The 60,948-nt window shown below is 39.4% G+C and overlaps 3 protein-coding genes and 1 long non-coding RNA gene across 9 annotated transcripts; 2 read left to right on the plus strand and 2 right to left on the minus strand.

The window, feature by feature from the left end:
• Positions 1-6,193: 6,193 nt before the first annotated feature.
• On the minus strand, positions 6,194-8,684 carry MOCS3 (molybdenum cofactor synthesis 3). The gene has a single exon (XM_016143765.2). It carries the CDS (start codon positions 8,505-8,507, stop codon positions 7,131-7,133), a length of 1,377 nt encoding a protein of 458 aa, XP_015999251.1. The 5' UTR covers positions 8,508-8,684; the 3' UTR covers positions 6,194-7,130.
• Positions 8,685-8,797: 113 nt separating this feature from the next.
• DPM1 (dolichyl-phosphate mannosyltransferase subunit 1, catalytic) lies at positions 8,798-24,587 on the plus strand. Its single transcript, XM_016143766.2, has 9 exons — positions 8,798-8,980; positions 11,602-11,701; positions 14,933-14,966; positions 16,528-16,604; positions 16,689-16,714; positions 18,077-18,172; positions 19,669-19,737; positions 22,670-22,784; positions 23,693-24,587. Exons 1-9 carry the CDS (start codon positions 8,820-8,822, stop codon positions 23,795-23,797), a joined length of 783 nt encoding a protein of 260 aa, XP_015999252.1. The 5' UTR covers positions 8,798-8,819; the 3' UTR covers positions 23,798-24,587.
• A 610-nt stretch (positions 24,588-25,197) lies between these two features.
• LOC118609974 lies at positions 25,198-27,146 on the minus strand. Its single transcript, XR_004953553.1, has 2 exons — positions 27,035-27,146; positions 25,198-26,389 (listed from the first exon to the last, which is right to left on the minus strand). It is a non-coding gene; the product is annotated as an uncharacterized LOC118609974 (long non-coding RNA).
• Positions 27,147-27,543: 397 nt separating this feature from the next.
• Positions 27,544-59,388, plus strand: LOC107510344 (activity dependent neuroprotector homeobox). 6 transcript variants are annotated; one of them, XM_036229288.1, is made up of 6 exons: positions 27,550-27,695; positions 29,679-29,852; positions 30,726-30,839; positions 47,599-47,711; positions 49,461-49,553; positions 53,941-59,388. In XM_036229288.1, the coding sequence occupies exons 4-6, from the start codon at positions 47,604-47,606 to the stop codon at positions 57,049-57,051; spliced, it is 3,312 nt and encodes a 1,103-aa protein (XP_036085181.1). In that variant the 5' UTR covers positions 27,550-27,695; positions 29,679-29,852; positions 30,726-30,839; positions 47,599-47,603; the 3' UTR covers positions 57,052-59,388. The 6 variants fall into 6 exon arrangements, with proteins under 6 accessions (XP_015999248.1, XP_015999246.1, XP_036085181.1 ...); XM_036229287.1 differs by having other exon boundaries at positions 30,726-30,806; XM_016143760.2 differs by lacking the exon at positions 30,726-30,839 and having other exon boundaries at positions 27,548-27,695.
• Positions 59,389-60,948: the final 1,560 nt, after the last annotated feature.

The following is a 60,948-nucleotide window of genomic DNA, read 5'->3' on the forward strand; positions in this document are numbered from 1 at the left end:
AATGTGAGCCCGAGTGGACAGAACCCAAGTCTGTTTCCAGGCACCACCACCTACCCAGTCTTAATACCTGTGAGATATTTCCAGAATGAATCAGCCGCGTCCCTCTGACATGACCTAAATGACCTCCCTGTCGCATGTCCTCTACAAACACACAGGTTCGAATTCGAATAAAGTGGATGCGAACAAACTGAGCTTCTGTGCCGACTCAGAAGTTACCAGGCCCACAGTCATGGACAGACGCTTCTCTACAGACGAGTGGGCACGTGAGAATAAAATACACAGCAGCTGCTGATTAATTCAATGGTCCTCGGAGCCTTTCTAAGAAAAACTCTTTAATGTTCCAAAGAGTCTTTCTGCCTAACTCTTTGGAAGAGAAAGCAAAAATAAAGATAAATTGGGGGGGGGAGGGGGGAGGGGTTGGAGGGAGTGAAAGCAAGGCTGCTTGGTCTCCCTTTTGCTAGAAAAAAAATAAAGGGAAATAAAAAAATGTGAAAGAGAATAGAGTACCACTTATTCAATAGTTCTTGTCTGTTATTAGCAAACTAATTTGTGATCTTGGTCCAGTAGATCAATTTTTTAAGGTGGTCAAATTCAACGGAAATTGTTATTTTTACCGTTTTCTCTTTTTTTCCTTGGAATTCAGGTGTGCCTGATTGGATTAACCATAATGGTTTGTGACATATTCTCGTCATTGGTTGTGTACGATCTGCTCTATTTAGTAAGCTATTTTTAATAATGTAGCATTAGCCGCAAATTCACCACCAAACAGATTAACCACCATCATGTGGGGATCGTAATAACATGCATCTAACCACGTGGTTCCCCTTTTCCATCCCCTCCCCCATTTCACGCAAGGCCATTGTGTCCTGAGTCCTGTGTTCAACTTTCCTTTTTTATATCTCTTATTACATGTGAGAGTTTCTAATACCAAAACTTCAAAATTGGCTTGGACTTGGAAAAAATGTTAGGGGCTATAGCCATCTGAGTTTCAGAAATTCAACCAAGGTAAATCAGTTTCCCGTAATATGCCTGCTTTCAATTCAGGAATCTCATGTGCGAATTTATATCACAAATATGCACACAGAGAATCTTAAATAAAACAGGATAGGCAACCCATCCATCGGGAATAAAGAATATGTGTCAGAAATATCCAAACTTAGCTAATGGTGTAGGTGTCCCAGATGCCCATCTACTATGGAAAAAAAAAAAAAAAAAAAAGGACCACAAAACACACTGAAGTGAGTCTGAACCCATCCGGAGACCATCAAAAATGGACCGAGAGAATCTGAGCCTCGTCAAACTGGCAATTCATCGTATCCACAATGTCTCACCATGGCTCCAAAGGGAAAGGTATTCTGATGACCATCAGGATACATGAAATACTTGGAAACAGCTGACAACTGCATCTCATCTACAATAGCATCTTTTATAACGTGCTCTACAGGGGCAAGAGAGCCTGATCCCATTAGTGATGGGAGGATTCCACTTTGAGACCAAGGCCCCCTGACAATTAGGCTATTTCAGGGAAATCGATTATTGGTAAGGACATGTAACGGCAGCCGATGAACAAGAGATAGTTCCCTTTATCTCAGAGTCGTTAAAGGATTAAATGAAATAACGTAGGTGAGGACGAGCACTGTATATTATTACATGTATAAAGGTGTAAAATGAACTATGAACTCCCAGCAGGCAAGCCCCACATCCTAATTATCTTGTATCCCCAGGACGTGACTGATGCCTAGTACATAGTACACCTTCAATAAATGTCTGAACAATGAACTCATTCAGAACTCTTTTGCTAAAGAATACAGATTTTCCCCAAAGTGGTCTTTCTTCACCAGATACATTGATAAAAAATGAAACATACAACTCAGTGGGAGAATGAGCTAAAAATAAACAGTATTTTTATTTGAAAATATGTTTAAGCGTCTGAAAAACTGTTCAAATGTACTTATAATAAAAATGTAAATTAAAACAATGAGATTTTTTTTTTTAACCATCAGAATGGCCACAATCTAGAAGTTTGAAAAGACTATGCTGGCTAATGTATTGGGAAATAGCCTTTCTTAGGCGTGCCGACATACATTAACATATTTAGCATGGCCCACTCAAAATTAGAACCGGACACACACTTTGACACAATTCCATTTCAAGGACTTTAACCTACAGATACTTTCTCACAAGCATCGCTAGAACCATGTTGGGCACATACTAAGCCGTTTATTAGTATTTGTTAAATGTGTTTGTACAAAGACATAAATATTAAGATATTCTTTGAAGCACTATCACTCACTGTGAAAAGACTATAAAAATCCTAAATGTCCTTCAGCAAGAGAACAGAATAAAGAAACTGTAGGGCATTTACACAATGACATTCTAAATGCTGGTTAAAAAGAATGAAGCTGATCTACATGAACTGAGAGCAAATGGAACCGTAGCCAATATCGACTACTTTTCTAAAAAATAGAGTATAGCAACAGTGTGAATGTCATTTGTATGAAAAAGGTGTATGTACAAATATGCATGTATGAGAACGATAAAACTGGTTATATGTCTGGTGAGGAAACTGAAGAAATGGGGATTATAAGTGAAAAGGAAGACCTGTGCTTCTGTTTATACTATTTTTGTTATGTTTTTAAACTTTTAATTTTGAAATAATTCTAGAGTTGCAAAAACTAGTAGTTTCTCTTATATCTACAGTAAATTTATTAAAACTAAGAAATTAACATTAGTACAATACTCTAAACTACAGACTTTGTTCGGATTGCCTCCATTTTTCCACTAAAATCCTTTTTCTGTTCCAGGATTTAATCCAGATGCCACATTGCATTTACTGTATCTACTTTCAAGCTATAAGATTTTACCATAACTATGAATTACTTTTTAAAACCAAGTATATTTTAAAACTAAATGAATAATCATAATGTTCATATGGTGTTGATGCTTCAAAGGCCTATTTTTTCTTTTTAAGATTAGAAATAAATGTTTAAAAGGATACAAATCTCTTTTTCGGATAATCATTATGAATCATCTTTCACTTTTTTTAAACTTAATCTATTTACCACACTTTTTCTTGCTGTTATTAGAGGTTAATTTATGGGTCTAATTCAGCCTAAAACACTGGAGGTGCAAATTTCCGAAAGCATCATATGTAAACTCTCATTTTCATCACTTAACACTTTTCCATCTTCACTCTGATTATCTATTATGCAGGTACATTTTTCTAAGAAATTACATTCAATCACCAATTCACAAGAACACTAGGAAAAGCAAAAGATAGATTGATAGCTCGCATAGCACCCAATTCCAATTTTTCAGTCTTTTGAAAAATAGCAATCTCAAATCACTTTCCATGATATTAAATTTATATGACATTAAAGTGAGCACAAACTATACTGCCCTACAAAACTTTACCATCTTTACCAAGATGATTAGCCTTTAAACACAGTATAAATGAGAACCACAAAATCCAGGTGTTAAATTGTTAACTCAGCTACCTCCCAACACTCAGCTACTTACTCCCAAGTCCACCAAATTGAGTAAGATCCAAATCATGTGGTTTTTTTTTTTTTCCTATTTAAGCCTAAAGTCTTTATCCAGACATGGGTATGTTTTAATTGGTGAAGTTTCAGAATTTTTAAATTCATTTTCAACATTTAAAAATTAGATTTTACAGAAAACTCCAACTGTTCAGATTTTCTTAAAATAGTGCAAGATTTGGCAACACTTGTACCAATAGTCCTGCATGGCAAAGTTGGCTGCGTGGTAGCTTTACATATACCAGATGTCCCCAGCTCACCACGGTCCCTTGCTGGTCACTCTTCCTCATTTCTTTATTTGCCTAGTCCCCTGTAGTGATTGAGTTTGCAAATTCCTCTGAGCTTTGTGCAAAATAGATACTTAATGAGTGTTCATATGCCATCCAGAGAAACTTGTGATCTAAAAGTCCTATTTTCCTCCACAGCTCTCAAGAATACCGAAAGACATATTTATCCTTATCAAAAATTTCTTGAGGTGGTAATTTCTGGTATACACAGGAATTGCTTTTGTTTTTTCTTAAGACCTAAGATAGATAGTGCTCTTGGTACTCAATGATGCAATTGATGGTGTGTGTGTGTGTGTTCCTGAAAAACTATATATTTGATGGAAAGATTGCTTGACTAACATGGCAGCACTGGAGACAGTGAAATTTGAATTGTATTTGGTGGAAGAAATTGTCTAGAAGTGTAGCTTCCTCAAATCTGCAGGGGAGGCTGGGAAGGAGTCTGACATTTTCAACCCTGCCAGCGAGGAAGTGGGTAGGAGTGGGGATGCTGTTGGCTAGACAACCCAGAGTGTACCGCAGGTGACAACTAAGTCACAATTGTCAAAACACTGCCTCCCTTTGCGCTTACACATAGCAAGCCTTGTTTGAGGGTTCTATTGTACCTAAGAGTCAAGCATTTCAACTCGCTTGCACTTCGGTCCGTTAAATTCTAATTCGTTCCAGGCCTCCCTCATCTAGAAGCATTCCAAGTTCATTTGCCTCGGGGTCTTTTCCACTTGTTTTTCTCCCAGTATGGGATGTTCTCCCAGATCTAATTGGCTCCTCACCATTCGGATTTTGAGTTTAATGTCAACCTTTCTCCTAGAGGCTTCCTCTAATTAGCCTATCCAAAATAGCTTCTCCTTCCTCACACCAAAACCTCAGCTTAATTTTTTTTATGGCACTTATCACTATAATTTACTTGTCTCCCCCATTCAAATGTAAACTCCACAATAGGAAATCTCTTGTTCATCTTTATCCCAGAACTTAGAATAACTGGTACACTTAAGGCACTTGTTATTTGTTAAATGAAAAGGGAAAACATTTTTCAAGTCTAAATCCCATCTAAATGTAAAACCTAGCCACGATGCCCAGAGAAAACAAGAATTTTGAAGGATAAGATCTGGGTCCTCTAGTAGACACCTGTCATTTTCTTCACAGCTCCTTTTGAAAAAAAATCTTCCATTAGAGAAAATCCCAGATTGAGTTCTGTCTCCTTATTGTAGATGTCAGAACTCCAATTCCCAGCTGCTCTTGCAGTTAGTGTGTAGGCACGTGACTAGGCTGTACCTACCTGGCACATCCTCATAAGACTGACTCAGAGAAGAACATAGGGTACACTGCTTCCCACGGTCTGGGCTATGGACCAAGTGTTGGGTTTTCTAGGAGAGCAGTCCAGCTAGCTAGGTCGAGACTAGTGAGTCTCTGCGGGCAGTTCCCCTTGGTACTGACGAGACCACTTCTGTGCATGAATTTGGGCATCGCTTCTGAAAGTACAACCTTGGATCTGTCCCCAGTGACAACCAGGTTTGCAGTAACTACCAAAACTACCCAATTGCTTAACTTTAGGACGTTAGTCTTTACGATATGAAACAGGTCTTATATCTGTTCACTTGTTTGCTGAGATTAAGATACAGTCATCTTTGTTCTCCCCTCAAATTTATTTCTACAACTTGGGAGAAACCGTTATTTAAAACCTATTCCATTTTTATAACAGAGAAAAGCCTATGCATAATGTATTTAAAAAACGAGTTATAATGTTTCAGTTAAAAAGTGATGACTATCCTAACTTTGAATTTAATTGTTAAATAATCCATTCGTAATAAAACAAGAGTCCATATTAGAGTTTGAAAACTGGTAAATAAATCTGATCTGTAGAGGGTTTTGTCTGGCCCATGTGTTTTTAAGCTTCTTTTAATATGTGCAGCCAGAGATATAAAGATTTATTTCACATTTACGTTTGCGACTTCTGATGATTACAGGTCTGCATGCAACAGTTGGAGAGTAGTGGCCTTTTGACATGGCATTTCCTCTTCAATTTACCACTGACACTTTTAATTTTGTTGTACATATTGGAAATTGTGCAGACTATCTGCCATTTCATGAAAATGTTGTTTAAAAAACATGAAAACATCTACATTTTTCACTGTTATAAACACTGGATTAAAACAGATTAAATCAAAATAATAAAGGCAAATTAAAGGGGAGGGTGGAGAGTTGGTCAGTGGGTACCAAGTTTCAGTCATGGAGGATGGGGCATTCTGGGATCTGCAGCAAAGCACGTGCAGATGGCTGACAATATCATACTGTACACTTGGAAACTGTTGGGTGAATATTTGTTGGTTTTTGTCCCCATAGTAAAACAAAAAATCAATGTAACTCACAACATTAACGGAAGCACATAATTTAATATAAAGCATTTGAAAAATTTAATAACATGTAGCAAACTATAAACAGAAGGAAATTCCTTTAATCTGATTAAGGGTATTATTAATCCACAGCAAAGCAAGTAATACTAGTCAAATAGTCTTTCACCAGTGATTGAGGCGATAAGAATGTCCACTATTCCTCTTTAATTCAATATTGATTTTGGGGTCCAAAGTAGGTCAACCACAATGTAGAGTTTAGAAATGTTCTATGTGTACAGCATAAGATGGAACCTAGAAAAGCTAACTTTGAGGAAAAAATCAGCAATTTATTCGAGAAATTTGACAGGCTACAAAAGTGGCTTCCTTTATCTTGCTAACCTGTAAATATTTCACTTTATTAATTCGAATATTTAACAGAATGACCACTTCCTAGATAATTAGAACAATTTACATTTTAAACACTTATTTCTGTAGGATATTTTCTATCATTTGAATTAGAAATATATTACCCAAAGAATGTCAGTAAACAGTAACTGACCTTAAGTATACCATCTGTGATCCATTTGGTAAGACTAAGTTTACTACAACTTAATTCCAGCCATAAAATAGACTTTTTAGAGAGCTTTTTGACTAGGAAAGGTGGGGGACAAAAAAGCAGGACAGGCAAAGGACCTGCAGTTTAAAACACAAAATCCTGTCATATTATATCTCACATATTCAAGACACCCTCCAGTGCTGAAAACACAAGACAGTGCTTAGTATCATAACCCACTAATGGCTATGCCATCCAATAAATTATGGTTTAAAAGCCCCTTATAAAAAGGAGCCCATGTATTCACAGATGTTGTAGAATCCGTCTCTTCTGAACGTTACTGAAAAAAATGCAAAGAAATATATGTTGAGGGTAAAATGGCAATCCACATCTTTCTCGGGGAAGACAATGCATACCAGCCACCTCAGTACTGCGGAAATGTCCCATCGATTTTGGTGGCCCAGGCCATGAGGCCGCCCACGACGTCCTGAAATGTTGAAGAGTCTAGTTCTTGGGCTGCTGTCAAGGACTGTAGGATTCTCACGGCCTTCTGGGAGTCATTGCCAAGCTTGCAAATCACATAAATGGGAAGCGCTACTCCTTCGTGTGCGCCCTGCTTCTCTTTCTGGATTGCTTCTCCTAAGAGTTTCAGACTCTCTGTATCCCTCCGTTCCAAATGTTTTAAAGGGATGTGTAGGGCATGAGGTAAACGGCAGATGTCCACTTCCACTTGAGGCCTGACATCCAGCAACAGGTGGGGTGTCCCAGAATCCAGAAGTCGCTTATAGTCGGTGACAGAAACTCGCTCCTCTGGGCTCAGCAACTGCAGGGAGCGGCACTTATCAGTGGCGGAGCAGCCACAGAGAGCTTCATAGTCCTGCAGGTCAGTCACACTGGGCCGCTCCCCGCAAGCTGCACAGTCGGGCCTGCGGCTCCGCAGCTGAATACAGCGGAAACGTCCTCTGAGGGCATCAAAGAGCAACAGGCTGCCACTGTAGGAGGGGCCCAGACCTGCGGCGATCTTCAACACTTCCAACGCCTGCAGGCACCCCAGGACCCCAGTAACGACACCAAGCACCCCGCCGTCCGCGCAGTTGGTCACGGTTTCGGCCGGAGGTGGTTGGGGGAATATGCAGCGATAGCAAGGCCCGCCCTCGTAGTGGTAGACTGTGATCTGGCCCTCGAAGCGCAGCGCGCTGGCCGACACGAGGGGCCGGCCGGCCAGCACACACGCGTCGTTAACCAGGTAGCGAGTGGGCACGTTGTCAGAGCAGTCAGCCACCACGTCATAGCGGCGGACTAGGTCTAGTGCGGTGGCCGGCGTAAGCGCCTGGGCGTACGGTACGCACTCCACGGCCGAATTGAGACGGCGCAGCGAGGCGGCGGCAGAAAAGACCTTGGCCTGGCCGGCCAGTGCTTCGCCATGCAGCACTTGGCGGGCCAGGTTGCTCATTTCTACTACGTCGTAGTCCACAAGGCCAAGGCGGCCTACGCCGGCCGCGGCCAGGTACTGCGCCAGTGGGCAGCCGAGCCCTCCGCAGCCCACGATTAGCACCGACGCGGTCGCCAGGCGCAGCTGTCCGTGCACGCCCAGCTCAGGCAGCACGAGCTGCCGGCTGTAGCGCAGAATCTCATCTCGGGACAGGGCGGCCTTCGCCGGCAGGGGCGACACCGGAACCAGGCGTTCTGGCTCCTGCTCCGCCAAAAGGGCCGCCGCCAGCCTCTGCTTGAGGGAGCCCAGCTCTTCCTCACGCCGGGCAACTTCAGCCTGCAAGGCGAGTACTTCCTCCCTGGTAGCCATGGCGGCCTCTGCAGGAAGTTGTCTTGAAACGCGTTTCCTCTTCCGTCTTATCGTCTCCTAGCGACTGGAATAAACTAAAAAACTTTCTGAAGCTTTGGAAAATGTGATAAATATATGTATTTTTTGAAGCAACCATCAGATTCAACTTTAAAGATTCATAAGTCCTGAATATTTCCAATAGAACCGCACAGAGGGCCTTAGGAGAACTACCACCAGCCATCCCCCTCTTCCCGCATTTGGTACAGTCCTACTAGTTCCCTTCCCGCTCCGCGTTTACGTCATTCCGCTTCCGGCGTCACGCACAGTTCCGCCATGGCCTCCGTGGAAGGGAGTCGTACCCCTGCGAGGTCTCGGCGGGATCCAGAGAGGCGCGCCCCGCGACAGGACAAGTATTCAGTGCTTTTGCCCACCTACAACGAGCGCGAGAACCTACCGCTCATCGTGTGGCTGCTGGTGAAAAGCTTCTCCGAGAGGTAGCGTACCCTTCCGCCCTCCCCGAGGAATGAGATGAGCTGGCTTCCCCTGCCTGGGTGTCGGCAGTTGGCTGCGCGAGGCGGCCCTGCCCGGCCTCTTCGGCTCGCGAGGAAGGCCTTGGGGAGGAGGCCATCCTGCGAGGAAAGCGGAGGCGGATACTTCTGAGATTCTCGTAGTGTTTTAGGTTCTCCCTTCTGCCCTTGGGTTTTGTGAGACACTCCTTTATCTTTATTATACACTCTACGTCCCCCCTCGCTCTTCCCGCCGCCTTTTTTTCTAAAGGGCTGGGCACTCTTTTAACTTGGGGCGAGGCTGTAAGCCTGACCTCACTCCTCCCTCTAGGTGATCAGGATCTGCGGCCGGAGCGCTCGGGCGTCTAAGCGAGCACGCTCACTCCCGCCCCCGTGCCGAGTGCTTATGTAAGCATGAGGTTCGGTGTCTGGGTTAGGGAGCTGACGCCGGGCTGGACACGCTGGAGAGAGCAGAAAGGCACCTTCATTGATCACTGGTCGCAGTTTGTTGTGTTCGTTAAACCTGGGGGCTTAGAGTTTGAATTTGAAAGTGTTTATCCAATTTTTTTAAAGCTTAAGAACATTCTGGTTATCAGTACAAAGTAACTTTTTTTTTTATATAGTTACACTGATGGGACTGTTGTAGAAATCTTTGAAGATCTTTCCATATCAGCACGTACAAACTTAGCAAATTATTTTGAAAATTAGTTAACATTCCATATAGCAGTGTTATAATTTAACTGGGTCATGTTAACGAACACAGATTATTTTCAGAGTTTTTTGTTTTTCTTTTGTGACTTGCTTCACAAATGATAACGGGGCTTTGTTCACGCCGTATTTCCAGCATTTTGAAAAATGCTTGACACATAGTGAGTGTTCCTTTATTAGATGAATGTTGCAACAAACATTCGTACTTTTGCTAGTGCACGGGGGGGGGGGTGGAGAAGGAGGGGGGAGTCTTCGCGTTCATATTCTTGAATCGGCAGAGATATGCTTAAAATTCATAGTTATTGCCAAATTGCTCTCAAAAAAAGAATGTTCGGGCTTAGGACTCCAGCATTCTTTTAGAATGTTCCTATTCCCCCACCACCCAGTCAGCCTGCGCATTATTAAACTTACATCGTTGGAAATATTAATTGGTGAAAAACGTTGCTGTTTTGGTTCTATTTCTTTGGGTGAAATAACTGTCTTTACGTACATTGCTCTTCAAAATTTGTTATTCATGTCTTTTTTCTCTTTCTAACTTATCTTTTTATTTCGATTTCTACAAGCTCTTTTCAATATAGAGAGGTTGCCTTGTAGTCAATCTTATTCTCATTTGTCTTCTGATTATAGTGTTTTTTGCTCTATTTTCAAGTGTTTTATGTAGTGTAGTTTTTTTTTAATAGTTTTTGAGTTTTTTTTTTTTTTTAACCCTGATGAAGTGTAATGACAGAAACAACTTTTTTACTCTGATGCAGTCAAATGGCCTAGTGTCAGCTCTGCCTGATTCCTTTTAAACTACTTCACCCTCAGGTGGTATGGGTGCTTTGAAGTGGGAGAGAGGAGTAATCTTGCTTATGAATGACTTCATTTGCTTAAGAAATATATCTCTTTCAGCACACAAACTAGAATCAACATCTTACTTGTCGGGGCTTGTAAACAGCTCACTTGCCCAAATTTAGGGCACTGTGGGAAGCGGAAGTCATTGTATCCACTCTTAGAGAATAGATAGGCCGAGTTTTGCTTTCTGGCAGGTTTGCTTGGGCTGACACAGTGGAATGAATGTGTTTCCTGGTTGATTTCCTTGCAATTTTTTTTGAAGTTGGACTAAGAAGGAAAAGAATGTTGGTTGTAGAGGTTTGGCCCTGGCTCATTTTCTTTCCTCTTAAGTTTCCCAATAAAGTTAACAAAAAGAATGTCTCTTAAAGGGTGTGGGGGCAGACATTGTGGTGATCACATGTACCTTTAAGTATTGTGTTGGCTTGTGTTTACGGTAGAAATTCTATGCAGACATGGAGAGCAGCAAAAAGATGTTAATTTTGAAACACATCTTTTGTAATTCTGTGCTATTTCTTTTTATTAGATAATACAGAATAATGGGTACAACTATTTGAAATCATAATATAAAAGATTATGTCATCATTATAAAGTGGGTTTTTTAAAGGGTAACATTAAATCAGATTTATTTCTGATTGTGTTCTTTAAATCTATTTTGGATTAAATTAAAAGAATAATTACTCAGCTACCCAAGCAGTTTGTGTTGTCTTAAATATACTTTTTAAATAGTTAATATAACTGATTTATAAGTTCCACAATTCATATGATATGTATGCACTATCTATATAGAGAAAGAGATAAAAGTCACTTTTGTTGTTGTTGTTTTAACTAAAGAGTATGTTTTCTGTGAGAACTTTTTGACATCTCAGGACTCATAGCATTTAACAGCAACATGCTGAGTTTGGAGATGAAGTACTGAATATTTGACATTTCATTTGATAATTAAAGTGTTCTTTAGTGGTTAATATGGCAATAAATTTCCACTACTGGTAAACAATTAGTAATTTACAAATTATTTTTTAATTCGAGAATACTGTCTCTAAACAATACAATTTTTTTTTTTATTTTAGTGGGCTCAACTATGAAATTATAATCATAGACGATGGAAGCCCAGATGGAACAAAGGACGTTGCTGAACAGTTGGAGAAGATCTATGGGTCAGACAAAATCGTAAGTCGTGAATATTTTTCTATCTTACCAGTTCTGTTTTTATAGGGGAAAGACGAGAGGTGAGCAAGGCTTAAATTCAGTCTGTTTGTCTAGAACCTGGAAAGATAAAGAGTATCTCTCATGCACTTGGGATTTAGATGCATTTGCATTGTGCTCGAGGTTTTACATCTTTTTGATTTGTTGGACTAGTAGTCATTTTACAGCAAAATGGTGAGTCTTTGGATGAACTCTTTTTATGACTGATTCTGCAGATAGGACAAAATTAAAGCATGATATTGAATTGACAAATATAGGACTAGCTTGCAGTTAGTAATGAGTATCTTGATTTCTCTTGCTTCCTATCTCTAAATGTTCTCATACTTTCAGTAGAGAATACTGCCTCCAAGTAAAAGCTTATAGCTGAGAAAGGTGACTGTTTTCATGTGAAACGTGAATGACTTTTCAGGGTACTTAGCATCTTTCTTTTTGTCTATAGAACAGTCTTGTGGGAGTAGATTGACTTTTCTGAGTCTTCAGCTTTAGATTATCCCACTGTACTTTGAAGCTTGTTCTTCTGTGGGAGTAATTTAGGCAGATGTAAAGTTCATTTTATAATGGCTTCATAATTTTTATTTTTGGTCACTGGTTTGAATTTTAAAATGTTTGAGCATACTAGTGAGCTTGACTTTGGGTAATTCTTGAGCCAAAAGCATACAGTTAAGTCCAGTTTAATTAGAAAGCATATTCCAGGCATTGAGTATTGTGTTTTGTATAGTGCCAGAGTTTCTCAGTCTTGGCACTATTGACATTTGGAACCCTCTAATAATTTGCTGTGGGGGGGGCTGTCTTGTATGGTATAGGATGTTTATCATCATCCCTGTACTCTAGCCACTAGATGCCAGTAGCTACTACCTCCCTCCCCAGTGTAGCAACCAAAAATGTCTCTGGATATCATCAAATGTTCCCTATGGCTATTGCAAAATTGTTCCTTTCTCCCAATAGAGAAGCATTGGCATAAACATAAAGAAATATTTTGGAGAACCTTTACCAATATTTACATTTCAAGAAATGGCAATTAGCATCATATGGAATAGTCACCGAGTCCAAATATTCTAGATTAAATAATGAAATCATTTATATTTAGTTGGAGGGGACCTTGGTTGGCGGGAAGAGCTTAAGGGAAATGTGTCGCTCTTATGTACATAGTAAATGTGCCCTACACTAGAGAGTCTTTCAGTCTGTCTCACAGATGAGAAACGTAGATCTGTCACACCTCCTCCAGTCCTCTCTGAATATCTCCTGATATATAGGCGTACAGAGGAGATAAAAATCTGACGGATTTTCAGCCTCCTAGCAGTGATTTTCAGTGTTACCAAGTTCACATTTTTGGCCAACAGTTCGCCTGTTTCTCTTTTAGAAGTTCTGGGCCATGGCCACTGATTTACATTTATTATTTATAGAATACTCTGAGTTATGCGCTGCCATTTAATCTGTGAACATTGACTTGACAATATTTTGCATATTTTTGCATAGAAGTTCAGCTTTTAAGTGATTGATTAATTTTAGGGAATGCCTACTAACCTGACCTCAGGTTGTAAAACAGCATGGTCCTCAAATGGTTTCATGTATCCAATCAACATAAAATTCAAAATAATAAAAAAATAGCATTTACTGTCATGATTTCCCCATACTACCAAGGGAAATAAAATACTAAAATATTTTTATGAATATTCCATTCATTCCCAAATACCAAAATGTAATCTCTAACAAAAAGATCAATACCCCAGTCAAATGTACAGAAACAGATAATTCGTGAAACAAGAACATGTGGACAAAAAGAGGGGGAGGAATGAAAAAACGTGAGCCTCACTAATAAGAACTGCATTATAGGAGAAGAGTACAATTAGCCTTTCTTAACTGAAGATTTGATTTTTTCTTTTCAACCCATTGTTTTTGAGATTATGGTAAAACGTGTTTCCTCAAATACTGTTGATCCTAGTACAGACTGATATGATTTTTCTGAAATGCTATCAAGATTTGCTTTGATAAAAATTTTTTCAGAGTAAGTCTTTTGTCAAACAAATTACAGTGGAGTTCATAAGCAGTTGGGTTGTGATGAGCCTACTTTAGAGTCTGTGCCCAGCAGCCCTGCACTCACTTTTCTGTGAGTTCACACGGCTCATTCTGACAACCCAGTGAGGTGAGCTCTGTTGTGTTCTTTACTGCCCAGATCACACAGCAAATTAACCTGTGGCTCCAGAGTGAGGAGGCCAGAGAGGGAGGGTAGAATTAAGGGTCTAAAAGTTAAGCACACTAAATGAAATAATTTGAACTTTTCATAGTGTAAGAAATAAACGAGAACATTCTTGGTGTAAAATGTAAACGTTACTGATAAAACTGAAGTGCTTTTGATGCGCATTTCTAATTTGCATCCCAGTCTCTTCCTGAGGGTAAAACTCAGTCAACAGTTTGATGTGTGTTACTGCTGATATTTCTGTGTATTATGTGTATGGTCTACATCTGTAGAACTAGGTAATGTGCTGGTGTTTTTTGTTTTTAAACATAAATGCAACCTTCACGTATCGTTTACTTTTTAATTATATCAGAGGTTTTTCGTCACCAAATGACCTCATTCTTTTAACTGCTCCATAATACTCTATATATGCAGTATGGTTTATATTTTATATAAACTTTTGAAAATTCTGAAAGTTATAAGTAGCAAAATTATCTATTTGGAAAAAAGATTTTTTCCAACTGAAATGTAGGATTATAGAAGACCTAAGATGAGCTTTAAATGAGTGGTCTTTTCAGGGTAGATATCAGATGGGATCAGTATTTTGTCAGTAACTATCACAAAATTAAATAAAACCTGACAAAATTAAATCATTTGTTCAGTGAATTATAATTATTATAGATGATTGGTTGAATATCCGATTCTCTGTATAAAAGCTCACTGAGCAGGGACATATTTCATTTATCTTTTTTGTTCCTCCCGAAGACCTAGAGCAGCATGCATATAGTAAAAAAAAAAAAAAAAAAAAAGTATCCTGGGTGACTTGAACTGAAAATATTTTGTTTAGAGATTTGTAATCCGGGGTAACCTGGTTATACACCAGCACATGCAGAAGATCTAAGAAATGCAGCTGTATTATTGTTAAAATGAGTAGCACTTACGTGAATAAAAAAATAAAATATTTTTTAAATAGATTTTTGACTATTTGTGTCAAAAAGAGTTGTTTCTTATCCTTACAGCTTCTAAGACCACGGGAGAAAAAGTTAGGACTAGGTAAGTAGAACTTCTCACCCCTCATACCTGCTCCTTGCCTTGGTAAGATTATCCAGTGTGTATTTTCCTAGTTTGGAACAGGGCCAAAATACAGTAACCTCCTGTGATAGTTTTTAATGATCTTAATGACATTTAAATTGCTTAACTTGAGTTGCTTGTATCAGTCAAGGCCCACTTGGGAAAACAGAAACCACTGTCAGTCTTTCAATATAGGGAATTTAATACAGAGAATCCGGTTACATAGGTGAAGAAGTTGCTGAGAAGCCAAATGGAACAGTGAAGTTATTCAGAGACTAGTAATAGGTAGTGGTTCCTGCTATCCCAACATGCAGCAACAACATGGAGATGTCACCTTTAGAGTCTAGGGACCGTGGCTGCCCAGAAGGGGTTAGGGTGGTAGAGTCTGGGATACCTGGCAGGAGCCAGAGCCACTGAGAATGTGCAGTCAGTGCCAGGAAGCAGAGTCAGAGAGGGAGGACACTTAGACTTTTCTTTTTCTCTCCTCCGAATCTTCCCCCTCTGCCTCCCAAAGCTGTTTGGAAGCCAGATGCCAAGAGAACCTGGGAAATAAGTTCCTGCATATAGAATGGAGTAGGGATCTGAGGGCGGACATCATGGACCGGCACAGTGCATTAGCTGTAACCCTTGAACGTTTTCGTTACAAGTTTTAAAAAGTTATTCTTTATTTTTTAAAAAAGAAAGCTTTCCCAGCTTCTAAACAGAAAGTGTTAAAAAATCTCAGATGTGCTCAGTCATCCTGAGATGAAAATCCAAATGCCTTTATTTCTGCTGGTCGTCACAGTTGCTTATGTCGAGAATTGGTATAATTTTACTGAGAAATTGGGGGAGCATGAAGGAAGCACAGTTCTCAGAAATTCAGTATCTGCTATCCTGAAGACTGTCAGTTCCCTGACAGCATCACATCTTCTGAATATCTGAATCCAGAAGGTTCTTCGGGATTGAAATAATCTGGACACTTCTGTGAAAGCAGCCAGGATTTACTGACCAGTCAGTGGTGCATCCAAAAAGCTGTGATGAATTCTTCTTTACAAAAGAAGTTAAAAGAGATCAGCCTTGCTGATAAGGTCCTGTGCTGGTTTGGAGCTAGAAAATGCAAGAGTCCCCAGTGCAGCTCCTGACCAGTTACCTGCCAAGTCCCTGAGGGACTCTGAGGCATGAAGGTGGCTGAGTAATAGCTAGCCGCACCTTTGGCCCCAAATGCCAGAGCAGGGCTCAAGTATACCAGGCTTTCTGCTGTGTAGAAGACACAGCATAACTGTGGAAAGGGGCCAGGAGTGACAAGAAGAGCAGAAGCAGGGAAACTTGTTAGCGAGGGAGCCAAGCATCAGAAGATGGTGCCCGGGACTAAGGTGAAGTCGGAGACAATAGAATTGAGAGATGTTTTTTGATGGAGAATAGATAATATTTCCTCATAGTTCAGAATCAACTTTAGGGGACTAATGTATGCTTTTTGGTGCTTAACAATTTCTTCTCTGTTCAAATGTATATATAAGCATTTCCAGTGATTTTCTTTAATGGAGATAAACATTTTCATTTTTAGGAACTGCATATATTCATGGACTGAAACATGCCACAGGAAACTACATAGTAATTATGGATGCTGACCTCTCACATCATGTAAGTGGTATATTTCTTTATTAGCTATTTAGAATAGTCTTAGCCTATGTTACTGACTTACTGTTTTTTCTTTCTGGATTTCAGCCCAGATTTATTCCTGAATTCATTAGGTAGGTAATTCTAATATTTGGAAAAATTATTCAAATCATTTATCTTAATTGATTTTGGACTTTTTATTTTTCATGTTTCATTAATTAAAAATGAACATGCTATTTTGTTTGCTATCAAAAATATAACCAACATATAGATTTGAGATTTAAGATTCACAAATATATAGATATGTGACTAAATGATATTATTTTAGGAACCCTGAAGGACTGATTAAGAGATAATTCCTTTGTCATCTATATTCTTCCAGACTACAGAAAAAGATGGAAGGCGACTTCCTATTAAGTAGAATTAAGCCCTGCATCATAAGGGTAAAACCCATGAACAAATAGGGTTTATTCCAGGAATGCCAGAGTAGTTTATCTTCAGGAATCTGTCAACATATAATTCATTTATCACATTAACAAAGAAAGCAGTGTGATTAAGTCTGTAGATGCTAACAGATGGAAGAGAAGGCAGTCACCCCGGGATGTGGTCAGAAAATGCAAATTAAAATAATTGTGTGTTACTATTTTGTTACCCATTAGTTTGTCAAAATTCAAAACTTAAAGAGCACTACACCCAGTACTACTAAGACAGTAGAAAATGGACACACTCAGATATTGCTGGAGGAAGTAAGCTGCTATGACTTTTTCGGAAAATAATTTCTGGGAAGATCTGTTAGAATTAAAAATACTCATAAGCTTTATTTTAGCAATTCTATTACGTCCTACTTTGGGTAGTCTAAGCACCATTTGTAAGAATGTTGCAGCAGTATTCATTGTGGTTGTGTTGTTGGGAGTAAGTGGACCCACCATGGAAATAACCATAGGAATATACAGGTTCACTATTTTTGCAGGTATTAAAAAGAATGGGAAAATTCTCTGTTGACCTGTAGGGATATTCACGATTCCATTGTGTATATTCTTAACTGACAAAAAAACAAGTTGCAAAGTATACTTTTGGATTCCAATTTTGTAAAAGCAACCCAAAACCCTAGGTGGGGCGGGTCTTTGAGTTATCTTTCTGTAAACAGAGATAAGTCTGGAGGGTTATCAGGCTGTTTTAGCAGTGTTTTCTTTAGGGGGTCGAGAACAGAATGGAAGGGGATTGGGAAAAGTTATAATTTTATTATTATGTTTTTGGATGGTTTTATATGATGAAGTCAGCAAAAGTACTGTTTTGTAGTTTTAAATATTAATATAAGAAAAAAAGAATCAGGTTTGAGACCCTTACTTTGAAAGATCTCTCAATAGTATAGTTTATTTTCTTGGCATTGTTTTTTCTATGCAAGTCTTAAAGGTTCTGTTTGTGTAAGTCATGAAAATAACTATGGAAAGCTCAATGGCTTTTTCTAATTGACAGCTAATTTGTTTTTTCTATAGGAAGCAAAAGGAGGGTAATTTTGACATTGTCTCTGGAACGCGCTACAGAGGAAATGGAGGTGTATACGGCTGGGATTTGAAAAGAAAATTAATTAGGTATATAAATGTACTATTATTTTTTTATTTTTTAGTGTAACTGCTAGAAATATGTTTGTAACAGGTATTTGGGTTAAATTACCATGCTGTCTTGGGATTTGTGGGTCAAAATGTAACTTCCAATAAATACTTCCAGATAGCTTCTTCCCTACAATTTTTCCTATGATTATTTTATTTTAGACATTTCACTAAGGAAAAATCAGCATAAACCTTTTAACCTTTGGTACAAATGAATGGTATAATTCAGCTCACATTTATTCTACTGGACTGTCAGCTTTGATTTTAAGTGAACTATTCATTGATATTTTTGGACTATATAGGTAGGTCTTTTTTTTCCATATATATATATTTGTTTATAATTTTAAGTAAATAAGACACTTCATGATTTCACCTTTTACCAAGCATAAAGTAGTGAGATTTGGAGTCAGACCTGAGTTTAAATCATAAATGTGTCATTTAATTACCTGTGTTACCTTGCTTGCTTTACCTTTTCTAAGCTTTACTTTCCTCATCATACAATGGAAATAAAACCTACTGTTTTAGTTTCCTATTGCTGTATAACCACCCCAAAGCCAAGTGACTTAAAACAACATATTATTTCTCACAACTCTGGATTAGTTGTGGTTCCTCTGCTGGCTTCACCTGGTCTTCACATCTTTTTGAAATTTTAGTAATAGATATTAGTAATAAATTGTAATCGATTGCCATTTAATTGTGTTTGAATCGCATACCCCAAAGTTATTGTTATGGACCCAATGTGTCTGCTAACCCTGAAAGCATTGGTATTTGGAGGTGGGGCCTTTGGGAGGTAATTAAGTTCAGATGAGGTCCTGAGTGTGGGGCACTCACGGTGGGATTAGTGCCCTCTGAAATAGAGACCAGAGAGCTTGGCCTCCTGCCTCCCACAGCACGCACTGCCCCACCGTGTGAGCCCACAGCAAGAAGGCAGCATAGGTAGGCCAGGAAGAGGGTATTCACCAGGAACCAAGTCTGCGACACCTTGATCTTGGACTTCCCAACCTCCAGAATTGTGAGAAATAAACATTTGTTGTTTAAGCCGATATTTCATTATAGCAGCCCAAGCCGAAGTGTCATTTTTAAGTAGACTGACCTATCCTTTTGTGCATATGAGAATCTGAAAAGGAAACTCCAAATCCCTGATCTCTTTTCCTGGGTGACGGGTGTTCAGAATGCTACATAATGGCTATTGGCTTAAAAATCTTATCATTCATAGCTAAAGTTTAAAAGAATGATGGCTTTATAGGTCCCCTCTAAATGTCACATTGAAAGAATTATAATCTCTTCTGAAAAATGAGAAACATAAGATCTTTTCACTGACAAAAATTTCCTTTGTTCTGTAGAATTAACATGTTTTTGAAATAGTGTTGCATTTCTTTATGAAATTAGTATTTATAGTACTCTGCTCTTGAATGTATTTATTTCTCTTGTTTAGAAGTGATATTTTATAAAGAAAACCTAATTGTTTTATTTCACAGCCGTGGGGCTAATTTTCTAACTCAGATTTTGCTGAGACCAGGAGCATCTGATTTAACAGGAAGTTTCAGGTACAGTGAAAACTTACAATTTTATGTTTTCTACTATTTATAACTAATTGCTTAAATTTTTTGCTTTACAATGGCTCGTTTTAAAGAAATCCTTTTTATTTCTACCCGTTTTTGTTCTGAAACACTAAAAAGGGCAGACTGAGGTTCTTTAGAAGCTGCTAGTGAAGTGTGAGCATCTTCTTAAGAAAAATATTGGGCTTTTTAAAGAGCATCGAAGGCAGGTCTTAGGGTAGTGTGCTTGTTGATGTTGGTGTTAATGCTCACCCCGCTCAGACCGCTCACTGCTCATTCTGAACGTTGCTGTCACCAGTAGCATTCGCCAAAGAGCAGTGCCACTTAGAGGAATTTTCCTGCAGTTCATATGCATGTTTATAGCATTGTCCACAGGAAAGTTTAAAATCTTTGATAGTTATATAGAGCTTATTTAGTTACCTTTTTCATGTTTTTAAAATTTTTTTTAATTTGTGAAAAGCCTCCTGTTAGGTCCCTGGGTTATTTTTAATTTTTGTTTATTTTCGTTTAATTTTAGACTTCCTGCAGTAGATGAACTATTTTATGTAATCGTGCCCAATGACTAAAGACTGACAGATTTATTTTTTTAACCTCTGAAGCTATAAAATGCCTGTTCATCTACTTTAAGGCCCAAATCCTATGCATTAGTTAATAATTTATATATTACCTGTTACTTTTTCCATTAAATCTTAATTCTGCGGTCCTTCATTAGAATTCACTCCCAAAGTAAGAGCTGCCTGTTGAAGGTAACTAGTATAGGTACACGTCTGTTGGATAGCAGTTCAGAGATAGTAAGACAGAAAGTAAAAAGTGAAGAAAATTTTTTAATGTCCTTATTTGGTCAAAATAAAAGCGCTTATGAGCCAAGGGCAACAAAAAAATGAAGAGAGGAGCTATCCCAAATTAGAAGTCAAATAATGAAAATGAAGCCCTCTCTAGAATGAAAATGTAAATTGATTGGATAGCAGAATTCAGTGTATGAAAAATTAGGGCCCATAAGTACATCCCTTTAGTTCCACACTTCAAAGGAAAGGAATAATGTATTATCTGATTAAGATCACTGATTGCCACGTAGTGACAATGTAGAGAATAGTGGCACTTGCAAAATCCCTGTACAGAGGGTGTGGCCACTGTGGACTTCACAGGCCTATAGGTATGATGACCGAATGAAAGTCTAGGTGGCTTCCTGGTTGTGGAGACAGGGGCTTTGCTTTTTGGCCTTGTTCTCTTAGTTACTACAACAAAGGGCCCCTTCACAGTCGAAGGCTGTGCAGGTGCTTTCAAAAAAGCTAAAAAGTGATTCATTTTAGACCCAACAAATATTTATTGCATGCCAAGCACTGAACAAGAGTCAAAGTCTCTGTCTTCATGGAGTTTACACATTCTAATGACATGAGACTTAATGGCTACATAAAATACATGTAGCATCACATGGATTATGCTGTGGAGAAAAACACAGCAGGAAGAGTAATGGGAGGGGGTGCCTCACTGCCACCAGAACCATGTGAGGGTTAGAGGAGGTGCAGAGGATGAATGATGGCCTGGGAGCTCTGGATTTCATGTAGTGAGAGCAGTGATTGGGTGTATTCTATGCAAATCAGAGCAGCCACACAGACAAAAGTGAGCCTGTTGATTGACTATTTTTAAATAGTTACAGCTCATTGTCCCTTCATAAGAGTAGTGATTTATTAAATACGTTCACTAAAGTTCAACTTCTCATTGGATAAAATTCATTAATTGGCATTAGATCTCTAGTATTTAGGAGGAATGTGGCTTTTACAAAATAAAAGGAATCCCAAAAGGCTGACGTAAGCCATTTAATATCAAAGACCACTTGGATCCCACTTATCCTGTTTGTTGGCTCATATGGCTTCACGTATGCAATTTTACATAATCAGCCATAGTTTGAGAGAGGTTGTGCTTAGGGAAGAAGAGGACAGTGAAGAAAAATAAATGCTTTATAAAATGACTCTCAAAGAGACAAAATTCATAGCTTAATCCTAATTTGAAAGGTAATGCTGAACATCACATCACGGTCATAATCTTTCCCAAATTCCCAGTCCTCCCCTATTTAACTTTATTTGACATGTATCTTTGGTTTCTACTGCTAACACCCCAAAAACCCCAAAACATAAAAAGGTGCCTTCCACTCAGTTGGCTGCTCAGTAAATATTTGTTACTGAATAAATATTACTACTATCAGATTCCCCTAGGTTCCTCTAAGGACCGTGGTTTCTGTCATCTTATATACACTTAAAACTTGAAAAGCCAAAAGGCAGGGTAGCCTTAGTGGATTCCTGAGGAAAAAAATGTGGGTTGTAGATCCAAGTGGCCTTAACTTCCGAGAAAACAAAGTTATACCAGACTGCCTGCTAGCTTGCTCCAAAAGGCAGGGAGGTTTGCTGCTGTCCTACTCACTGAGATTGTTTGGGGTTTGTTGTTCTGTTTTACCTTGGTGACTGAAAACAGGGAGCTCCTGAAGAAAGTGCCTGGGTTCACTCACAGGATTTCCCAGCTCCCCTGTCTTACTTTGTAAATCTGATGAGCTTTGTGTTTGGCCTGCAGTGCATCTAAATTTAGGCTGTACGTGCACCCATTATAAGTTTCTAACTGACCTCAAGTGGCGAGAGCTCTGTCCCACCAGGATTGACTCAGTCCTGTCATGCCTAACCAAGTTCATCCTGGGGGGACTTAGTTGATCCTAAGGAATTTATTTAGTAGATCTCAGCAAATAAAAACTCGTCATAAACATTTATAAGGACACCTGTAAGCTACTAGGTTGTCGTCATCTAGTTTATATTGTTGCTTCATCATCATCTGTCATCTCCGTTCCAATATTTGAAAGAGTTTTCTTCCGTGTAGGATACATGTAGGCAAGTGTATTTATCCAGCTGTTGATATATTTTTTAATTTTGTGCAGGTTATACAAAAAAGAAGTTCTACAGACATTAATAGAAAAGTGTATTTCTAAAGGCTACGTCTTCCAGATGGAAATGATTGTCCGGGCAAGGCAGCTGAATTACACTGTTGGCGAGGTATGTGGCTGACGGTAGACAGTATGTGTATTCCTCATGAACAATAACAAGGTTTAAATGTCTTATGATAAAAAGTTTAACTTTCACAACTACTAAATAAATGTGGAAGGCTTCCAGTTGTTTAGAATGTCCATGCACTGAAGGGTGAAAGTGTACATTCCTTTCAAATGAATACATTTGACCTACCAAGATTTAAAACATTAACAGAAGGCAGCATTACCTTTAAATAATTAAAAACTACTGGTACCTTCTCCATCCTTGACCTTTCTAGGACGAGTCTGTGTGCTGCTTCTCCTCTTGCCATGGCCAGCAGCCACCCTACTCATTGCCCATTTTGTAGGAGTAAATGAAAAGGACAGGAATTATTTGGGGCAGGGGGTCTGTAATATTTACAGCTAGCTAGTAAATTTTTATGGAAGATTCTCATTATATACTCATTAGTTATACAAGAATATTCTTATTCAGAACTAGAAACCTAACTAGAATGCTACTTCTCTTGTAGAAGTTACAAGATTTTTAACTTAAACTAAAACATAGGGCAGCAAAATTTGACAGACTAATGAAAAAATTAAGTGAAAGGCCATTTTACTTTTGGGGTATAATTTTTTCCTTGAGATGCAGTCTGAAACTTAAGTAAACCAACTTAACATGTGGGATCAGTGCTTTCAAACAGTTTCCAGTTAGGTTCCTATGGCCTATTTTTAGATAATAAACTTCATGCTTAATTTTAAAGACTTGGGGGTGCATGCAATTATTGTAAGAGTCCCCTAATTCTAAACTTACTTGAAAGACTTGCTATCATAGGACTAATCTTGTTTCTGTTGTATTAATATAATAATTTTTTATGCCTGCTACTCTTCCTTCCTAATATTTTTGAAGACTGACTGAATGTATATTTTTTTAACTAGGTCCCAATATCATTTGTGGATCGCGTTTATGGTGAATCCAAGTTGGGAGGAAATGAAATAGTCTCTTTCTTGAAAGGATTATTGACACTTTTTGCTACTACATAAAAGAAAGTTATTCATTTATATTTATCATGTTCATTTCAATTTAAACGTAAAGGAAGCCTGGTTGATGATTTTTATAAAATGCACTCTTAGAGCATATATCATAAGGTAAGGTAAATTTCATGCAAATCTTTTTTTTTGAAGAAACTCCATTTTATATGTCAAATTAAATTAGAAAAATGAGCAGTGTTATCAATTTTCATTTACATTTTGCTGTATTAAGACCTATAAATAAATGCATATGGGGTTTTGCATAAAATATTGTTTTCATAGAGTATGTGAATGCAGAATTTCTGACATGGGGAAGATTTTGAAATATTTATAAACTGGGTTCATAGCTTTTTGTACCTAACAGATGTCAGAAGAGGAATGCTAATTATATCGATGATTCATATATATGACTACTTTTGAATTAAAAAATAAATACACACCTCTGCCCTTTTAAAATGTAGCTCAGTTATCTTTAAGTCCAGATAAAACTACATTTAGGGCAGTTGTAGAGTTTGGTTCTTTGCAGCTGTTGAATTGATGAAGTAATTCATCTGTCAGAGCAAGTCTTTTAAAATAAACCTTGTGAACTGTAAATTACTTGACAGCGCCTGATAGTGTAGCTGCTTTTTTCTCTTCTGAGCAATAACTTCTCCCAGTAAGCAAAAATTTTAATACTAAAGCATCAACTTAGCTGCTGTAGTAATTTTTAAACATGTTACAAACAATATAAAGATTTTTTTCTCAAAATAATTCTTTTCATGTTATTTCAGGACCCTCAATAAAGCATACATCTTTACTAATATGAGAAAATTCCTTCCCTATAACTTTGCTCTGACAGTTAAAATATAGGTTAAGTTGTTAATAAAGCCAGCATAAATATTGTTTACCTTCTCCTAAAGTAGGTACTTCAAAAAAGATCAGTTTCTGACTGTAGCATGGCTTTTGGATCATGCAGCATCTTTTAAAATTTGGGGTAAGACATACTTTGAGCAAATAAGCTTAAGAACAAGTTGACTTTTCTTTGCAAGTTAAAGGAAGAAGCATCTCTAAGTTATTTAATAAGAATATTTAGTGAATAGCATTTCTAATTACATTTTCCTGGTTTTAATTTGGCTGCTAAAGTCAATAAATTTAGTCTAATTTTACACTTGCATTTCTAAAAGATCCTACCAGAAATGAATAACAGAGAATAAAAGTTTTCATGTCAGTTTGAACATTACCTATTCCCATAGTTGAATCCTTATGACATATCCAATAAAGGCCTCTACTAGTGTATTTCTCTTTTATACAGAGCTGTGCAGCAGCCCACCAAGTACCCACTTTTCTTGGGGAAGTGACTTCTCTCATCATTAATAACCAGAAAATTCATCACTGTTTCATGTAAAATTAGTTTTAAGCTGAAACAGGAATACTTTTTTTTTTTAAGTATTTAGAATCTGTTCTTTTTCATCTAAACCCAAAGTTCAGTTTTCACTGTCAAGTATGTGGAGTAAAGATGAGGTAACTACCTCAGAGAACCCACTAGTATTGCGTTCTCAGACCTCACTAGAGTATATTTCAGTTCTTATTCCCACAGTCATTACAACGTTGTCCCTATTGAAATTTACAGTAAAGAAAATTTGAGCAGTGAAGACTTTCACCATTTGGAAGTTATTTAGGAAAGAATCTGGACTATTTAGATGCATTTTTGGTAAACCTGGTGACTTAAACACTGTAAGATCATTTACATGTGAATAAGGCATCCCTTTATAAATGAGGCCAAGGATGAAATCCAGATGTTCTCTCTTTGTATTTGTATTATCACTGTATGAAATCTAAGTATATCTAAGATTTCATCCAAACTTAAAACTTTTTGCTTATTTCATATTAGCTTTTGCCTGTCTTCACAACATGCAATTTAGAGGCTTCATCTTTGTCTAAATCAAATTCTTTGCCCCCTACCCTTTTTTTTTTTTTTTAAGATTTATTTCAGCTATTGTTTTTATTGAAAACATTGATTTGGCTTTAAGGATATATTTTATCACAAGTTCAGAAATTAATGGAATACTGTGTTGCATGAAACAAATTGTTAAACCAGCTAACTAAAGGGTTAGGTAGCAAGATACATGTAACCACAATTTATACCATTCTCAAGTAAGATTCTTTGAGGATGTTAAGTATGGCTTGAAACTGTTAACTTGAAGTTTAGAGAAACAGCAAAAGATAAGTGTATTTGCAGAGCACATCTTAAGAAAATGTTCTTGGTTAATCCTTCACAGTTGGCATTTACTAGTTTTCCGTATGTCTAGCCAATGATACACTCCAATGCATTCTATTAAAGGTGGGTTAAAAATGTTGGTTGATGTTGACCTAAATTTACAAAGGCAAACTGTCCGTGTGCTGTCTTATGCTATCAGATTGTGGTAGCACTAAAAGTGACTGTCCCTGGGACTCCAGTCCAAGTGTGCTTTTCAAGGATCTTGAGGTCCATTGGCAACATCATTTCTCATCCTTAGGCTTCACCAGTCTAATGGCCTCAAAGGCTAGGGGCCTCATTTGTTTTCTTCAAGCCAAAGAGAAGAGCCCATCACTGCCTTGGAAGGATGTGAAGTCCCAGCCTGCCTTCTGTAAAACACACCCTGCCCACTCAGTAGCCTACCCCACCAGGAAGGGGGTCAGGCATCAAGCTGCTGTGTGAAGCACGAGGCCCTCACACCTAATTTAAGGCTGGAGGCGTCAGGCATGACCTGCCAGGTGTCCCTGCCCTTCCCGCTGCTCCCCAGCCCGTGAGCGCGCAGGCCTCCCAGCACGTGGAGCCGCAGGGCGGGCCGCACAACCCCTCCTGCCAGATGTAGTCCAGGCCCAGCTGGGCCCGCGCAGGGATCCCCAGCACGGCCACCTGACTGAGTGCAGGGCGTGCTGCGGCCCGCTGCTTGTGCCTCCGCCGCCGGCGCTGCGGCCAGAGGAAGGCGCCCACGGTGCACACGGGCCCTGGAAACGCACTGCGGCCATTATCCGCGGCGCCTCCTACTGGGTCAATGGCAAATCTTTCTGGTTCTCGCGAGAGCTTCCCCATGAGTGGGGATTATATAATACCCTTTAGGCGGGGGTGAGGGTGCTGGTGCCAACCCCCCTCAGAGAAAAGTTAGCTGCAAGCAAAGGTGGGAGTAACAATTGCCCCTGGGTGGCTATGTGGTGAAGGGGTGCTGTCCTCCACTGCCCCCCCACTTAGCTGGACAATGAGTCCTCTTATGCTAATGAGGTACTTACGTCACTTCCGCTCTTTCTCGGCCGCCATTTTGGCTAGGGCAGGTTCGGGACTCTCTCCGAGGCGCTTGTATTGTCTGCTGAGGGGAGACGTGGGATCAGCCCCCTCCCCCGCCCGTTGCTGCCGCCGCCTCCGCCGGCCCGGTCTCCCCTCCGCCGCCCGCCGGGATCCATGAGCTGAACTCCCGCCCCCCCGGCCGCCGCCATCTTGTGCCCCCCCCCTCCCGCGGGCAGCGCTAAGGGGGATTTTTGGCGTCTCCTCAGACACAGCTCCCTCTCTCGGTCCCCGCAGCGGAGGAGCGAGAGGAGTGCGGCCGCCGCCGCCCGCCTGCCCGCGCCGGTGAAGCGGCCTCTCCCACACCCTCCGTCTCCTCCCTCCGCCCCTCCTTTGTCTGCACCGCTCGACGACGCTGCCGCCGCCGCCCGCGCGGGGACTGGAGGGAGCCGCTCGCGCCGCCGCCGCCGCCGCCCGCCGCTCTGCTGCGCCCGCCGCGCCCCCCGGCAGCAGCCGCGGCCGCGGCGCGAGCCGGAGCCCGCCGAGGCCACCGAGCCGGAGCGCGACGAGGCCCCGGGCGCGCCCTCGCCGTCGTGCCGCCGCCATCCGCCCGCTGCCGCCCGGCCCCCGAGCACGCCGGCCCCGCGCGCGCCTCGAGGCCGAGTCAAGGTAAGCCGCGCGCGGCCCCGCGGCCCGACCCTCGCTCCGCGCGGCTCCCGCCGGGCCAGCCCCGCGGGCTCATTGTTGTTGGCTTGCCAGCCTTCCGACCGCACATGCTCCTTTGCATACTCCGGGGCTGACGGACCGCGCGGACCGCTACCCGGCTCTGCTCCGGGGGCCGGGCGCCTCCTTCTGCAGCCCGATCCCCGCTCCCCGCCCCGTGAGCCCGCGAACGCCAGCAGCCACCCCGGCCACCGGAGCTTTTACCGCTAATGGCATCTCCTTCCACCCCGCCCCCAGCAAGAACCGAGCTGCTCCCATCCCTGGAACTCATCCCTTTCTCCCGCCCCCCCTCAACGAGCCCCCCACGCACACCCCCAGTGCCTGGGACGAGCCTCCTGCCAGGTCTCCCCACCCTTAGCTGGGGGAGGGGGGATGGTTTGGGGGGCGGGGAGCATGCATGGCACGGAGTGAAAGTCTTTGCCTCTCCTGTGCAGTCCTTCCTCCCCAACATGCCAGCTCCCCTCCTATCCTGAGCACGGAGTCCACCACCACCCCTGTAGTCTATCGCAGCTGCCTGGTCAGCACGATCTCTCAGAAGCATTGTGAGCCCCAACTTTGCAATAAGATGGTAGAAAATGGAAATCTAGAAAGCTGCGGAAAGATTTTTTTTTTTAATGCAATGAATGGGGAGTAGTTCTTTGAGCACCCCTTTATTCACCTCTTCTTTCCTCTGGGCTGCCTGCCTTCCCCTCCCCCCCACCCAACCTGGATGCCTGTCTGCTGGAAAAGGCGCGATTGCTTCTCTTTCTCTTATGCCCTAGACCAGGCACTAATGTCTTATATCCTATTTGGCTACACACATACCCACACTAAGTCTTCTTGATATTCTTGCATTCACCAATTCTTCTGGACAGTTCTTGCCATAACCCCATTTCTCAGACAAAGGCTTAGGAAGGAAAAAGAACCAAACTGTTTCCTGTGTTTGCCATTTTAATGCTGTCCATTCTCACACACCCTATTTCTATTCCTGATGCTTTTTGTGCCAGTATCTTAAACCTTCAAAATGTAAAAAATGTAAAAATCTGGGTAGCTTGATAGAGTTTCTTTATGAATCTGCATTGTTGCTTCTGGTTTATGGCCATGAAGAAAATACCAGCCCCCACCCAAAATGCACCGCAGCCAAGTCGGCTAAAGGCGATGAGTGTTGGAATCAGTAGGGGGCGCATTCCCTGCACTGGGTAAGGCTGCAGAGGGGGGAAGGGCCCCAGAGCTAGAACAGGATGTGCTTCACAGCGCCTTCTACAGACCATGGGAAAATGGGCCCAGCAAGACACACACTCTGCACTCTTCTTGGTGAGCTGACAGCAACATGGCGAAGGATTAAATGAGTCAAGAGCAGTGATTTTTATATCTTAAAAAGAATCCACCCTACATTTTAGAAGTTCTCTTTTTACTTTTTCAAAGCTGTTGACCCTCAAACAACCCACATTTGTTCTTGACAAATCACCTTGGCACATCCTTGGTACACAAATTTCCCCTTCTCTGGAATTCTTCCACTTTAAACCTTGTGCCACCATATCTTTCCAAGGTCATACAGTAAAGGGAAAAGTATAAAACCTGAGAGTAACTGGTTTGGGGTATTGCTGATTACATCACTTCGTGGCCCAAATCCTTCCAACTCAGAGTTAATCATTCTTGAGGAATGTTAGATGTCAGTGGGGTAGTCATTTTCATAAGCATGTAGATGGGTGTCATGATTTGCAAAGCCTTGTTGGTAAACATCAAGCCCATGTTGAGTTCTTCATTGTCAAACTCAACAGAGTTGATTGTAAAATTTCGTTTCCTTCTAACTTTGGACTTGTAATTGTTATTTGTTATCTCAGTACCCAACCACCTTTGCAAAAGTGTTGACACCAGTCTTCTGTGAGCACCCACCTTCTTAGGGTGTGTTGATTTCTATAGATTTTACTCCTCTTGTTATTTCCATAGGTGTGAGATGCACAATGCGAAACCTAGGCCCCAGCTTTTGCACCATGATGCACAGGGTTGTACTTTTTGTACTGAACTGATAGGTGGCCTAGTGGTTATGCCCTGTACTACCATTTTGAGGATCTGGACTCCGTTCCTGCTTTGCTCTTTGGACCACATTGTCAATTCACACCGGTGGGTATATTCATTTTGGAGGGTGGGAACTGCAGCAACAGGGAAGGCAGAGATTTTTCTCCTTGGTCACCACCAAAGCCAACACTTCCAAAATTTCAGCCTAGCCACATCCCTTAAGGAACCGGTTAGAGCTGGTGCAGTAATGGGTTCTGAACAGAGAAATGACTTATTGCTTGTTTAAGAGAAAATTTTAAGTTGCTAATATTTTAATCATTTGTAATCTACTCTTATGTAAACTATGTTCTCAATTGTTATTCTGATGACCCAATCTCAAGAGTTGTCATGCTTCTAAAAACTAAGATTCTCTGATCAGAACAGGCTTTTCCATAAACCTGTACTTGCTACCAAAGATTGACAGTGGTTGTTGATACTGAAGGGCATTTTTAAGACTTTGTTGCAAGTATTTTATGTAAATACACCAAGGTAAACTTATGGGAAAACGAATGGGTGTATTCTTTGATACATAGTTAACCAGTTGGTGCTTATGAGAGACTCTTCATTGGACGTTTGCTACCAAGTAACATTTTGGTGAGTGAAAAGGAGGCAATTTGGTTCAGGTATTTCATTAGAGACTTGTATTGCATTTACAATTATTTAGTAATTATAAGAATCAGATATTTAAACTAAATGATAGTCCATATAATCTTTAAATGCCTTTCAATATTTGTTAAACAAATATAATTTTGACCTGTATTTGATCTTTGATGTACAGTTACACAAATATTTTTAAATGAGTAATTTGAAGACATTTTCTTATTTGAGGGTATTTTGTGATGAAGTTTTTGAAGATTCTTTTGTTCGATTTAGCGGATTATACATAAAATACAGTCTTAACTGATGTCCTTAGTGGTAATAGCCATTTTCCCCTTACAGGAAAAGTTGCTGTGAGCTCTTAGAAAAACATGTAATCTGCAGTTTCAAAGGTTTCCTGGTTTTGACACTCAAAAAACAAAGGTGAAACAATTGGGCTTGAAGGTCGGGATTTAGGTAAATTATGAGGGTCTTCATAAAAGTATAGTAAAAAGTCTCAGTTAACTAGAGGGTGGGGTATGGGTATCATATTTAATTGAACTTTAAGTGGAAATTCTTTCATCTTGGCTCTTGGTGAAAATTTCCTAAGACTACCTTACTAGAGGCTGCTGCTATACATCGAACAAACTAAATGTTTCATTTGGGTTTTTATAGTCTCTCTCTAGTAGGCTCAGGTGATTGGGCTGTGACAATCTAAAGACCCCTCCCTGCTCTACCTATCTGGAAGTCATTGGATTAAACATACCCTGTGAATTTGTTTTGCTTAAAGTTTCTTTTTTCCTTAAACCAGAGTACCATGTTGAACAGATTAAGTGTCAAGTAAGTTCTTAATTACTCTTATTTTGATGACCACTCTTCAGAGTTGCTAGGCCTCTGAAAACTTTAAAGAGTCTCTAATCAGATCAGGCCTTTCCATGAACATGTACTTGCTACCAAATAACCAATAATAGGGTTTGATCAAGTAAAATGGCTTAACATACATGCATACTGCATTTGATCACTAAGAGTACACTATGAGTTAAATTGTTGCTTTCCTTGTAACTGTAAATTCCAAACCCCTAAAAATTATTTTAATATTTTTCAAAATTTATATGCTCAGCAATCTGTTGGTTGATATACTTAAGATGTACATATACATGCTAGCTGCACATTTAATTGAATATTAGAGTTTAAGAAGAAGATAGCTGTTGTGTTAAAAAAAATAGAACTTAAGTGTATTTATCTTTTGAGAATATATAAATAAGAGAATTGCATAAGTTGTAATAGACCTTGGCAGATTAATTCCATTACACAGTGTCTGTGTATACACAAAATACCGTCTGCTTTTTTAGAATTGGAACTGTAAGTGCAGAAACATCAGAATTAAACATTGTAGATTTTAAAAGATAGCCTGTTTAAATCTTAGCAAAATAAACTTTTTAAAATGGTGTGAAAGTACCAAAAAAAATTGAAGTTTTTATTCTATAAGATACTAGAAGCTAATTTGTAGTTTATACCAAGATGCCCGACATTGTGGCGTAATAAGCCACTTGTTCAACCTGGACTTCCAAAGGACTTTCACTTTAAAAGAATGTCATAAATTCTGTCTTCCAGAAGATAAAAGTACTTTCCATGAGACTTTAACTTTCATTTACTTGCCTAAAGAGACAAGGAATAAGAAAAATATTGCTCCCCTATGTAAATAATTTAATTATAGTTAGGTTCGCAGAGCTTAACATGTTGTTATTAATATCACTTAAACTTGCTTTTTCTCCTTTAGTTTTGTGAGAGCTTGTGGTAGTAAGTCTAGAGCATGTGCTGTATTTTGCTGATGTGCACCTCTGTCAGTTATACAGTTTATGTTGTTAGTTTGGAAACTTGGCATTTGAAAGTGTTATGAACCAAAGCCCCACACTAATTAAGTGAATTGGTATTTTGAATATAAAAGCTATTTCTTGTTTACACATTGGCACTTCCCACCTTGATTGTTGAGACTTTATAAGGGAAGCCATCCGTGTTTTGTCCGGCATGAGTGGCCATGGTTCCACTGTGACTTAATGGTTTTTTAATTGTTTGCCTGAAACTGATAGGAAAGGTGATGTGTTCCCTCAATCTCTCAGTGTCTTAGTACTCTTTATACCTGTGTTTTGGTCATGACTTACCTGTGATATGTGCCAGGTTAGAGGTCAGCTTAAATGAGAATCCATATTCTGTTTTACTGGGAAAAGGCTCCCCTAACATGTTATCGAGCTTCTTAAATTGGGTGGGGTGGGGTGGGGTGGGGGGTGTGTGTGTGTGTGTGTGTGTGTACACATATATATATATGTTTGATTATATGGTGCTTTGTACATGTGTGTATGTAGGAAGTCATAGATAAAACACAAGCAAACTAAAGTGCCAGTTTTGATTGGGAGTGCACATTTTTATTGTAACCAGTGTAAAATGCAAAATTCTTTGCGCTGTTTCTGTTCTGGGTTTCCTCACCTCCATGTGTGTATGCACTGTCCTCTGCCTTTAGTTCTTTGAGATGCACTCACAAGCTTCCTTGGTTTTAGATGCCTAACACAGTTCTAAGACAAGACAGCAGCTAGAGAAATCCTAAAATCTTAAGGATTTCAGCAGTGTTCCAGAAATAAAGGTTTGGAAATTAAGAGGAGAGAATAAAAGATTTTTGATGAGTTTACTAAGGTAAGACTGCCCTGAACATATATTGCAACTTAAGATTTAACTCAAAAACATGCACATAAGCTTTATAAGAGACTCATGCGTTTGACTAGCCGGGTTACTTGGAATTGAAAATGAATCCCTACCCGTCCTAATTACCTCTCTAGTGAGCAAGGGTATGTCGATTTGTAATTGAATCGCTCAGCTTTGGGTCGGTCATGTTGACATTTCTCAGATGACTTGGTTGGTACCTTTAATAAGAATGAGCTGTAGGTATAAAGGGCCCCTTCCTGGCCTTTGTGATGTCATAAGATAATATTGATGGCTTGCTCGTTTTATTTTTTCAAGTATTTTATAAATCATTCTCTATTTTCTCAGGACTGTCCTTGTTTCACAAGTAAGGAAATTAAGGTACTACCAGGTGTAATGATGAAGTGAGCCCAGAATGTGTCTGGGCTGGTTCCCAGGCCTTTGCTTGGAACACAGGCTTTTATAATACTCCTGTGACCTGTTTGGTTAAAGAGGGCTCAAATGAATGCTGCATAACTTCATAGTGATGTTTAGTGCTTGTATGTTAGCTGACACCCAAGGATCCCAAATGGGCTCCACAGTTAAAAGAATCTAGCCTCACCCTCAGCAGGACAGTATAGATGAAAATTGTGCTGGTGACGGTTAGTTAAAGTAGCATATGTCTGGTTTGAAGGTACCTGTAGGAGGATCTACAAAGAAAGTTTGTTTGTGATCCCATTACTTTTCCCAATATTTTGGTTTAGGGCAGTCTTGTTCCTTCTCCCCGGTGAGCAGTTATTTTGGCTTAGACAGATAATTGCTGGCTTTTACCCTTCTGCTGTTTCTGTCTTTCTGAACCCTTTATGCTACTTTTAAGAGCTTGCGGAAACCTGTGCTTCCCTTTGAAAATCTAAAGCTTTCCTTTTCTGGTGAAAGTTGGCAACACCTGGGAGCCACGTGTGAGTGGCCACTTTTGAAACCTGGTGTATCTGAAGAAACGTCTGTCTAGTGGAAATATGGCAGAATTTATTAATTTTAAATTGGAGTTGTCGATTTAAGACAACAATGAGAATTCTTGCTCTTGTGAAAGAGGTGAACTGAGTATGTCCTAATGCAGGGAGTATATAACTTCTCTACAGGAAATTAGGGATTGAGCCATCAAGTGTGAAAACTTGATATAAGATTAGTGTTTTTACTACAAAGAATGCTTTGGCTAAACCTTGACTCTAGGAGATGGCTTAGAAAAACTTTCTTTTTCAAGAGTGGCAAGAAAAATGCATTTCCCATTATTATGGGGAAATTATTTGAGTAGTTTTGATAGTGTGTGGAAAATTTTTAAGTGATTGAAAATAATCAACTTTTGTGTTATGCCTTTAGATGCAAAGATCGGCGGCGGCATACTTTTGGATTCCAGAGGACATATCTTAATGTCCTCTTGGGCCTACGTGTGAATTGGTTTCCCCTTCTCACGTTTCTCTAAAGCCAGGTGTTCTACCTGTATTGACAGCACGCAGCTCTAAGCCTGTGGAATTCTTATGTAGGCAGCACAGTGTTGGAATCACTCCCCATGATGTGTGTCTGACTTGCTGGAATGCCTGCGTTAAAAGAAGTAAATTGAGAAATACTTCCCATGTCACAATCCATTGAGCTAGACTGGGATGTTAGAGATATTCTCAATTTTTTTTGTTTCTTTGTAAGCAGTGAAACATCTTTCTTTCATTCAAATAAAAGTTTATATGAATTCTAGTATATAAAATTGATCAAAGGATAGGGAGCCACACCTCTGGTTACAGTTGCTCAGCTTACGTCTTGTCCCTCAGGCATTGTCTCCTCCTCCGTCTGTCCGTATACATATCTTATAGTCTCAGCACACTCAGAAGTACATTCTAAAAACCATCAGTTCCATTGGTGGTGTGGAAGTTCTGGTGATTATAGTTATGATTGTCTGAAATCCCAAAATAACAGGATAAGCAGCAAAATAATAGCATTTTCCACTTATAGGCACTAGTCTTTTAGTCTGAAAGTATTAAAAGGAATGCCCCACATTTTTTTAAATACACAAAATCTAGATCACACCTTTATGTTTCAACGTAATGTAAGTCACCTAGGTTTATTTTGAGTATTTGCAAATGTTCTATTGCATAAGGATTTTAAGTGCCACGAGGCTTAAAAGTTAAGAATATGCTTATTCTAATATGAGTGGTTCACACAAATGTATAAAAATACTGTATTTGTGTATATTTGAATGCACATTACAGTGTGTACTGGAACAGGTGTATGGCAGACATGTCTGGTTCTCAGGAACAATAATAGTTCATACTTTTTAAAGATCATGTAGTGTGAACTCATAATTTTCAAAGTGATTATTCCGGTATCTGATCTGGTTTAATGTAATGGTAACTACTTTTAAGCGTTAACTGACATCATTTCATTTAATTCTTCTGACATTTGAACAATAGTGTCCTTTTGGTTATACCATAGGGAAACAGACTTCCAGAGGTTAAGTATTATTGTTAGGATCACAAAAATAGTATGTAGCAAAGCAAGTATTTAAACACAGATCTGTCCAACTTAACAGCTGTATTCTTACATACCATCATACGTACCATCTTTCTTTTCTAGCAAAGGAAAGTTTGACTGCTGTGTCACCTTTTTGTTACAAAAGTTTAAAGTTAGGTAAAAATTTGTACATGTGGCTGATAGGTTAGCTAAATTTATGTCCATGAAAACAATATAGTCTATTGGAAAACACAAATTTTGATGTAGGCTGTAAGCATTACCCTTGAACCTTTTTCTCCTTTTGCTATCACTTTAGTACCTTATTGCCTTATACCTAAGGCTTTGGTTATTTTGCAGACCTTTCAGACTGAGTAGGCCTCGAATGGGTGTAATCTTTTCTGTATTGCTACATAATCTGGAATCATTTATTCTGTAAAACGAAAAAATAGTTGAATTTCTCATTAAAGTAACCCCTGCTGGATTAAATCTGTTACGTAAAGGCAGAGTTAATGGGAGCATTTGACATTGACAAAGTAATGTACAGCAGGTCCTCAAATAATGTCACTTCATTGAACGTTATTGTTTCTGATGAGATGCTGTGGGAACTGAACTCGTTTATGTCAATCAGTTAGCCTATGGCAAAATTGATTTTTTAATAACACCATTTCACCGCAGTTCCAAGAGCCTATCAGCAATGACTTTGTGAGGACTTACTGCATTCCACTTGTTCCTGGCCTCTGGGAGTGAAACAGATCTGCCAGGAAAGTGAACTCTCTGCTAAGATTTTTTAAATACTTAACAGTTGGAGGGCCATTATTATATTACCATTGAATCACTCATACAATATTGTCCAGTGGTCTGAAAATTTGTAAAGACCTTCAAAGTTTTTATATTGCATCCAAGACTTGCTCTAATGGATCTATCCTGTTCAAAAAAATCAAAACAGATGCTTAATATTCAGTTTTGGCAAAGAGACTGTCAAAGAACAAATGCTTCTAGTTTTGAACCCATACTACCCTGCTGATAAAAATGGCAAGCAAACCTTATGTAGTTCCATACTCACTGCTGTTCCCTTAAATTTTCTAGTAGCCACATTTTTTAATTTAATTGTAAAATGTACATAATATTTTAACCATTTTTAACGTGTACAGTTCTTTGACATTAAGTATACTCACATTGTTGTGCAACCATTGTCAATCACCACGCATCTCCAGAATTTTTGCATCTTGCAAAACTGAAACTACACCTGTTAAACAGTAACCCCCATTCTCTCCTTACCCCAGCCCTTGGCTACTTTCTGTCTCTGAATTTCACTATTCTTAGTGTCTCATAGGAGTGGAATCCTACAGTATTTGTCCTTTTGTGACTAGATTCTTTCATTTAGCATGCCCTTGCGGTTCACCTATGTTTTTAGTAGCCACATTTTTTAAAATAAAAAGTGAAATTAATTTTACTATTTTAACCCAATATTAAAATGACAATATTTTGAATATGTCAGTATTTTTGAAAAGGTATTTATGAGATATTTGACATATTTTAATACTAAACCTTCGAAATCTTTAGTATATTTTGTACTTAAAAGCATATCAGGTGGGCATAAGGCTTGAGCAGACATTTCTCCTAAGAAGATAACACACAAATGGCATATGAAAATATGTTCAATATCACTAATCATTTGAGAAATGCAAATCAAAACTACAATGAAAAAACTCCCTCACACCCATTAAGATGGCTGCTGTCAAAAGAAAATAAGTGTTGGTGAGGCTGTGGAGAAATTGGAATCTGTGTTGTTAGAATGTAAAGGGTAGAACTGCTGAAACAATTGTCGTGTGATACGACAAAAGGGTCTGCATGAGATACTTGCACAGCCATATTGTGGCCATATTACTCACGATAGCCAAAAGGTGGAACTAACTCAGGTGGCCGTCAACAGGCAGCTGGATAAACAAAATGCAGTGTATGCATACTGCAGAATATTAACCAGCATTAAAAAGGAAGGAAATTCCGACTTGTGATAATACGGGACGTTATGCTAAGTAAAATAGGCCAGTCACAAAAAGACATGCTTTATGATGCCATTTAGAGTAGTCAGAACCATAGAGACGAAGTAGAATGGTGGCTGCCAGATGCAGAGGGGAGGAGGAAATGGAAAGTCCTCGTTTAATGGGAACAGAGTTTCAGCGTACAAGGTGAAGAGAGCTCCGACAGTGGTGCCGGTAGCCTGATATTATGACTTAATACCACTGAACTGTACACTTAAAAATGGTTAAGGCGATAATTGTATATTAAAATTTCAAACAACATTGGTTTTCCTGCCACATGTATAAATGTGAAATACACAGATTGTATTTTTTTAAAAGAAAAATTATGCGTGCATAAAAATCTGGAAGGATAAATATTACCTCAGTGTTAACTATTGTCTTGTCTTTGCGTAAAATTATTTCTTTGCCTTATCTGTATTTTGTAATCTTACACTAGGCCTAATTGTTTTTTTCTTTTTTCTTTTTTTTTTTTTTTGGCAACAGCTTTGAGATATACTTCATATACCATACAATTCACCCATTTAAAGTGTACAATAAAATATTTTTTAGTATCATGAGAGTTGTGCAACTGTCTCTAGACTTCCTTATAGAATACTCTCATCATCCCACAGAAAAACCCAATAGCGGTCACCCGCTGTTTTCCCCTTCTAAATTCCCCAGCCCTGGGCAACCTAAATCTTTTCTGTCTCTCCCTAGATTTGCCTTTTCTGAGCATTTCATATAAATGGAATCATGTAAAAGTAGCCTTTTGTGACTGACTTCTTTCACTTAGCGTATTTCAAGGTTCATTCATGTTGGAGCATGTATCAGTTGATGAAGACTTGAGTTTCTCCTTGGTCTTATGAATACTACTGAGAATATGCATGTACAAACTTTTGTGTGGATATATGTTTTCATTTCCCAATTGTTTTGTAACAAAAACAAATAGAACTTTGAGAAAAGGAGCTGAAGAGGTAGTTGAAAGGTGACTAGTCTCCTGTCTCCTCCTGCCCTCCAGAAAAAAAAAGATCACCAAAGCATCTGCTTTCCCAAGCATTTTTCAGAAGAACATGCTTTGAGTACTGGTAATGGGAAGATGATAAAGGAGAGACACGGCATACCTTTGTTTTTTGAAAAGCTGTTGTTTTATTTAAGGATAGGAAGGTTACGGTTTTCATTTTGCAAGATGTTACCAGTACAATTTAGATAGAAACATTTTTTTCAGATGTGGCTAGTGAATGTTGGCATCCATGGTGATGGTAAAAGCGCTTAGGGTGTGGTCTCAGAGCTGAATTCTTATTTCAGTTCTTCTCTGGATGTGATAGGACTATCTGACCCGAGATAAGTGTGTATTCTTAATCTCTGTATCACCATTCAAGCCAGTTTGGTTGAACTTTTTTAAAGTCATTCCTGTGTGCTGGGGTATTGGAGAGTTCTGGCACTTTTGGATACATGTATATAACATGTTTCCTTTTAGTTAATGTCAGATAGGAGCTTCATCTGTGTGAGAAATAGGGGGAGTACTGCTTCCTAGATCTGGAGATGACCTTGAGACCTAGGTTTGTCACTGATGATCTGAGCATCCTTAATCCTTAGACTGGTTGCTTCACCTCAGTTGCTATTCTGTAAAATGAAAAGAGTTTAGAATAGGCAACCCATAGGTGGTTTTCAGTGATTCAGAGTGCTGCTTTTTCATAAAATTGCAGTTGATGTTGTGATTTGGAATATGAATCTCTAGCTCATCTTTTCTGAGGCCTATAGTAGATATTTAATGTTCTTTTTAATTTTGGAATCAGAATGATTCTCCTTTATTTGAGAAGATACTTAAAGACTTGATAGTTATTTCTTTTCTAAACAGACATTGAGTACAGAATATCTATTTTTCTCACCAGCTGAACCAGCTAATGCTGAAAAAGGCAGCATATCGTGTGTGTGTGTTGATTACATCTGTGAAGTGGCTGCCACCAACACAAATGCACCTTTCAGGGGCATTAATTTAAATAATATCCAGAATTAGGCAAGTGCTGTCCCACTTGACCTTCCGATTATGTCACATCTGGAATAACAGTTTATTCGGGACATCAACGAGATTAAAGAAATTGATCCTGTCCGTTGGTGGTTGGCTTATGTGATAACAAGAAATGATGAAAAGAATTGAACATGGTTAACTTGGAGAAGGGGAAAGAGTTGAGAGGGAAGGAGGAAGTGTTTAAAAACGTGAAAAGCTGTTATGTGGCTTTAAGTGATTAGATTTCTATAGCTGAGCTGAGAGTTGTGGGCAGGTTACAAAATGTAAAGAGTAAACTTGTGAACAGAGCTGTCTAGTGTGAAACAAGCTTTCTGGTGGGGTTTCTGTTTCCCTCACTCAAGGTGATCAGGCAAAGAGATAGTCTTTTTAGAGCAGGGTTGTTGTAGAAGGGATTTACCTGTTGTTTGTAGAAAGTATTTCTATGGCCAAACATTTTTGTGCAGAATGCTATTTAGGGAAATATAGTGTCTTTGCCTCCATAATTACAGCTCACTTACTAGAGAAATTGTTATGAAAACTTAATTATATGGAATTTAATAAAATTTGGTTGAAAACTTGAAGAAAATCAAAGGTTTTTTTTCCTGAAGTAGAGGCAGTTTTGCATTTGACACTTTACTCGATTTATTATCAAGCAGAATAGTAAAAGTCAGTGCAGCTTTTTTTTAAGAGTAGAAGAAAACAAAAATTGGTTACATTTCCTGCTTGCTTGTCTGTATTAACAGTGTTCCAATATGATTATCCTAAGCAGAACAAGTGATGTTCATTGTTCAGATTTAGCTTTTAGTACAAGTGTGTTTTCATCTGCAAAGTAGTTTCTCTTTTTAATCCTCCTGAGCTTTCCAAATACCCCCCTTTTTTAGCCTCAACACGACTACACATTTTTTGGTAAGATTGAGAGAGGAGACTAAACTTTCTTTTCTTAGCTCTGTCATGCTGCACAGTTTTACCTGCTAATCCAGCAGAGCATTCTGCTGGTAGATGATCAGACATTACTTGTTCTGTGGTATTTGGGATCGAAGAAGAGAAGGGAAAAAGAGCTGCCTTTCTGTGAAGAGCTTTTGGCATCTGAAAGGTCTTTTGCCCAAGTTTATAGGAAATTGCTTCTGTTCAGGACTGTGTTTTAGGAAGACTGAGTAGGATGATTGTTTCCAGACTGAATATAGACTCTAGGCTCTCGTCGTGCTCACTTATTTTAGCATCGTTCCGACATGACTTTACAAATATATAAACCTTTTTACAACTGGTTTAATTTAAATGTAGGACTTAGTGACACTCTTAAAAGCAAGTAAGATGTCTGTGTTCGCCACTGCAGATCCCAGAATAGTCAGGAAAGATAAGCCCTTATTGGTTATAAAAAGAAACAGTTTTATGATGACCACAATTTTACTGAATGAGTGATGTTGACAGGTATTAAATACGTTGCTAAGGAGGGGGTAGGGGGGAAAGGGTGTATAAATATGGGAGTGATGTTTTCCATACTAGTTTTTATCTTAATGGGTCCTAAATGTTTCCAAAGAGATAACGCAAAATCTGGGGGTTTTTTTGTTGTTGTTTGATTTTTTACAGTACCATTCTGGGTAACAGTGAAGTAATGGATGCTTTGAATCTCTTCCATCAGAATCTTCTTAAAAAGCCTAACTTTTTAGAAAATAGCATAACTTAACATTTTTAGTTAGATTGGTGGTTTAAAGAAACTTCAAATACTGACTCTTAAACCCTCGTGTGGGTTATAAAAAAATTTTTATGTAAATACTTTCATAGGCATTAATTGGAGTATAGTTGACCCATGAACAACATAGGTTTGAACTGCACAGATCCACTTATACAGATTTTTTTAAAATAAATATGTACAATATTGTAAATGTTTTCCTTATAGTTTTCTTAATATTTTCTCTAGCTTTATTGTAAGGATACAGTATATAATACATGTAACATACAAAACATGTGTTAATCAACTGTTACTCTATCAGTAAGGCTTTCAGTCAACAGTAAGGCATTAGTAAGGTTTTGGACAAGTCAGAAGTTATACTTGGGTTGTCAGCTGCACAAGAGGTCAGAACCCCTCATCCTTGCATTATTCAAGGGTCAACTAACTGTACTTTGTTTTAAGCATCAAGGATCTGAATTTCTTAAATATTAATTTGAGTCAGTGATGTTACCAAAACTGAAATCATTTATGTTATAGTAACTTCAAGGTCTTCCTAATTTTTATTACTTAGAAAATACAGCAGCCATTTTCTTCACTAGTAACGGCATCATTTCTAGCCTTTGTTGTTTTTCCTCCTCCAGGTTAAAGATATCCCCAGAGAGACTGTATTTATCTTGACAGTTTTAATATAGAAATGTTTAAAAGACGTCAAAATACAAACTGTATTCTAATCCTTAGGCTTACTGTAGGCTTCCTATAACCATATTCTGATCAGACTAATTTTATTTAGGGGAGATTTCACTAAACTATTGGAATTCTGCCATATTCATCAAACTTCTGCTCTGGTTGATTGCCCACTAGGTCGATTTTATGTTTCAGTAGACTGCCACATCACCATTAGTTTGCATTATAAGCTCAGTTTAGACAAGTAACTGTTTCAAGGAGATATTTGGGGACAGATGACTTTTTCTACTTACATTCTCCATTTCAGCCTGAGCCCTTCCACTTTTTATCTTTTTTATATCAGCTAAGATTTCTTCAGAAACAAGGGCTTCCACCTCTTTAGGGGGCGGGGTTGAAAACCCACTGGTTTAGACTAAGCAGCTTACGTTTAGCTGTCACCAGGAAGAAGTGTAACCGCCCTCCTCTAGCTCTCAATGCAGTGTTAGAAATGTTTCTCTTATGAAAACTGTAGATTTGCGTTTGCGAATATAACTGATAAATTAGTTGTCACTCTGGGGTATGTTCAGATTTCAGTTCCCAAATGCTGGAAAGCAGCAGAATTATACCAGTGGATGGTAGAAACTAGGACACATGATCATATTTACTTCTTTATCTTGTGTCATGTTAAATTAACATGTTCGTATTAGGAAGTTGGGAAGCACCGTATAACTCTATGCACATAAAAGTATGAAGAAATATGTACTGGAAAATGCCATGCTAGATCCACACTTACAGTAACGTAATCTGGAGAAGTTTGATGTGGAGGCTTGCTTTTTTCTTTTCCTCCTGGCTTAATGACCTGTGCCTGGTCAGAGGTTTAAGTTTGGGTTTTATGGTTGTTTTGTTTTATTCTCTGATGGCACAGTTATAAATGCTTTTCTGGTTTTTTTCTACTTCTAAAAACAAGGACTGAATGTTACCATCTTTGATACCGTGGTTTTGCAGAGAAACCACCACATATAGACAAGCCCCATTGACTCTTGGTGCATCGGGCCCTGCAGACCTAGCATTGAGCCTGCTAAAACCAGTACTGTCATCTGTTGAGCTTCTCTCCATCTTCCTAACCTAGAGGATCCTGAATACACCTTACTAGATTTTTAGCAGAGCTGTTTTTTCATGAGTGATTTAACTTTTCCGGTTAATGACGTTTCTGCTTCAGTGAAGTCCACTGTTGTATTGTCATTCTTTCCCTGTGGAGATTCAGCGTACAGATGTCTCTTCATGAGACAGGCTCTCTCCTTTATGTTACCCCTTGGTACTTGGAGTAAAGGAGTATTTTTGTAGGGGAAAGAGGTGCACGGAACTGATCAGTCTTTTATATATAATACATAGTTTCAGTTCATCTGTAGCCTAGGGCTACAGATCTTAGATTTTTATTTCAGTCTTCTGACTTTTGCTTTCTTAAGAAAGCATGTGAGTAGTAGTTCGGCCCAAGATTAGTAAAACTTTAATAGTTTGGCCCCAATCAGTAGGTGTGGGTATAATTTGCAAAGATTGCTAGGAAAAAAGAAGTGTGGCTGAATCATTCAACAGTGAATTTCAATCATTCTGAAAAATTAATGATTTAAGTCTAGTTCACCAGATGTTGTAATACTTACTGAAAGCTACTTACCTTCCGTTGTTAAGCATTTGGAAATGCTAACTGTTATTAATGGGTCACTGAGCTTTCCCAAATTCTTTTAGAATTTAGAAAGTGTTTGACTCTTTTCATAGTGTTTTGTTTTTGATTAATGAAACCAGGGGCCAAAGCATCTTTCAAAATAACTACATCTTCCTGGCAAATTCCTGTTCTTCCTGCTAGACCCAGTTCACAATTATTTTGCATAAAATTCCCCATCTCCCCTCTTAGGTACTTCCTCTTAGGTCTACCAAGACTTTTGGTTACAAGTGACATGAACCAAAACTTAAACAAAAATGATTGTGTGTTTGCTCTTGTTTCTGAAAAGTCGGGGGTAGGAGAGCTGTCTTTCAGGCACAGATGGGTTGAGGACCTCACGCAGTGTCAGCAGGACTTTTTCCCTTCCTCTGCTTTCTCCATGTGCTGGCAGGTCCTGACTGCTTGTCAGCATCACTGTCAGCCCTGGTCGAGGCACATGTCCAACTCTGTACTAATCAGTGTCTACAAAGATAAAATACTCGTAATTGGTTGACCCGAGTCATGTACACTCTGCTGTAATGGATGAAGGGCCTCCTAGCTGACCGCACATCAGTAGTGGCAGGAATGGTTCCAGGAGGAAGTTGAGCAGACCAAAAAAAAAAGTATCTTCTTTACTTCAGCGATCTAGTGCCTACTGTGTGCTCTAGATCCTGTCCCCTAGAATTGATGAACTGTTGAAGGGGAAAAACTGTGTCCTGTTCATCTCTCTATTCCTAGTACATTGACTGGAAAAGTGTAGGTGCTCCGAACATGATTGATGAACAGATGAAAATGGTACTGTTCTATTAAATTGGATATTTTCCCCTTTTGATGCCACAAGTTAAGAGGTTTATGGTTTGGCTGAAGGAAGAGTGCTTCTTGGTATTGGGGTAATGGTGCTGACTTTGTGAAAATGGCCATCCTGATAGCCAAGGTCAAGAGAAAGGATTAGCCACTTGGGAACAAATCTGGAGGGAAAGTAAGCACATCCCTCTGTTCCTTTCAAAGCCCATCTCTACACAATTTGTGACATTATTATAAGCTATCCTCCCTAAGATTAATGATTGTAAATACTTTGTCCTCTCTTTCTATTCAAAAGTGAGAAACTGTCCTTAATCTCAGGCAGTCAATTTCCTGTTTACTCTTTTCCTACCCTTCAGTCACTTAAGATATGGGCACCTTGTCCAGATTTCTAATTTAAAGGGCTTTTGAGGGACAAGGAGGAAGCAGGGGTAATTCTTAAAGGTATTTAAATAAGAATTAAATAGAAAACATTAATGAAACTTGGACCCAGCTGTTGATTTGAAGTTGTTTCTTAACCATAAGCAGTAGGCTGAAAAAAAATACTTAGGGCCTTTGAGTTCTTTTTTTTTTTTATCATCCATAATAATTCTAACATTAACTGTGATAGAGTTTGTTGGAGGCTTTAAAGAACCTTTGGCTTGTTAATGGACAGAGAAAAGCTCAGGAAATAATACACAAGAAATGGTAACTGGCACCTTCTGGGAAGGGGAGCTAGCTACATGGCTGGAGGCTAGGAGTATGAGGGAGCCTTCTTTGCTTATAGTCCTGTGCTGTGTGCTTGTCTTGTATACTAAGAAACGTATTTAAAGCAAGAAGAAGAAAAAAAAAAACTTCATAAATGCATCTGAGGATGTTAACACGTATGAATGTGTTATTCCAGCTCCAGATGAACAAAATTTTAGAAATGGCCTCCTTAAGCAATCACATGGAGGGCACCTCCATCTGGGGAAGGGGGCATGTTAGAAATGTCATGAAGACAATCACAATCTTAACTCAGAATATTCTGCATCTTTCAGTGTAAACTTTATCTTGGATTCCTCGCTAGTCATGGAGCAAAGAACCTTTTTTTTTTTTTTTTTTTTTTTTTGTACAGCATTTTCCAAATAGGCAGTATCACTTTATTTATGAGCCTGTCTGTTCAGCCTAAATAAGTAAACTAGAGATTTACTCTATGGCAGAAACGTCACTTTTTATAAATTATAATCTTTTTTTGTAACAAAGGTCCCTTTTGAGCATACTCACTTTTTAAGAACTGCAGGTGGATAAATTAGGTACCTATCATGCAGGGAGGTCTTTCATTTGGAGGTCTTCAGACGCCTTTATTAGCTATGGGTCTGCACTTAGAATGCCTGGTATTTCCATAGGAGAATGGGTTTTCCTTTATCCTGAGCTGCAGTTTGATTCCCTTGAATGTTTTCTATATAGACTGGTAGCTTCAGTGATAGCAACATTTCCAGATCTTTATATATTTGTTTTCCTGAAATTTTGATCTACTTATTGAGGAGGCAGAGAAAACCAGTAATGGCTGCCTTCTGGGCACCTCTCTGCTCTGAAATGAAGCAGGATTAACTTGGGAAGTTCCAAAAGAACTGCCCGATTTTGGCCCACAGAGAGTTTGTGAAGTGAATAGAGAAACAAAGTCTCTTCTCATCCATTTTGATGCTTGGGCTCTTCATTTGATGACCTGGTTTGTGGAACTGTTTTATTAAGTAACTGATAAAAAATTTTCTGGTTTTAAATCTTTTCGATGATATAAAACAATTTAGCAATCAAATTTCCATAAGGAATAATAGATTTGACTTTGAATGCACATTAATTTATATCAGAGTCACTTCTAAATCTGCTGTTAGCTAAATATTAAACAGATTATTGGATGGCGGAGAATACAGAGGACGATACCACAGTCATGTTTCATAGCTAGCAGGAGTTCCGTCATGAAGATGAGAGGGCCGAAAAGTGTTTCTCAGTGAGATGCATTTCTCTTTCGGCCTCAGTTTCTCTTTAGTTTTTCATGTAGAATATTTTGAGACTTCTAAGTTCTGTTAACATCCAGATTCATAATTTCTAGGAGTTATTGTTTGGTCAGCCTCTCCCTTTTTACATTTCCATTTTTTTCATAGTTAATATTAATTGTTGGGTTAGAATAATAGATGAGGTAATGTGATATCTTATTACATTTGGATTAGTTGACTTTGTGATTTATAAATGGTAGTGGTATTACAGAGTAACAACCCTTATTTATTAGAAAAGCAGATTTACATGTATTAAATTTAAACTCCTGGTGCTTTAGCTTTTGTTTTTGCCTTCATTTTTGGTTTTTAGAAATACTTTGTATCTTGCAATATTTAGATCGATAAATTGTTGCTCTATTTTATAAGAAACAGGTATAGTCTCATTGGAAACCATACAAAGTCTTAAACACCCAAGTTTTGCCAATTTTATTTTCTCAACCTTTGTTTTTAAGGGACTTGGGAAAGTGGATCTAAATTTCATCGCTATTATTAAGTCATTTAAATAATTTTTCAATTCCCTCACACATATACTCTTGTCATTTTTCAAGAACATCCCCTAAACTTTATAACAGTGTTTTTAATAGCATTATTTGCTGGGGTGCTGAGAGCCCAGTTTTCCCCATCTGAGCATTTATTCTGTGACTGTAAGCGAGCGCCTTTGTCCAGGTACGGTGCTTGACTGAGGGGCAAGTTACACAACCATTTAGTGTCTTAGCTTGTTTCTTTAGGACTACCCTAGCAATGCGCAGGATAGTTCCCAGACATCAACAGCTGCTTTTCCCTGGCACTCAGAATTATGTGGTAATGATGCTGAAGTGGTGAGCATTTTCTATTTTCAGAGGTTCAACATCACAAGGAGAAAAGCACTCACACTTGATTTTTAAATAATCCATTGGTATTATTAACCTAATTCTCAACTTTAAAAGTTCATCACCAAATGTTTAATCAGAATTGTACCTGAGTAGACTCATTGTCAATCTATAACATAAAATGTCCTATTAAAAATAGAAAAGATCAGAGAGCACTTATTTTTGCCTGCCTGCTTCAAGTATTCAGAACATACCTAATAAGGATATCTGTTCACCTTTTTTGTCAGACTGGGCCAGGGTTTTTGATCCTACCATCAGTGGAATTAGTAAATATTACAAGTTGTACATGTTTTGACTTGACTTAAATTTTTTTTTCCAATAGAAACTATGTTCCAACTTCCTGTCAACAATCTTGGCAGTTTAAGAAAAGCCCGGAAAACTGTGAAAAAAATACTTAGTGACATTGGGTTGGAATACTGTAAAGAACACATAGAAGTAAGTAGCATGTCATTTTTTAATTTTAACATGACTCAGCTTCTGGTCGATTACTTTGTGTCAGCAGCCAGGATGGTTAATTCTTAGGTGTGATTCTGAATTTTGACCTTAGCATTAGCTTCGCCAGAGCCTTCTCAGTTAGCCTAACTTGTTCCCTTATCCCTAAAATGGGCTTTTTCATCTTGGCATCCTGAAGCAAAGCAGTTACCATTGAGGACATATACACATCAGACATTTTACTAGGTGCTTTAAAATTATCTGTAAATTCAGATCCTTAAAGCAACCAGGGTTAGGGGGTATAGGAATTCTTATCTTCAATTTACAAATGAAGAAACAGTAAGGAAATAGGTCCACCTCACAGCTGAGCATGTGGCAGGGTCTGTCTGTGGGACTCCAGAGCCTTTTCTCGTTCCGATAGACCTGAATGTTCTGGCTGACCTTGTGATGGTTGAAGCATGGTGGTTTGGATGCTTGTTGTCTGTTCCTTAGGATTTGAGCATTCGTTGGCCCCTTTGACCCATCATAGATGATTATCTTCCCGTTGTATAACAGTTTGGACTTCACAAACTGTTTTCCTAGACCTTATTCTGTGAGCTTTCTAATAGCCCTGTGGGGTAGCCAGTGCATTGGTCTCGTTTTCCAGATCTCATTGCTCTAGGTCTTATGGTTAGTTGGTCAAAGCCTCTGATTGAAAAGAAATGTATAAAGCTGTTTTCCCCAGTAGCCTTTAACATTCCAGCTGGTAAAGGACCATAACTACCTTGTCCATCCGCGTATTCCTAGCACCTAGCACAGTGCTTGGTACATAATAGGCACTCAGTAAATGTTTGGATGGAATTGAAAGTAAACAATTTCCTGCAGCAGGTTTTCTTTTCCTTATTACCACTGATAATAGTCTAGGGGTTTGTCATATAGACTGGGTCTTCTCAGTTGTCCCCACTCACTCCACTCCCTCTCCAGCCGCTCAGGTTCAGGTAGATCCGCCTAGTGAAACAGTCCCATTTACATTGCACTCAGTGGGGTGTTTTTCACAATAAGTAATGTAAATGATAAGGTAACTTTTCTTTCCTGCATTTGATTTGTTCCTCCCATTTATTACATATTCTGGAATTTACATGTATTTGATTTTTTTCACACTAAACTGTGTACCTTTTGGGAACAAGGAATATGCCTCTAAGACTTTTTATTTTCCTAGCCTGGGGGGAGGCAGACCATTGAATTTTTACATAAGAGTATAGATTTAACAAAATACTGTTCAATTTTTTTTTTTAATGCCTTTATTCTTTTTTGGGTTCAGAAATCCTGAGTTTTCTTCCCAGTGTAATTCCCCTGCCCCACCCCCAATTTAATTATTACACAGAACTGAAATATCACATCTGCTGTGCTATAAGTGAGCATTACACTCCATTCTAATACTACAGCTGATGAGTTACAACACTAATGATTTTGGTGTTGGGTACTTTGGTATTCATATATGGCTACATTTTTTATTTAATTGGAACTTTCAGCGTTTTCCTTGGAAACCTGGTGGACCATTAGGGGAATGTTTGGTTGATATAAAACATCCAATACAACTTCTTTATACCTTTTTGTATTTCCTAAGAGCGTTATGGCTCCTAGTTTAGTTTTTGGTGGGATTGGCTTTCTAATGCATCACTCCAGCCCTAATTAAAATATAGGTTATAGGTATATGGTTGGGCTAGAGTCGATACCACTATGTTTTTATAAACTTCTTTCACTGTTTTCTAGGATTTTAAACAGTTTGAACCTAATGACTTTTATTTGAAAAACACTACATGGGAGGATGTAGGACTATGGGACCCTTCACTTACAAAAAACCAGGTAAGTGGCACAGGAGACTTCCCCAAATGGCAGCATCCTTGGTATACTCCCTTTTCAGTTCTAGGCCTTTCATAGTGGTGGATTGTTTGTAGTCCACAACCTAACATGGAAAACGTCAAAATTGATTATAGTCACGTGCCACATAATGACTGTTTTCTCAACAATGGACCAAATGTACAGTGGTGGTCCCATAAGATTATAATGGAGCCGAAAATTTTTTATTGCCTAGTGATGTTGAAGCTGTCATAAGAGTAATGTAACACGTACTATCATTTGTGGTGATGCTAGTGTAAACAAACATGCTGCCAGTCATATAAAAGTATAGCATGTATAATTGCAGTGTAATTTTGATGATAATGAGTACTTTACTGTTTTATATGTTTACTGTTTTACTTTGATCATTATTTGGGAATGTACTCTTTCTACTTACACAAAAAAGTTTGCTGTAAGACAGTACGGCATTGTCAGTAGCAGTTTCATACCTCTGTTTGCCATGTCTTCTTAATTGCATCATTTTCTCTTGTGCTTGGTTTAATCTCGTGTTTTGTTTATCATGGCCCCTGAGTATACAAAATCCATGGCTAATGTTGACCATAAGAGGTCATATCGAGTGATTGACCTGGAAACGAAATTAAGAGGGATTAGGACTACAAAGGTGGAAAATCAGTGATGGTTATTATTGCTTAGCAGTCAGACATGTCCCGTTCCACCATAGCTACGATCTTAAAGAGTAAGAACAAAGAGATGGAAGCTGTTAAAGGATCAACTTCATTGAAGGCAATGAGACCAACAGAATGTTAAAGAGTCTGTATCAAACTGGAGACACTTCCAATGACCTGGATTGAAGACCAGACATAGAAGCATATAGCTCAGCACCATGATGATCACTGCCAAAGTTGAAAGAAAAGGCTAGACCCAACGACAGTGTTGAATTTACTGCTAATTCTGGGTGGTTTAAAGGATTCAAGAATGAATTGTTATTCATTATATAATGTGAAAGTGGTGAACCTGCTAGTGCTAATGTCAAGGCAGTTAAAGAATTTTTGGAAACTCTAAATAAGCTGATTATAGAGGAAAATTACTTGCCAGAGCAAATACTCTATATGGATGAAACTTCCCGATTCTGGAAAGGGATGTCTGAAAGGACTTTCATCCATAAAGAGGCCGAGTCAAGTGCCAGGTTTCAAGGCTTTCAAGGACAGGATAACAGTCTCACTTGGGGGCAGAGTTGCAGGCTATAAATTGAAACCCTTTTGTAATCTTGCACAGTGGGAACCTCGGGGTCTTCGAGCATATCAAACACATTGGCAGTGTTCTGCAGGAGTTATAAGAAGTCGTGGATGACCCCGCTCCTCTTCCAGGATGCCCTCCCTGAGTTGCTACACCAGTGAAATGGAATACTGTATGGGAAATAACATACCTTTCAAGATGTTGCTTGTTGTTGATAATGCTTCCAGACATCCTTCTTTTATTGGTGATCTTCATCCTAATATTGAAGTAATGCTGCTTCCTTCAAACACCACCTCTTGGATCCAGCCCATGAATCAAGCAATTTTTAAAGTCTGCTGCCTAAGGACCTTTACCCAGGCTATTGCTGCAGCTGAGGAAGACACTGAATACTCTTCTGGAAGGTTTGCAGTATCTATCACTGCATAAGCACCTTGTTTAGGCTTGAGGTGATAACACCAAGGAATGTATGAAAGACACTCAGGAGGTTTGTCCGGGACTTCAGAGGATTTGCCGAGGATAGGGAAGGGCAAAAATCAACATGGCTGTGACTGACATGGCAAATAACTTTAACCTGGGTGTGGATGAAGATGACATTGAGGAGCTCCTAGAGGTGGCTCCTAAGGAATTGACTAATGAGTTGTTAAAATTGGAACAGGAGCACTTAGCTGAAGAAAATGCAAGAGAAAAGGAAACTGCAAAAGAAAAAGAAACCCCCCAAGAAAATTCACTGCAAAGGGCTTGGCAAAAGCTTTTACAGACCTCAGTAAGCTCCTTAAAAAGTTTGAAAACACAGACCTGAAAAAGAAAAGTTTTCATTAATAGAAAGGGAGGGATGGTGCATTATCTGCTTAGAAGCAAATCTATGATGAAAGGAAGAAGCAAACCACCATAGATACATTTCTGGAAAGACAGATACTTCCTCAAGAAGAGCCTCAGGCAAGTCCTCCAGGAGGTATTCCAGGAGAACGCATTGTTATTGTAGGGGATGATGGCTCCATGCCTCATATTGCCCCTGAAGACCTATCAGTGGGACAAGATGTAGATAGAGGTGAAAAATAGTGATACCGATGATCTGACCCTGTATAGACCTTACCTGGTAGATGCATCTTCATTAACAGAAGTTTTAAAAATTTTTTAAAAACTAAATGGGAAAAAGCTTATAGAATAAGGATATAAAGTAAAAACTTTGTACAGCTATGACAGTGTATTTGTTTTAAGCTAAGTGTTACTAGAGTCAAAGTTTTTTAAAAATTATAAAGTTATAGTAAGCTAAGGTTACTCAATAGAAAAATTTTTAATAAATTTAGTGAAGCCTAAGTGTATAGTGTTTATAAGTTATACAGTAATGTCCTAGGCCTTCACATTCACTCACTGATTCACCCAGAGCAGCTTCCAGTCCTGCAAGCTCCATACATGGTAAGTTTTCTATACAGGTGTACCATTTATCTTCTATACTTTATTATACCTAGTCTATGTTTAGATGCACAATACCTAACCATTGCATGACAATGCCTATATATTCAGTATAATAACATGATGTCCAGGCTTGTAGCCTAGGAGTGACAGGATATACGCCATGTAGCCTAGGTGTGTAATGGACTAGACCATCTAGGTTTGTGTAAATGCACTCTTATGTTAGCACAACAGTGAAATCACCTAAGAATGCATTTCTCCGAATGTATCCCTGTTATTAAGTGACGCATGACTGTATTTCATATTTTCTTAAGTGGTAGGGGAAACTAGGAAGAATTTTGTGTCTTTTTTTCATAGGGCTAAAACTTCAAGTGCAAAAATAAGAAATTTTGTTACCTAGAAGTGCTGAAGCGCATTGTATTGTATAACAGTGTGCCCCCTGCCCCCCAAAAAAGTACTTTGGCTCATCTGTTTTAGTCTTGAAGTGTCAGCAATGCAAACAAGTATCATTAGGTGAAGATAGGACAGGTGGAGTTAGTAGGTGACATTTCCTTTTCCACAGGGAAAAGTGATTGTCAATTCAAACTTTACCATTACCTTTTCAGTACTGATTGTAATTCTGGATTATTGATCTGTTCATCAGAACATACTTGGCAGGGAATTAGTACTTTTTAAACTCTACCTCAGAAGTGGTTCTTTCTCATTTATACCCCAGGAAACGGTATCACCAACAGTCTTAGAATACAAAAGCTTACCAGTGGGACACATTATTCAGTTTTATGAATCCCAAAGTCTCTATTCTAACGCTGAAGAAGGGTTGAGCTTTAAGCAGAGTGTTTCATTTTTATTCAAACCGGTATCTAAAACAGAGTAGGTTTCTAGAGAGAGATGGTCATCTCTGGCCAACCTTGTGTTTCACATGTCTTTTTCAAAGAACCAACTACACAAATAGGGATGAGCATAATTCCGGGTGTTGCTCTTGATACCAGTATATTTTGCAATGCTTTAAAGATTTTTTAACACCATGCACTCTTCTCAGTCTACACGACATTTTTTTATTTAACTTCTTAATTTGAATCAAAACATTACTTTATTACTGCTTTTGTAGCTGCTCTTGCTTAAGGAACAGCATGACTTGTAGAAGAAAGCCTGCTTTTCAAATCAGTAGTTTTTTGATCAGCAGTGAACTCTGAATACTACACTGGACTTCAATCAGAAGAAAAATATGTTTGAGACTTTAGAAGATTTTTTCTATGAAAATTTTTCCATGATGGGAAGGATAAAAGGTGTATCTTTATATTTGGTTGCCTAATTGAACTATAGCATACTAAGCTCTAAATTTTGCTCTATAGTAAATCTGAAGCCTTACTGATTCACTGGGTGAAAGCATTTACATACAGTTTATTCTTGTCTTTTCTAACTCTAGAATGTTTGTCCTGAAACTATTTATCTTTGGTTTGTCTAAAACCAATCAGCAAATGTCACTCTGGTCTTTTCTAAACATTGCAAAGAATTATTGAGTTTTTTATTTATGCTGTGGAACTCAGAAGTATTTAGTTTAAAACAGCTTTTTCAATTGAGTTTATATTTCATAAGTTTATTTCGCAAAAGAAAAAATCAATGTGTTAGAGTTTCAGTTCTAAAAATAATGTGTGTATTAAAAATAGAGACTAAACAAAAACCTAGAACCTGTTATCGCCTATCTGAAGTGGCATTCTGATTCCACTTTTTGTCTTTTCTTTAGGACTATCGGACAAAACCTTTTTGCTGCAGCGCTTGTCCATTTTCTTCAAAATTCTTCTCTGCCTACAAAAGTCATTTCCGGAATGTCCATAGTGAAGACTTTGAAAATAGGATTCTTCTTAATTGTCCCTACTGTACCTTCAATGCAGACAAAAAGACTTTGGAAACACACATTAAAATATTTCATGCTCCAAACGCCAGCGCACCAAGCAGCAGCCTCAGCACTTTCAAAGATAAAAGTAAGAATGATGGCCTTAAACCTAAGCAGGCTGACAACATAGAGCAAGCTGTTTATTACTGTAAGAAGTGCACTTACCGAGATCCTGTCTACGAAATAGTTAGGAAGCACATTTACAGGGAACATTTTCAGCATGTGGCAGCGCCCTATATAGCAAAGGCAGGTGAAAAATCACTCAATGGTGCTGTCCCCTTAGGCTCAAATGCCCGGGAAGAAGGTAGTATTCACTGCAAGCGATGCCTTTTCATGCCAAAGTCCTACGAAGCTTTGGTACAGCATGTCATCGAAGACCACGAACGCATAGGCTATCAGGTCACTGCCATGATCGGGCACACAAATGTGGTAGTTCCCCGAACCAAACCTTTGATGCTAATTGCTCCTAAACCTCAAGAGAAGAAGGGCATGGGACTCCAGTCGAGAATTGGTTCCCTTGCTTCTGGAAACGTCCGGTCTTTGCCATCACAGCAGATGGTGAATCGACTCTCAATACCAAAGCCTAACTTAAATTCGACAGGCGTCAACATGATGTCCAGTGTTCACCTCCAGCAGAACAACTATGGCGTCAAATCTGTAGGCCAGGGCTATGGCGTTGGCCAGTCAGTGAGACTGGGTCTAGGTGGCAACCCACCAGTTTCCATCCCTCAGCAGTCTCAGTCTGTGAAGCAGTTGCTTCCCAGTGGAAATGGAAGGTCTTATGGGCTGGGGTCAGAGCAGAGGTCCCAGGCACCAGCAAGATACTCCCTGCAGTCCGCCAATGCCTCCTCTCTCCCGTCAGGCCAGTTAAAGTCTCCTTCCCTCTCGCAGTCACAGGCATCCAGAGTATTAGGTCAGTCCAGTTCCAAACCTCCTGCAGCTGCCACGGGCCCTCCCCCAGCTAATACTTCCTCAACTCAGAAGTGGAAAATATGCACGATCTGCAATGAGCTTTTTCCTGAAAATGTCTATAGTGTGCACTTCGAAAAAGAACATAAAGCTGAAAAAGTTCCAGCGGTAGCCAACTACATTATGAAAATACATAATTTTACTAGCAAATGCCTCTACTGTAATCGCTATTTGCCCACAGACACCCTGCTCAACCATATGTTAATCCACGGGCTGTCTTGTCCATATTGCCGTTCAACTTTCAACGACGTGGAAAAGATGGCAGCACACATGAGGATGGTTCACATCGATGAAGAGATGGGCCCTAAAACGGATTCTACTTTGAGTTTCGATTTGACATTGCAGCAGGGTAGTCACACTAACATCCATCTCCTTGTAACCACGTACAACCTGAGGGATGCCCCGGCTGAATCTGTCGCTTACCATGCCCAGAATAACCCTCCAGTCCCTCCAAAGCCACAGCCAAAAGTTCAGGAAAAAGCAGATATCCCTGTTAAAAGTTCACCTCAAGCTGCAGTGCCCTATAAAAAAGATGTCGGGAAAACCCTTTGCCCACTTTGTTTTTCAATCCTGAAAGGACCCATATCTGATGCACTTGCACATCACTTAAGAGAGAGGCACCAGGTTATCCAGACGGTTCATCCAGTGGAGAAAAAGCTCACTTACAAATGCATCCATTGCCTTGGTGTGTATACCAGCAACATGACCGCCTCGACTATTACTCTACACCTAGTTCACTGCAGGGGCGTTGGAAAGACTCAGAACGGCCAGGATAAGACAAATGCTCCCTCTCGGCTTAATCAGTCACCGGGACTGGCACCTGTGAAGCGCACTTACGAGCAAGTGGAGTTCCCTTTGCTGAAAAAGCGAAAGTTAGATGATGATAGCGATTCACCCAGCTTCTTTGAAGAGAAGCCTGAGGAGCCTGTTGTTTTAGCTTTAGACCCCAAGGGTCATGAAGATGATTCCTATGAAGCCAGGAAAAGCTTCCTAACAAAGTATTTCAACAAACAGCCCTATCCCACCAGGAGAGAAATTGAGAAGCTGGCGGCCAGTTTATGGCTGTGGAAGAGTGATATTGCTTCCCATTTTAGTAACAAGAGGAAGAAATGTGTCAGGGACTGTGAGAAGTACAAGCCTGGTGTGCTACTGGGCTTCAACATGAAAGAATTAAACAAAGTTAAGCATGAGATGGATTTTGATGCTGAGTGGCTGTTTGAAAATCATGACGAGAAGGATTCCAGAGTCACTGCTAGTAAAACTGCTGACAAAAAGCTCAACCTTGGGAAGGAGGATGACAGTTCCTCAGACAGCTTTGAAAATTTGGAAGAAGAATCCAATGGAAGTGGTAGCCCTTTTGAGCCTGTTTTTGAAGTTGAGCCTAAAATCCCTAATGATAATCCAGAGGAGCACATACCGAAGGTAATCTCTGAAGATGCTTTAGAACCTGAGAAGCTAGACCAAAAAGAAGAGGATGGTTCAAAATACGAAACTCTTCATTTGACTGAGGAACCAACCAAACTGATGCCTGATGCTTCTGATAGTGAGGTTGACCAAGATGATGTTGTTGAGTGGAAAGACGGTGGTGCTTCTCCATCTGAGAGTGGCCCCGGTTCCCAACAAATGTCAGACTTTGAGGACAACGCATGTGAAATGAAACCAGGAACTTGGTCTGATGAGTCTTCCCAGAGTGAAGATGCAAGGAGCAGTAAGCCAGCTGCCAAAAAAAAGGCTACCATGCAAGGTGACAGAGAGCAGTTGAAATGGAAGAATAGTTCCTATGGAAAAGTTGAAGGGTTTTGGTCCAAGGACCAGTCTCAGTGGAAGAATGCATCTGAAAATGATGAGCGCTTATCTAACCCACAGATTGAGTGGCAGAATAGCACAATTGACAGTGAGGATGGGGAGCAGTTTGACAATATGACTGATGGAGTAGCTGAGCCAATGCATGGCAGCTTAACCGGAGTTAAACTGAGCAGCCAGCAGGCATGAGTGCCAGGTTCTCTGGCATCGGTGACACAATGCAGCCTGGATCTCTGCTCTTAGCATGACTGCAAAGCTGCATCCTGACTGGTACTGCCTTCTGAGTGCTGCGTCATCAGGCTCTAGGGATATGTGGCCACTGCGTCCCCAGTGGTTCTTTCTATGACACATGATTGGCTGATCTTGCTTCAGAACTTGCTGTGACAGATGCAGTAACTAAATGTGAAAAACCAATAAGCTGGTGGCTCACGAATGCACACGAGGAAAAGCAGTGATTTATTTTATCTGCCTTCTCAACATTTCTTTCCCTCTGTAAAATGTTTGGTTGGATGTCTTTGAGAAGTGTTACCTGATTCACATGGTAGTGTAGGGCCAACATACAAGCTACCAGTCCAATGTGTATAGTAGACTTTGGGGAAAATTGATTTTTTTCATGTATTCATTCTGAATAGTTGAAATGTATATTTGTACAGTCTTTTAGACCTATTCAAGTGATGCTTATGATATTGTTACTGTGTACCCATCATAGATTTTTTTTTAGTGTTGCCCTTGCTGTGTAATAAACGCTACATCTAGTTTACCTAGCAGAAGCTTGAAATTACGCTAGTATGAACTTTTGGACAGATTTAGTTTTTGCACATAACCTTGTACAATCTTGCAACGGAGGCCAGCCACATAAGATATATATCTGGACTCTCTTGTATTATAGATTTTTTCTTGTTCTAAATATCCTTGACAGTACAGCTGACAAAACAAAAACTGGTATTTCAGATCTGTTTTCTGAAATCTTTTAAGCTAAAATCACATGCAAGAATTGACTTTGCGGCTACTAATTTTGACACCTTTTAGATCTGTATGGAAGTGTGTTGTGTTGAAGCAGCCAACCAACGAGTGCTGCGTTTGGGATATTTAGTTTTATCTTTAGTTAAACACCACCTGGTGTATTCATTTATACCATCTAATATATGACACACTGTTGTAGTATGTATAATTTCGTGATCTTTATTTCCCTTTGTATTCATTTTAAGCATCTAAATAAATTGCTGTATTGTGCTTAATGTAAATATTTGCTTTATTACACATTACAGTCCTCTGTGTCCATTATGTCTTGTGCCAGTTGATGCCATGGCTCTCTTTCATCAGAGGTGGAAACCACAGCCACTGAGGAACCTTGTGGAGACCAGGATCTGCCACTGGCATAAAGAATGCTCTCTCTCCGGGCACCTGTTACAGATTCCTTCGGTTTTGTCTTCCCTTTTAACTGCTAAAATAAACATCCTTGAGTTTTTCAGTTCCCCTTTTGTTAAGGAGCAGAGCCTGCTTATATATGTAAATGTCTTGATAAAAGGATGTAAACATAAATTGGCATTAATTTGCAAGCAGAATCTTAATGCCTTGGTGTTCTTTCTTCTAAATGAAGTAAATGTTAGTTTTCACCTTATAATGGGAACAATTGTACTAAACAGGCAACTACTCTCTCTTGTTAATAACTCTTGACCATCTTGCTATTAGGAAAAAGGCTTTGGAGATGACACATTTGGAGGGCTTTCAAGATGGAAGGAGCTGGTATGTGTTTACTACGCGTAGATCCCCAAGAGCGACTCATAGGAAGAACGGGAAGTTAGGAGGAGGCCAAGTTAGGCCCGTGTTTTCAGCTATTGTAACGATGGTGGGATTAGCTTGATCCTTGCAGATGGCAGAGGCTGGTCAGTCACCTCTTGGGGACGTTGGCCTGGAGTTCTGAAGTAGCTGGTTTCCATAATTTCTAAGACTCCAAAAGATTCGTCTTGTTAGAGCTTTTGTGACCTGAGAGTAGAAATTTTGACCAGCCCTCCCCTTAAAATGTCATGCTACTCAAAATACAGGAGAAAGCGTAGGAATGGAATCTTTAAGGGCCTGGTGTGGAGCTTTATAATTCCATTACACAGTTAAGTCACAAATTCTATGGACACCAGCTAATATTTAGGACAGGATGTCCCCAAATACCAAATCAGGAAAACGTATTGAGAAGGTTTCTCTTACTTGACGATAGTAACACCAGCTGAATCTAAGCCATCTCACATTTATTTTGAAATTACCCTGCTTCATGAACAGGTGGGAAGAACGTGGCCTAGGGCCTGGGCTTACAGCCCTCCTAGAGTACTGATGAGAGACTTGGGTAGGATAGCGGTGGGTTCTCCTGGTTAGACATTTGAGCAGACAGATGATTATGCTGCCTTGCTTAGCTGGGAGTGGACCTTGTTGGCATTCAGAAATGGCTGCCTGAGAATTGGAAATGAAGAAGATTCCCAACTGGAAATGTTGAAGAGCCCTAAAAGTGTCTCAATAAAAGCCATTTTAAAAGAATATCGTTGCTACTGTTTGCTTTTGGAATAATCTAGAAATAAAAGCTGTGGCAAACTGCCACCTAATTAGAGAATATAATTTCTGTAGATTTTTCTTAAGGAAAAACAATTCCAGAGAACTTTTTTGCCCTAGAAATTCTCTTGCGGTCGTGAGTTCCAGGGTCAGACTGACTAGCACTGGTTTCCCTCTTCAGCACGTCGAAGCGTTGTCTTTGTCCCATGTTGGTTCCCTCATTAAGCCGTTACAGGGTCCGTCAAACGGCTCTTTGTCCCCTCTTAAGGTCCAAACGAAGAGGATCTGGCCTTTTTATTGCCCTAAAGTTTGGACCGAATGCCTGCCCATCTGTAAAAATGCGCACTATTTCTGAAGGAGAATGAGTGCCAGATCTGAAAACCATACAGCAAAGATGTAGGGAGCGCCCCGTCTGAAAGACTTCACTGTGAGACGTTAAACTTGTTTTTGCCAAGTGAGTCTGCCACACAGCAGTGGTTCCCCTGCACTGACTGCACCGAACCCTCCAGAAGGGGCCCGAAGTTATTGCCAGGTGATTACATGCCATTGAAGCTTGAGAACCACCTAGTTAGAGTGATGGAAAGTCCTCTTCACTAACAAATCTAGTGGAACTACGACTTGGGGGCTGTGTTCAAAAATGAGCATATAAGGTGAAAGTTGTATGTCTTGAAAAATCCTTTCAAGTCACAATTTTAGTGTGCTCTGACTAAGGAGACGGGATGGTTGGTCCATAGTCATTTCCAGGACAGACACTTTGGAATAACGGGCAGGATTTTCTGCTCAATTTAAAAGTTTTTGCAAATATGTGTGTTTCAGAATACAGCAGCATGCATCTATGATAGAAACCAACCCGTTCCCCCACACCCCTTGAGGGTATGGCCATTCAAACCTAAACTGGTTTTTGCAATAAAAATCTTGCTGTACACTTTATTAATGCCTTACTACTAAGCAAAGCAAAATGGATGTCCTAATAAGCAAACTGTTGACTTCTTTGGAATTAATAAAGCAAGAGGCTAGAAATAAAAGGGCTCTCCCAGTGTACTTGATGTAAACGCTCTATTAGCTGCCATCTATCTAGCTTGTAGCAGAATGTGACAGCTGTGTTAGTGAAGCAGCCGTCTGAGGGTCTAGGGATTAAAAGTAAAGACCCTGCCTCAGCGACTGCTTGCTGCATGGCCTGCTGGTGGTTGCATCTGCCAGCAGAGCCATATGGGCTTCCCCAGGAAGAGAACCGAGAGGGGCTCAAACAGCCCTATCCTCCAAGAAGGGGACATCCAGGCCAGAGGGGTGACCACACCTTTCCTAGGAGTGGGGGAACATTGTTTTAAAAACCACCTAGAGCTCAGGGCACATCCGAGTGGTATTTACTCAAGCACTTTTAGAACATCACTGAGTGTTCCTGGGACTAGCTGTAGGGCACTAGATTCTAAGATAATTTGAGTCCTCAAAAGAGTCCTGCCCCAGCTCTCCAACTCCGCCAAATAGAAGTCCTGTAAAGGGAGTACTAGCTCCATGCTCCAGGACACACAGGTTCAGAGACGCGAACAT

The sequence above is a fragment of the Rousettus aegyptiacus genome, unplaced genomic scaffold, assembly GCF_014176215.1.
Source record: "Rousettus aegyptiacus isolate mRouAeg1 unplaced genomic scaffold, mRouAeg1.p scaffold_m13_p_12, whole genome shotgun sequence".
NCBI classification, from domain to species: domain Eukaryota; kingdom Metazoa; phylum Chordata; class Mammalia; order Chiroptera; family Pteropodidae; genus Rousettus; species Rousettus aegyptiacus.

Excerpts from the sequence above, each read along its gene's own strand:
- MOCS3 (XM_016143765.2), bottom strand. The coding sequence starts at position 8,507 with ATGGCTACCAGGGAGGAAGTACTCGCCTTGCAGGCTGAAGTTGCCCGG.
- DPM1 (XM_016143766.2), top strand. The coding sequence starts at position 8,820 with ATGGCCTCCGTGGAAGGGAGTCGTACCCCTGCGAGGTCTCGGCGGGAT. Across the intron at positions 18,173-19,668 it reads TTGAAAAGAAAATTAATTAG|CCGTGGGGCTAATTTTCTAA; the intron begins GTATATAAATGT and ends TTTATTTCACAG. Across the intron at positions 22,785-23,692 it reads TGAATTACACTGTTGGCGAG|GTCCCAATATCATTTGTGGA; the intron begins GTATGTGGCTGA and ends TTTTTTAACTAG.
- LOC107510344 (XM_016143762.2), top strand. The coding sequence starts at position 47,604 with ATGTTCCAACTTCCTGTCAACAATCTTGGCAGTTTAAGAAAAGCCCGG. Across the intron at positions 47,712-49,460 it reads ACTGTAAAGAACACATAGAA|GATTTTAAACAGTTTGAACC; the intron begins GTAAGTAGCATG and ends ACTGTTTTCTAG. Across the intron at positions 49,554-53,940 it reads CTTCACTTACAAAAAACCAG|GACTATCGGACAAAACCTTT; the intron begins GTAAGTGGCACA and ends TCTTTTCTTTAG.